The 68,774-nt window shown below is 49.5% G+C and overlaps 11 protein-coding genes and 1 pseudogene across 11 annotated transcripts; 8 read left to right on the plus strand and 4 right to left on the minus strand.

Moving 5' to 3' along the window:
• Positions 1–5,273: 5,273 nt before the first annotated feature.
• On the plus strand, positions 5,274–5,959 carry LOC143784849 (histone H1.01-like). Its single transcript, XM_077273480.1, has one exon. It carries the CDS (start codon positions 5,290–5,292, stop codon positions 5,935–5,937), a length of 648 nt encoding a protein of 215 aa, XP_077129595.1. The 5' UTR covers positions 5,274–5,289; the 3' UTR covers positions 5,938–5,959.
• An 867-nt stretch (positions 5,960–6,826) lies between these two features.
• On the plus strand, positions 6,827–7,257 carry LOC143784850 (histone H3). The gene has a single exon (XM_077273481.1). The coding sequence runs from the start codon at positions 6,827–6,829 to the stop codon at positions 7,235–7,237; it is 411 nt and encodes a 136-aa protein (XP_077129596.1). The 3' UTR covers positions 7,238–7,257.
• Positions 7,258–9,260: 2,003 nt separating this feature from the next.
• Positions 9,261–10,122, plus strand: LOC143784851 (histone H4). Its single transcript, XM_077273483.1, has one exon. It carries the CDS (start codon positions 9,262–9,264, stop codon positions 9,571–9,573), a length of 312 nt encoding a protein of 103 aa, XP_077129598.1. The 5' UTR covers position 9,261; the 3' UTR covers positions 9,574–10,122.
• Positions 10,123–13,447: 3,325 nt separating this feature from the next.
• On the plus strand, positions 13,448–13,759 carry LOC143785367 (histone H4). Its single transcript, XM_077274155.1, has one exon. The coding sequence runs from the start codon at positions 13,448–13,450 to the stop codon at positions 13,757–13,759; it is 312 nt and encodes a 103-aa protein (XP_077130270.1).
• Positions 13,760–15,122: 1,363 nt separating this feature from the next.
• LOC143784852 (histone H2A type 1) lies at positions 15,123–15,536 on the minus strand. The gene has a single exon (XM_077273484.1). The coding sequence runs from the start codon at positions 15,523–15,525 to the stop codon at positions 15,133–15,135; it is 393 nt and encodes a 130-aa protein (XP_077129599.1). The 5' UTR covers positions 15,526–15,536; the 3' UTR covers positions 15,123–15,132.
• A 9,381-nt stretch (positions 15,537–24,917) lies between these two features.
• Positions 24,918–25,321, plus strand: LOC143784853 (histone H2A type 1-like; annotated as a pseudogene).
• Positions 25,322–26,423: 1,102 nt separating this feature from the next.
• On the minus strand, positions 26,424–26,735 carry LOC143785717 (histone H4). Its single transcript, XM_077274800.1, has one exon. The coding sequence runs from the start codon at positions 26,733–26,735 to the stop codon at positions 26,424–26,426; it is 312 nt and encodes a 103-aa protein (XP_077130915.1).
• Positions 26,736–28,920: 2,185 nt separating this feature from the next.
• LOC143784854 (histone H3) lies at positions 28,921–29,362 on the minus strand. The gene has a single exon (XM_077273485.1). It carries the CDS (start codon positions 29,351–29,353, stop codon positions 28,943–28,945), a length of 411 nt encoding a protein of 136 aa, XP_077129600.1. The 5' UTR covers positions 29,354–29,362; the 3' UTR covers positions 28,921–28,942.
• A 1,277-nt stretch (positions 29,363–30,639) lies between these two features.
• LOC143784855 (histone H1.01-like) lies at positions 30,640–31,352 on the minus strand. Its single transcript, XM_077273486.1, has one exon. The coding sequence runs from the start codon at positions 31,318–31,320 to the stop codon at positions 30,676–30,678; it is 645 nt and encodes a 214-aa protein (XP_077129601.1). The 5' UTR covers positions 31,321–31,352; the 3' UTR covers positions 30,640–30,675.
• Positions 31,353–37,508: 6,156 nt separating this feature from the next.
• Positions 37,509–37,969, plus strand: LOC143785686 (histone H2A type 1). Its single transcript, XM_077274748.1, has one exon. It carries the CDS (start codon positions 37,523–37,525, stop codon positions 37,913–37,915), a length of 393 nt encoding a protein of 130 aa, XP_077130863.1. The 5' UTR covers positions 37,509–37,522; the 3' UTR covers positions 37,916–37,969.
• Positions 37,970–46,459: 8,490 nt separating this feature from the next.
• Positions 46,460–47,145, plus strand: LOC143785685 (histone H1.01-like). Its single transcript, XM_077274747.1, has one exon. The coding sequence runs from the start codon at positions 46,476–46,478 to the stop codon at positions 47,121–47,123; it is 648 nt and encodes a 215-aa protein (XP_077130862.1). The 5' UTR covers positions 46,460–46,475; the 3' UTR covers positions 47,124–47,145.
• Positions 47,146–48,010: 865 nt separating this feature from the next.
• Positions 48,011–48,440, plus strand: LOC143784856 (histone H3). Its single transcript, XM_077273487.1, has one exon. It carries the CDS (start codon positions 48,011–48,013, stop codon positions 48,419–48,421), a length of 411 nt encoding a protein of 136 aa, XP_077129602.1. The 3' UTR covers positions 48,422–48,440.
• Positions 48,441–68,774: the final 20,334 nt, after the last annotated feature.

Genomic DNA, 68,774 nt, shown 5'->3' on the forward strand with positions numbered 1-68,774 from the left:
TGCGTTCTGTGGAAGAGCTGTAGCTTCTGCAGGAGGACGAGGAGGAGGAGGAGGGGGTGCGAACGCCTACAGCCAACTGTTTCCTAGACCGTGGGCTAGGCACAACTGTCCCTAAATTGATGTCGCCTGTGGACCCTGCATCCACCACATTCACCCAGTGTGCCGTGATGGACACATAACGTCCCTGGCCATGCCTACTGGTCCATGCATCTGTAGTCAGGTGCACCTTTGTACTCACAGATTGCCTGAGTGCATGGACGATGCGCTGTTTAACATGCTGGTGCAGGGCTGGGATGGCTTTTCTGGAAAAAAAGTGTCGACTGGGTAGCTCGTATCGTGGTTCAGCGTACTCCATCAGGGCTTTGAAAGCTTCGCTTTCAACTAACCGGTAGGGCATCATCTCTAACGAGATTAGTCTAGCTATGTGGGCGTTAAAACCCTGTGTACGCGGATGCGAGGATAAGTACTTCCTTTTTCTAACCAGAGTCTCATGTAGGGTGAGCTGGACTGGAGAGCTGTAGATCGTGGAACTTTCGGGTGTGCCGGTGGACATGGCAGACTGAGAGACGGTTGGAGACGGTATTGTTTCCGCCGGTGCCCTACATGCAATATTTCCTCCTACAAAACTGGTGATTCCCTGACCCTGACTGCTTTTGGCTGGCAAAGAAACCTGCACAGATACTGCCGGTGGTGCGGAAAATGGTGGCCTTACAGTGACGGAAGGGATGTTGCGTTGCTGACTAGCTTCATTGGCCGAGGGTGCTACAACCTTGAGGGACGTTTGGTAGTTAGTCCAGGCTTGAGAATGCATGGTGGTTAAGTGTCTATGCATGCAACTAGTATTTAGACTTTTCAGATTCTGACCTCTGCTTAAGCTAGTTGAACATTTTTGACAGATGACTTTGCGCTGATCAGTTGGATGTTGTTTAAAAAAATGCCAGACTGCACTCTTCCTAGACTCTGATCCCTTTTCAGGGATTGCAGACTGAGCTTTAACCGGATGGCAACGCTGTGCTCCAACAGGTTTTGGCTTTGACACGCGTTTTGGTCCAGATACGGGCCCGGCAGATGGAACCTGTTGCGATGTTGATGCCTGCTGCGGCCCCTCCTCCACCTCCGCTTCTGAACTACTGCCGCCTGCACCCTGTTCCCCCAATGGCTGCCAATCGGGGTCAATAACTGGGTCATCTATTACCTCCTCTTCGAGCTCGTGTGCAACTTCGTCTGTGTCACTGTGTCGGTCGGTGGTATAGCGTTCGTGGCGGGGCAACATAGTCTCATCAGGGTCTGATTGTGGATCTGTACCCTGAGAGGGCAATGTGGTGGTCTGAGTCAAAGGAGCAGCATAGTACTCTGGCTGTGGCTGTGCATCAGTGCACTCCATGTCAGAATATACTTGTAATGGGCATGGCCTGTTAAATGTTTCACTTTCTAAGCCAGGGACGGTATGTGTAAAGAGCTCCATGGAGTGACCCGTTGTGTCGCCTGCTGCATCCTTCTCTCTTGTTGTAGTTTTTGCTGAGGAGGACAAGGAAGCGACTTGTCCCTGACCGTGAACATCCACAAGCGACGCGCTGCTTTTACATTTACCAGTTTCGGAAGAGGAGGCAAAAGAGCTAGAGGCTGAGTCTGCAATGTAAGCCAAAACTTGCTGTTGCTGCTCCGCCTTTAAAAGCGGTTTTCCTACTCCCAGAAAAGAGAGCGTTCGAGGCCTTGTGTAGCCTGACGACGAAACTGGCTCCACAGCTCCAGACTTAGGTGGAATATTTTTATCCCCACGACCACCTGATGCTCCACTACCACTACCATCATTACCAGCTGACAATGAACGCCCACGACGACCTCTTGCACCAGACTTCCTCATTGTTTTAAAATCTTAACCAAAGTAACTTTATTTGTTGCTATCAAACAACTTACACGGTGAGCTATAACTTCAGTATGATTTCAATATCCCTTAACAGGTTGGTGAGACCACAAGGAAAATCAGGCACAATGTTACACACTCTGTTTTCTGTGGCACAAAATCACAGAGATGACACACACGCAGGACTGTCACTCAAGCACTAATGTCAATATTAATCTCCCACCTAATTTATTTATTTTTTTTTCTCAGGGAGACTTTAGAAACCAAATAATATAAAAAAAAAAAAAAAAAAAGGCTTTCTATGGCCCACAATTAGAGAGAGAGAGGTGGCACAACCAGGAGTCAAGACTGGCGCACAAGCTGAAAGGGCAATATTACTCTCCCACTGTTTTTTATGTTTTTTTTGTTTTTTTCAGGGAGACTTTAGAAACCAAATAATATTAAAAAAACCAAAAAAAAAAAAGGCTTTCTATGGCCCACTGAATGAGAGGGAGAGAGGTGGCACACCCAGGAGTCAAGACTGGCACACAAGCTGAAAGGGCAATATTACTCTCCCACTGTTTTTTTATGTATTTTTTGTTTTTTCAGGGAGACTTTAGAAACCCAATAATATTTAAAAAAAAAAATAAATAGGCTTTCTATGGCCCACTGAATGAGAGGGAGAGAGGTGACACACCCAGGAGTCAAGACTGGCACACAAGCTGAAAGGGCAATATTACTCTCCCACTGTTTTTTTAGGTTTTTTTTTGTTTTTTCAGGGAGAATTAGAAACCAAATAATATTAAAAAAAAAAAAAAAATAGGCTTTCTATGGCCCACTGAATGAAAGGGAGAGAGGTGGCACACCCAGGAGTCAAGACTGGCACACAAGCTGAAAGGGCAATATTACTCTCCCACTGTTTTTTAATGTATTTTTTGTTTTTTCAGGGAGACTTTAGAAACCCAATAATATTTAAAAAAAAAAATAAATAGGCTTTCTATGGCCCACTGAATGAGAGGGAGAGAGGTGGCACACCCAGGAGTCAAGACTGGCACACAAGCTGAAAGGGCAATATTACTCTCCCACTGTTTTTTTAGGTTTTTTTTTTTTTTCAGGGAGACTTTAGAAACCAAATAATATTAAAAAAAAAAAAAAAAAAAAAAAAAAATAGGCTTGCTATAGCCCACTGAATGAGAGATAGCACACACAGCAGTGGCACACAAGCCCTGACTGAGGCCAATATTTTTCTCCCACTGATTGATGTAGTGTTTTTGTGTTGAGGTAGAATTTAGAACACAAATCACGGAAAAAATAAATAGGCTTTCTATGGCCCACTGAATGAAAGGGAGAGAGGTGGCACACCCAGGAGTCAAGACTGGCACACAAGCTGAAAGGGCAATATTACTCTCCCACTGTTTTTTTATGTATTTTTTGTTTTTTCAGGGAGACTTTAGAAACCCAATAATATTTAAAAAAAAAAAAAAGGCTTTCTATGGCCCACAATTAGAGAGAGAGAGGTGGCACAACCAGGAGTCAAGACTGGCGCACAAGCTGAAAGGGCAATATTACTCTCCCACTGTTTTTTATGTTTTTTTTGTTTTTTTCAGGGAGACTTTAGAAACCAAATAATATTAAAAAAACCAAAAAAAAAAAAGGCTTTCTATGGCCCACTGAATGAGAGGGAGAGAGGTGGCACACCCAGGAGTCAAGACTGGCACACAAGCTGAAAGGGCAATATTACTCTCCCACTGTTTTTTTATGTATTTTTTGTTTTTTTCAGGGAGACTTTAGAAACCCAATAATATTTAAAAAAAAAAATAAATAGGCTTTCTATGGCCCACTGAATGAGAGGGAGAGAGGTGGCACACCCAGGAGTCAAGACTGGCACACAAGCTGAAAGGGCAATATTACTCTCCCACTGTTTTTTTATGTTTTTTTTGTTTTTTCAGGGAGACTTTAGAAACCCAATAATATTTAAAAAAAAAAATAAATAGGCTTTCTATGGCCCACTGAATGAAAGGGAGAGAGGTGGCACACCCAGGAGTCAAGACTGGCACACAAGCTGAAAGGGCAATATTACTCTCCCACTGTTTTTTTATGTATTTTTTGTTTTTTTCAGGGAGACTTTAGAAACCCAATAATATTTAAAAAAAAAAATAAATAGGCTTTCTATGGCCCACTGAATGAGAGGGAGAGAGGTGGCACACCCAGGAGTCAAGACTGGCACACAAGCTGAAAGGGCAATATTACTCTCCCACTGTTTTTTTAGGTTTTTTTTTTTTTTCAGGGAGACTTTTGAAACCAAATAATATTAAAAAAAAAAAAAAAAAAAAAAAAATATAGGCTTGCTATAGCCCACTGAATGAGAGATAGCGCACACACAGCAGTGGCACACAAGCCCTGACTGAGGCCAATATTTTTCTCCCACTGATTGATGTAGTGTTTCTGTGTTGAGGTAGATTTTAGAACACAAATCACGGAAAAAATAAATAGGCTTTCTATGGCCCACTCAGTGAGAGATGGCACACACAGGGATGGCACTGTAGCAGAAATGCCAATCTTAATCTCCCACAAAAAAAAAACAAAAAAAAAAAAAAAACTGTCCTACAATTACTATCTCCCTGCAGTAATGTAAGCCAGGTATGGCAGGCAGCAATAGGAGTGGACTGATGCACAAATTAAATAAAAAGTGTGGACAAACAAAAAAGATAGCTGTGCAGAAAGGAAGGAACAAGAGGATATGTGCTTTGAAAAAAGCAGTTGGTTTCCACAGTGGCGTACACACAGCAATACAGCTATCACGGAGCCTTCTAGGGCAGCCCAATGAGCTACAGCGCTGAGGGGAAAAAAAAAAAAAAATAGCTTCCACTGTTCCTGCACACCGAAGGTGGTGTTGGACAGTGGAAATCGCTGCAGCACAAGCGGTTTGGTGGTTAGTGGACCCTGCCTAACGCTCTCCCTGCTTCTGATGAAGCGGCAGCAACCTGTCCCTAAGCTCAGATCAGCAGCAGTAAGATGGCGGTCGGCGGGAACGCCCCTTTATAGCCCCTGTGACGCCGCAGACAGCAAGCCAATCACTGCAATGCCCTTCTCTAAGATGGTGGGGACCAGGATCTATGTCATCACGCTGCCCACACTCTGCGTTCACCTTCATTGGCTGAGAAATGGCGCTTTTCGCGTCATTGAAACGCGACTTTGGCGCGAAAGTCGCGTACCGCATGGCCGACAAGCACAGGGGTCGGATCGGGTTTCATGAGACGCCGACTTAGCCAAAAGTCGGCGACTTTTGAAAATGATCGACCCGTTTCGCTCAACCCTACTCAGGACCGTGCAGCTCAGCAGCCAATCAGTGCGCAGTAAGCCTGTACATATAAGAGGCGCCTCCAGCTCCGGCCTCACTGTTTTCCTTCCTATCAGGAGAAATTTTCATTTTGTTTCCGCAGCACATGATGGCAGAGACCGCGCCAGCCGCCGCTCCCCCTCCCGCAGAGCCAGCCGCCAAATCCAAGAAGCAGCCGAAGAAATCCGCCGCCAAGAAAAGCCATAAACCCTCCGGCCCCAGCGTCTCCGAGCTGATCGTGAAAGCCGTGTCCGCCTCCAAGGAGCGCAGCGGGGTGTCTCTGGCCGCCCTGAAGAAGGCTCTGTCTGCCGGAGGATACAATGTGGAGAAGAACAACAGCCGCCTGAAGCTGGCCGTCAAGTCTCTGGTCACCAAGGGCGCCCTCCTCCAGGTGAAGGGCAGCGGCGCCTCCGGGTCCTTCAAGCTGAACAAGAAGCAGGAGACTAAAGACAAAGTGGCCAAGAAGAAGTCAGCAGCTGCGGCCAAGCCCAAGAAACCCGCTGCTGCCAAGAAAGCCGCCAAATCTCCGAAGAAGCCCAAGAAGGCTCCGACCGCGGCCAAGAAGAGTCCGAAAAAGGCCAAGAAGCCCGCAGCAGCTGCCAAGAAAGCGGCCAAGAGCCCCAAGAAGCCGAAAGCCGCTCCCAAGCCCAAGAAGGCGACGAAGAGTCCGGCTAAGAAGGCGGCCAAACCCAAAGCTGCCAAGAGTCCGGCTAAGAAGGCTGCGAAAGCCAAGAAGCCAGCGGCTAAGAAATAAGCGGAGCTGCTCCTGTACTTATACCACAAAGGCTCTTATCAGAGCCACGAAATCCTCCCCCCAGAGCTGTATGATCAGTGCCACCACCTCCTCCCCCCAGAGCTGTATGGTCAGTGCCACCACCTCCTCCCCGCAGAGCTGTATGATCAGTGCCACCACCTCCTCCCCGCAGAGCTGTATGATCAGTGCCACCACCTCCTCCCCGCAGAGCTGTATGATCAGTGCCACCACCTCCTCCCCGCAGAGCTGTATGATCAGTGCCACCACCTCCTCCCCGCAGAGCTATATGATCAGAGCCACCACCTCCTCCCCGCAGAGCTGTATGATCAGTGCCACCACCTCCTCCCCGCAGAGCTGTATGATGAGTGCCACCACCTCCTCCCCGCAGAGCTGTATGATCAGTGCCTACAGGTGACAATTCTGTGTTATTAATGGAGGGAAGGGGCCGATGTGCAGCAGAGATCATGACACTTGCATCATCCTAATCAGTTATCACCACATGTAACCCTCATCTCAGTAATAGGGGTGTGAGGTTATTACTCCGATGTGAGAGTTGAAGCCTCAGTGACTGATTATAGAGGAGCCACTGTACAGCTCCGGGCACTGGGAATCTAGAACCGGAGCTTCCGCTGTATTAGCCGCCTGCAGATTTGATGCGACCCTGTGTGTTTCAGAGCAGCAAGTAATATCTGAAGTGTGAGTCAGGCTGAGCCTTCTCTGTGCAGTGATTGGTCGCGGACATCACACGTTATTGGCTGCTCACCTTCTACAAAATAACCAATGGTATGCAGGGGGCGTGTCCACATGGAGCGAGACTAGGAGCAGAGGAGTATAAATATCCCGCTCTCTCCGCTTCTCTCATCACTTCTGTTCTCTTCTGTTCAGAGCTATGGCCAGAACCAAGCAGACCGCCCGTAAATCCACCGGAGGGAAAGCTCCCCGCAAGCAGCTGGCCACTAAGGCCGCCAGGAAGAGCGCTCCGGCCACTGGTGGAGTGAAGAAGCCCCATCGTTACCGCCCGGGAACAGTCGCTCTCCGTGAGATCCGCCGCTATCAGAAATCCACCGAGCTGCTGATCCGTAAACTTCCCTTCCAGCGACTGGTGAGAGAGATCGCCCAGGACTTCAAGACTGATCTGCGCTTCCAAAGCTCGGCCGTGATGGCCCTGCAGGAGGCCAGCGAGGCTTATCTGGTGGGGCTGTTTGAGGACACCAACCTGTGCGCCATCCACGCCAAGAGGGTCACCATCATGCCCAAAGACATCCAGCTGGCCCGCCGGATCCGTGGGGAGAGAGCTTAGATCTGTTCTCAAGACCTGACTGTACCACAAAGGCTCTTTTCAGAGCCACCAAATCCTCCCTCCAGACGAGCTCATTCCTAACCTCCGCCACACAGGGCTGATCCTGAATGCATCATGTATCCGGACTAGTTGTTCATTTCTCTGCAGGAGTTTGCAGCAGTTCTATAGTCGTTTTGCCTAGATAAAATCAATCAGCGTTTTAGAGACTCCTCATCCCCTTATAAGTTCTCTCTAAACTGCTGGACCTCGTTTCCTTATATTCCCGGCACTCCGGTGTGATGGAGTCACTATGGAAAGAGGGAAAGTTATGTTCCTTGTATTCTTGAAAGCGGATACTTCTCCCTTGATACTTCTCCCTTGATACTGAAAACCTATCTAGACTAAGTAGAAGGAAAAAGGTAAAACGTCATCTCCCCCAAAAGTAGAAAGGGACACGAGACACTGAATCATTTAGTGGGGGACAGATCCAGCTCCAGGCATCCCATAAAAACGTATTTATTAGTAAGTCAGAACCGCGTCTGCCTAGTGTAAGTGTACATCCCCTGTGACTCCTTATGCAGTTTGTGAGTTTTTTTGTATTATTTCCAAATACGTTTTTCTGTGATCCCTGGACCTGGATATATATCTACCTATTAGACTCCTGTATGGAACGTAAGTGACCAGTGATCGCAGGACACAAACACATTTCCGATATCTGTCCGTCCGGAAACTAAAGAAAAAAAACGGACACCAGTGCTGCAAGGCTGCAGTGTTAACCACTGAGCCACGGCGCCGCTCAACAATACTTAACTCCCTCTTTGTCTGCTCTGTATATACTGTACACTGCTCAATATAATGTACACGCTGCTGTATATGCTGTACACACTGTTGTATATACTGTACACACTGCTGCATATAATGTAAACTGCTCAATATAATGTACACACTGCTGTATATGCTGTACACACTGTTGTATATACTGTACACACTGCTCTATATACTATACACACTGCTGTATATAATGTACACACTGCTCTATATACTGTACACACTGCTGTATATAATGTACACACTGCTCTATATACTGTACACACTGCTCTATATACTGTACACACTGCTGTATATAATGTACACACTGCTCTATATAATGTACACACTGCTGTATATACTGTACACACTGCTGCATATAATGTACACTGCTCAATATAATGTACACTGCTGTATATAATGTACACACTGCTCTATATACTGTACACTGCTGTATATACTGTACACTGCTCTATATACTGTACACTGCTTTATATACTGTATACTGCTGTATATACTGTACACTGCACTGTACACTGCTGTATATACTGTACACACTCCTCTATTATCAGTGACACTTATTACACTGCTGATCTGGGCAGTACAGATGTGATGTGCACTATATATACTATATACAGCTGTGCTCTCTGTGTAGATGCTGGATTTTGTGTCTCCGCTTTTCTCCCTCCCCCCATCGCTACAGATCACATTTGTGGTGGGTGGGTCGTTATGTAATTATCGTGTATTTGAGTTCTCCTATGTTCTCTGGGGCTGGAGACGCCGGGGGTCTGGTTACATGCAGCTCCCTGCTCTGAGGGACCGGTAATGGCCGCCAATCCGGCACCACAGTGACTGCCGGGGATCAGATGAGTTTTCTGTAGATCATTGTCCCTAAAATGTATTTTTGTATTCTACTTTCTAACAAGCTGGAAAATAGCAGCAGGAACTACAATGAAAGCACAAATCAAAATAACCAACAGATCTAGCAGCAGCGCCGAGGTGAGAAGAATGGAGAAGCGGGAAAATAAGAGGACAATAATCGGGAAATTCACAATCGCCAACCGTTCTGTGCTCAACCAATCAGAGACGAAAGGGAGGGGCTAACTGCAAATTTAGTACTAGAAATCTCGCTCCGGAAACGCGTCATCTCTGCGGTTCTCGCTCCGGTCCGCTCACTCGCTATATAAAGGAAGGACTCTGCGCTGATCAGTCATCGTGTTCTGCTGACTACGTGGAAGATGTCTGGTCGCGGTAAAGGAGGAAAAGGTCTCGGGAAGGGCGGCGCCAAGCGGCACAGGAAGGTGCTCCGTGATAACATCCAGGGCATCACCAAGCCTGCCATCCGCCGTCTAGCTCGCAGAGGAGGCGTCAAGCGCATCTCCGGCCTCATCTATGAGGAGACTCGCGGTGTCCTGAAAGTCTTCCTGGAGAACGTGATCCGTGACGCCGTCACCTACACCGAGCACGCCAAGAGGAAGACCGTCACCGCCATGGACGTGGTGTACGCGCTCAAGCGCCAGGGCCGCACTCTCTACGGCTTCGGAGGTTAATTGTGTTCTCTGCTCCATGCTCACACCCCAAAGGCTCTTTTCAGAGCCACCCACATCTTACATGAGAGGCTGCACCTGACTGCTGGGGTCTAATGGTCACTGTGCTTGTGTGACTGCCAGTGCAGGCTTTATACACGCTGTACATGTGTAAGGGGGGATATATCCGCACTGGGCCGTTTATAGTAATTTGTGCACAGTTCTACCATATTCTGCTGATACTACGGAGCAGAAATCCACGTCCTGATGTTGAGTAAAGGAGATTCTGACATTGTATCTTCCTGCTCAGATCCGTGTGGGTTGTAGGAGGGCTGCGAATAGTGAAAGCGGCTGGATTGATGAATGGCCTCGGAGTGTAGACTCCTATGTGACCGCGTCCTGATCACTAGACTCTGGTATGGATGGCGGCTCCGGTGCTGAGGCCGCATTTTTTGGGCCACATGTCAGTCGATTTACTTTATAATAAATAATCTGCCATTACCAGTGGAACCCTGGAGGCAGCGGCACTAGGACCCAGAGCTGAGAGGACAGGGGTCTATAGCTACAGAAAGCGCTGCGCCACTGGTAGAGGAGCCGCACAGAAGCTCCCACAGCTGTGATGGGGACTGGACCTGCACGGGGCCGATAGAAATGGTGAAATCAGCCAGATGTGATACAAATCCGGTGAACAAACAACCTCCGCCGGCGAACGATCTACATCTCACTAGGACACATCTGCAGATGAAGACGGAACAAAACCCTACGAGGCAGCGGAGAAGCAGCTCTTCTAGTGAGGGTGTGGGTGGCTCTTAGAAGAGCCTTTGGGGTGAGGAGCAGAGGAAGGAGCCGATCACTTGGCGCTGGTGTACTTGGTGACCGCCTTGGTGCCCTCGGACACCGCGTGCTTGGCCAGCTCTCCGGGCAGCAGCAGGCGCACGGCGGTCTGGATCTCCCGGGAGGTGATGGTGGAGCGCTTGTTGTAGTGAGCCAGGCGGGAGGCTTCCCCTGCGATGCGCTCGAAGATGTCGTTGACGAAGGAGTTCATGATGCCCATGGCCTTGGAGGAGATGCCGGTGTCGGGGTGGACCTGCTTCAGCACCTTGTACACGTAGATGGCGTAGCTCTCCTTCCTGCTCTTCCTCCGCTTCTTGCCGTCCTTCTTCTGGGTCTTGGTCACGGCTTTTTTGGAGCCCTTCTTGGGCGCTGGGGCAGATTTGGGATCAGCCATAATGAAAGCAAATAGTTCTTGTCACAAGTGAGAGGAAAATGATCCTGACTCTCCCAGAGCAGCGGAATCTATAGCCAGTCCATGCAAATGAGCACTGATGACAGATCGCTGTGCTATTGGGTGAGAAAATCAGGTGATCAACATCAGAAGCTCCGCCCTCTGAAGTTCATTGGTTATTCCATAAATAAATCTCCCCTCCATCAGACTGTGCTGTAACTCCCCATATACTGCTGCGTACCCCCGTATAGTGCGATATATGCCCATATAGCAATGTATACCCTCATATAGTGCAATGTATGCCCATATAGCAATGTATACCCTCATATAGTGCTTTACAACTCCATATTGCATTGTATAAACTCCAGACGGTGCTGTATACCTTACACATAATGCTGTGTATCGCATGTAGCACTGTAACCCCCCGTCCATATGTGCTATATTCTCCCCTTATAGTGCTACACACACCATGTTGCACTGCATACCCTCCATAGAGCGCTGGAAACCCCCATGTCTCGTTTTTACCCATGCATAGTGATGTATACCCCCCTATAGTGCTGCATTCTTCCATATAGGAGCTTTTACCTTGGTAGATCCTGTGTGCCGGTTTGCTGCCGGTTGTGACTTTATTGCTATCGGGTCGGTGCGATTCTCTAACTGATGTTCTCACTGTCGCAAGTGATCGGAGGACGCCACCTATTGCTAGAGGCGGAGGAGCAGTGATCGGATTTCGGCCTCTCCCCTGTGCTCCTCACCCGGATCTCTCTCAGCTGACCAGATTGTTTGTGCAGAGCCCAGGACTGATCGCTGCGACATTTCCCCAACTAGAAACAACTGGTGAGCACCGGCAGTAACGGAGCGGGAATGTCCGAAGCAACAAATCACCTGCGAGGAGGATGCGGCCACCGATCAGTCCGTGTACCGGCTCCCCGCTATGTCCAGCGCCGCTTCTGCGGATACTGCGCCACTAATCAGGGACTCCAGTGGGGGATCACTATACAAGAGCGGATCGTCCGACCCGACACCGGGCGTCGTCCATGCTCCTGGGTCCTCTCCAGTCTTCCCGCCGTGTCTGCGGCTGCACAGCCCGGGTCTCTCAGCCTAGCGGCGGGAGAAATAGCAGGTGGCGCAATAGAGGTGAGGGCTAAATGCTGAGGAGGGTGATGGCGGGATCCGGGGCTGAGCTCCTCTACAGCTCGGAGCCTTCACTACTGATCTTGTCAGTTCTGAGCGAGTTGCTGTGATCAGTGGTGTCTGTTATTTAACCCTTTGCTCCCCAGATCTGATATTCTGGGGACTCCGGCATCTGCTATAACATGATTCGGTTTAGTTCATGATTCTCCAAATAACCTGAGACCTTTGCGCTCCGTCAAGATTACAGACTATTCCGGATCCTTCTCTTTACAGAGGAAGAAGTTACATAATGACATTTAGAAGCTGCGGAGACGACGATGAGCGGGAAATTCAAATTCCCTAACAGTTCTGTGCTCAGCCAATCAGCAGAGGGAGGGGAGGGGCTAATGTTGGTTACAATGTGGCAGTTCCCGCTCAGTGGCTTCTTCTGTTCTGTGTCTTCATATAACGCGTGGTCCCAGGATGCTAAACTCAAATGCTCTCCGTGGGGAGAGAGCTTAGATCTGTCCTCCACACCTGCCTGTACCACAAAGGCTCTTTTCAGAGCCACCAAATCCTCCCACAAATGAGCCGAGTCCTGAACGGTCCCTTTTCTGCGCGTATTCTCCATATACGGAGCGCGGTCGCAACCGGTAATAGACGGCGGCTGCTGTTTCCGATATTGTAGGTGATCCGCGATATTCCAGTGACCGCTCCGCCCCTTCTCTATTCTCACCTAGTCCAAGTGTGCGACATCTATTACATAACTGACGTTTTATAAGGACAGGGTAAAGTGTGTACAGAGCACAGCCCGGGTCTGTGGCGGTGGAGGCGCGGTTTCTGTACAGCAGGGGTAAATGGGGTCCTAGTGCCGCCTCTGCAGTCTTGCGGCTTTAGGTTGTTCTCTTGTTCTGATCGGAGATCTCTGCGTTTAGTTTCTATTAATAACCTCATTTGTCCCCCAGATCGGTGATGGCGCCTTTATGTGAATCTATTCTGCTTGACACTGATCGGAGCAGATCCCTCCCCCCATCGCTACAGATCACATTTGTGGTGGGTGGTTATATAATTATCGTGTATTTCAGTTTTCCCATCTTCTCTGTAGCTGGAGCCGCCGGGGGTCTGGTTACATGCAGCTCCCTGCTCTGCAGTGACAGGTAATGGCCGCCAGTCCGGCACCACAGTGACTGCCGGGGATCAGATGAGTTTTCTGTAGATCATTGTCCCTAAAATACATTTTTTTTAATTCTATTTTCTAACTTTTGACAAACTACAATGAAAGGAAAAATCTAAATAACCAACAGATCTAGCAGCGGCGCCGAGATGAGAAGAATAGAGAGGTGGGAAAAGAAGAGGACAATAAGCGGGAAATTCAAAATCGCCAACCGTTCTGTGCTCAACCAATCAGAGACGAAAGGGAGGAGCTTTACTGCTAATTTAGTACTAGACATCTCGCCCTGGAAGCGCGTCATCTCTGCAGTTCTCTCTCTGGTCCATTCCTCCTCCATATAAAGGAGGAGTCCGTGCGGCTCAGGAATCAGTTTTTGTTCACTGTAGAAGATGTCTGGTCGCGGCAAAGGAGGAAAAGGTCTCGGGAAGGGCGGCGCCAAGCGGCACAGGAAGGTGCTCCGTGATAACATCCAGGGCATCACCAAGCCTGCCATCCGCCGTCTAGCTCGCAGAGGAGGCGTCAAGCGCATCTCCGGCCTCATCTATGAGGAGACTCGCGGTGTCCTGAAAGTCTTCCTGGAGAACGTGATCCGTGACGCCGTCACCTACACCGAGCACGCCAAGAGGAAGACCGTGACCGCCATGGACGTGGTGTACGCGCTCAAGCGCCAGGGCCGCACTCTCTACGGCTTCGGAGGTTAATTGTGTTCTCTTCTGTCCTGACAACCCAAAGGCTCTTTTCAGAGCCACCCACATCTTCTATGAGAGGCTGCAATTTCCTATTCCTGCTGCCGAGACGTTCACACTATCAGTATTTGTAAGTCAAAACCAGGAGTGGAGCAATCAGAGGAAAAGTATAATAGAAGCACGTCACCCACTCCTGGTTTTGGCTTATAAATAATGATGTGAAATACTGACCGAATACTGAACGTGTGATCGTTGACTAAGGTGCGGAAACGACCCGATTAGTGAAGATCCTGCTACCAATATGTGGGAAGAGGGGCAGGTAATAATCAGCGCTGACACCGCAGGGAATCTGTATAGAATATAAGCTCGGCCGTGATGGCCCTGCAGGAGGCCAATCTGGTGGGGCTGTTCGAGGACACCATCTTTATACGCTGTACATTTTAAGACGTTCTGTCTGTTCCTTCTGAAGCTGGTTGATGCTGTTCTAATGATCGAGAACAGGGATATATCCGCACTGGGCCGTTCATAGTAATTTGTGCACAGCTCTACCGTATTCTGCTGATACTACGGAGCAGACATCCAAGTCCTGGTGTTGAGTAAAAGGAGATTCTGACACCTTGTATCTTCCTGCTCAGATCCGTGTGGGTTGTAGGAGGGCTGCGAATAGTGAAAGCGGCTGGATTGATGAATGGCCTCGGAGTGTAGACTCCGGTATGGATGACGGCCACTGAGATAAACATAGATCCCATATATACACCAATATGTAATAGAATAGGTCGTGTCCGCAAACTATAAGCGGCTCCGGTGCTGAGGCCGCATGTTTCGGGCACATGTCAGTTGATTTAATTTATTAAATGACTGAAAGAGGAGCCTCCTGCTGAACCTACACATGCAGATTATTGCAGAAGATGCCTATACTGCGCCGACAGTGACTAACCCCCGGCATCCATTACTCGGAGAACCGAGAACCAAAACAAGAGGCAGTCTGCTAGAAGTTCCATCTGTTTGGGAATGTTAGGACATAACTTACTAGCAGCCGCACTGAAGGTTACAGGATAACCCGGCTTCCCCACTAATGCTGGTGGGAGAGTTTCCCGTCATCTACTGTATTAGCCGCGCACACTCTGGACCATTTATTATAGAATACTGCGGTAATAGCAACCGCTGCGGTATCACCAGGAGACATGTGGCAGGATGGACATCAGGCCTCTGCTGACCGCAGCACAGATCGTGTATATAGTTGTATCTAATTCCAGATACCGCGGGGGCACATGTGTTAGCAGACGCTAGTGTGGACCATCGGCCGATTACAGCTCTCAGGAAGAGGATGTGGGGGCTCTTAAAAGAGCCTTTGGGTGTGTGGATGGACAGACGTGGAGAAGCGGCACTCACTTGCTCTTGCTCGCCTTGCTGCTCTCGGTCTTTTTGGGCAGCAGCACGGCCTGGATGTTGGGCAGGACGCCCCCCTGGGCAATGGTCACCCCACCCAGCAGCCTGTTCAGCTCCTCATCATTGCGCACCGCCAGCTGCAGGTGACGGGGGATGATGCGGGTCTTCTTGTTGTCCCGGGCAGCATTGCCGGCCAATTCCAGGATCTCGGCGGTCAGATACTCCAGCACAGCGGCCAGATAGACCGGAGCGCCGGCGCCGACTCTCTCAGCGTAATTGCCCTTGCGAAGAAGCCTGTGCACACGGCCGACTGGGAACTGCAGTCCTGCCCGGGATGAGCGGGTCTTGGCTTTAGCACGAACCTTTCCTCCTTGTTTGCCGCGTCCAGACATGATGGCGAGAACTGTAAAAAGAGAAAATCGAATGTAGAAGAGACCGTGTTGTGTCGCCTTATATAGTCTGCTGCCCCGCCCTCCTCTCCTGTCGTTGGAGGAATCTGAAGCTGCCAATGGAGAAGAGACTTGGAGAACCACCAATGAGCTGCAGAGGGCGGAGCTTATTACCGCTCCATTGCTCAAATGAGTTTCTCACACAATAGAAAACGTTTGCTTTGAGCAGAATAGATAAGGGGTGAAAACAGATATTTGTCTTGGAGCAGAAGAAAATGCAGAAATATTCTGTTGATTTGTAATTTGCACTCGTTAGAATTGTGTCTTCTATCAGTCATGAATTGCACTGACAGGCTGGCGGGAGAGGGGTTAATCCCTGTCAGGGCTTCTCCTCCGCTCCATCTATACAGGAGCAGATTCCCTGCGGTGTCCGCGCTGATCCTATCACTGCCCGTAAAACAAGTCTCTTATGTTCTACCAGGAGCCTGATGTGACGCTGCCGGGTCTGGGGTGGGGGAAGTCGCCGCTTCTGTAAAGCAAGTGTGTAGTGGGGAGCAGCACACACACGGCCACTGAGGAGTTAAATGGAGGCGGATATTCCTGTATCTGGGATTGGTCGGCGCCTGCGGATGTCTCTCGCTCATTGGCTGATCACAGATCCGTTGCTTGTTTTGAATTTCCCGCTCAATCTCTGTTCTTTGTCCGTCGGATTATTACCGGCCCCTCTGCTGGTAGCGGCGGTCGCTGTGGATACCGGTGGGGGCAGCTCTGCCCCACTGATAATACCGGGTCCTGCCCTCCCAGCTGTCTGCCCCCAAACACCGGGATCGGTGGCCATTATTATCCTGGTGAGGTTATAATAGTCTTCAGAGGCGCCATCCAACCGAAACATTAGTGTCCAGGACGTGGTCATCACACAGGAGTCTCCGTACCCGGTACACAGGCCGTCCATCTATCCAGCTGCCTCATACAGCCACATTCCCTGTGAATATTCGTTGCCCTATTCATCCCACACGGATCTGATCAGGGAAATATTACGGCACAGCCCATATCCCTGGAAATCGTGTTATATTTATTTTGTAGATCAATATAAGAAACAGCATTTGTGCCAGGATGGGAGTCACCAGGACTTGGGCATCTTACAGTCAGACCTGTGATCGGAGCTCTCTGCACTGCAGTGATTTTATCTAGTCCTGTCATATTAACCCTGTGAGATCTGTGACATCCGTTATACATGATTACATCTGGTGCTAGAGGATCTTATCCTGCGATTATATTGGGATATTTATCCTATGATTCGCTGTTCCCCTCCTCATTCTCGGAGCTTCTACATGTGGATATATTGCCCGAGAGCCGCCTGTCCTGACACTGGATGAAGCGGGGGAGGAAAAGTGATAGAACAGAAGGACGATCAGTAACTGAGCAGGAATCCTGTGAGGAGGATGTGACGGCCGATAATGTAACTGCCTGACCTGTGAGATCCTGACACCACAGTGTAATGTTCTGAGCAGGGAACTCTCAGCAATCTCCTACACATGATCGTCCATTCCCCATCACAGACCTCCTGCCTGTAGCCGTAGGACGGATCTGTAATGGGGAGACATGGTGGGATCTGCTGGGAGAGCATAATTGGTCTTCCCTGAAATGTCTCTTGTAGGACACGTCCCTGACCAGTATATCGTCTCCACAATACTGATTGTGACGGGAAAGGGAAAATCTGATCGTCTCCAGGTCAGACACACGGGCACATCACAGCATGTGGAGAACACGGAATCATTCTCTATAGCCATGAGAGGAAACCGGGGCGGATACTGCGCCGCTAACCTGGAAATCTGCAGATTCCTGTGTGGGATGTAAGAGACCAATGATCGCTCAACACAAGCAGATTTCCCGATGTCGGTCCTGGGACCACGTGTTATATGAAGACAAAGGACTGGAAAAAGCGGGAACTGTAAGCGTGTTACCATTGGCAACATTAGCTCCTCCCTCTGCTGATTGGCTGAACACAGGACTGTTAGGGGGGGGTTGAATTTCCCCGCAGCTTCTAAATGTAATGACGTCACTTCCACTGTAATGTAATGACGTCATTTCCCTAGATCAACTCCACCGACCACAAATGTCTCCTGTTATTTGATAAACAAGAGAATAATTAACTAATAAACGAGACCCCAGAATGCCGAGATCTGTGCAGCAAGGGGTTAAATAAGAAGTCCCAGAACACAGAGCAACTCACCGAGAAATGCCCAGATTATTCCGGACAAGGTTTTCTCACCATCTCCCTCGTCACCATTAATTCCCTCCGTTGCTTCACCTGCTATTTCCCGTCACCAGACGCAGAGCCCCGGGCGGTGAGAGCAGACACCTCGGGGAGACTCCATATAGTGCAGTAATATCTCCAGATGGTGCTGGAAACCCCTGTAATTCTGTATACCTCCATATAACAATGCAGTGCACATCTGTATACTGCTGTATGCCCCCTGTAATGCAGAAATCCCCACACACAGCAGTAAACCTTCCATGTAGAAATAATTACCTCTATATAGTAATGTATCTTTACGAATAGTCCTTTGTACCCCCATATAGTGCGACATACTGCGATGTAGCGGTTTGCGGTATAGTGCAGTAAGTGTCCGGTAAGGGCATCACAGCAGTATGCATGGCCCCCTCACACATACAGTTATGAGCTACCATCCTCTGTGGAAGTTACATATGGAAACGGGGAAAAAAGATCAGAAATGACCCTCAATATTACTGAATTACGAATGTACTTTTTATCAAGATCCATTTTAAGTTATTCTACCGGATTTTCCCCTCTTGGATGGTTTTGTCTATCAAGACCCCGGTAGGGAAACATTTAGTCAAGATATAGTTGAGAGCTCTTATCTTGTAGGTTGAGTTTTACTAACATGTTTTTATTTTCCCTTATTAAGGTCATTCAATTAAAGCTATCATATTACTTGTCTCCTGTTACGCGGTTAGTATTATAACAGTACGCTTGTCTTTCTCCAACCTGCTTGGATCTGTGTCTTATCCTACACTTTCCTCAACTTTGATCCCTTTTTCTTACCCTATTAAAATTTATTTTTACCGTCCCTCTTTTCTTTGTTTGTTGTATAAAACTCTATGTGTGTATTTGACAAATCGCGCTGCGCTCAGTGGCTTTTCATTCCAGCTCTTGCTCCATGGATCGTCCTGATTCTTTGTGGTCTCATAGTCCTCTTGTATTAATTGAAGTTCATGATTCTCACTTTGTTTCTCCAAACATTTATTAACTAAATGACTCCAGTCCTAATGCAAAATTACAGGAATGCGCCCGTTTTTTTTTTTTTTTTTTGTTTTGTTTTTTTTTTGTTTGTTTCTTTTAATTGTTAGTCATGTGAAAAGTGTACTGGCAGCAACCCAAAATAGAAAAATAATCCCTACTACATCGGCCTCTATAGTGCCAGAGGCATTTACTTTCTTATAAGCAGAACTTCCTTCTTAGGGCTCCTTACTCACCGGCAATACCCCGGCACTGCACCCCGCACAGAGGAGCGGAGCGTGCGGCTGCATCTATTCCTATGCGGCCGCATGCTCCGATCTGAGTGCCGGGTGCAGAGCCGGGTTTTAAACATGCGAGACTCATCCGAGTTGCTTGCAAGTGAGTAGTAGCCCTTAGATGTTAAGGCAGTGCCCCCATTAAATGCTGCAGGTTGGTTACTGAGTAGCTGTAGGATGGCTTCTGGGTCCCAGTAGGGCACTGTAGGAAAAAAACAGGTGGGATTCACTGCAAATTACAGCACAAAAGGCATTATTTTTGCAGCAAAAATGTCCCTTAAACTTCCCATCAGTAGCAATCTGCATCGTGCATTTCTCCCCACCCATAAGGTGGCTTTGGTTATCCAAATCCATCTTCTTTATGACCCCAGTGGCCCATTCTGGTGGGCGCTCCTGCCGGTCCCCAGCACCTTCCCCACCTGCTATTTGCTTCTCTTTCATCGTGTGCTCCAGCCAGTCTCTTCCATGCTGTACGGAGGGATCGGTGTCCCCACTGCACAGTTTGGACTTCACAGCGAGAAGGATTTCACAAGCCTTTAATGCCACTGGCCGTTCAGAGTCACAAAGACAAGTCAATAAGGCCTGGAAAAGCCCGACTCGTTCACATTTAACCAGAGCGTCTGAGATGGAACCTGAGCTTCTGCTAGATGGCAGCCCTATAGTGTAAGGGCACGTTAGGGATGGCCCCATCTCCAATGTTTGGGACATATAGGAATCTGCCAGGTCCATTGCGTTCACCTTCACCTCCCAATCCAATTCCCTGCACGTCGTCTCCAGAATCTGGGACAGCACGGTGTCCGAGTCTTGGAGTTTTTGCATGTGACCGTTCCATAGCCAATTAGTAAACACCTTCACCACCGCCCTCCTGGGGAAACCTTCCGTGCCATGACATAGAATGTCCATTAGATGGGGCACCAGATCCTGTTGGGAGGACACAATTAATGATATTAAATTTCCATAGCATATCATCCCGCACCACAGCGGAGACACTTTAGGGAAGACAGAGGCGGGTTATCACCACTTCTGTCTTCTCCTTTGCAACATATTGAAGTATCGCCAATGCTGATGGGTATAATGGACCCAGCGATCACTTGGCTGGATGTGGAAACGTGCAGAGGAAAAACTATAATGATGAAAGGGATTACAGCAGCACCGAGCGCAGATGGCAGTGCCTAGAAAATCTAGTACACCAGCCTCATTCTGGAGAGGTGCTGACATGAAGGATTGATCATCTCTCTCTGAGAGAGAGAAATAGAAAGAGAGAGAAAGAAAGAGAGAGAACGAGATAAAGAAAGAGACAAGGAGAGAGAGAAAAAGAAAGAGAGAAAGAGAGAGAAGAAAGAGTGAGAGAGAAAGAAATGAAGAAAGTAAGAGAGATAGAGATAGATAGAAAGAGAGAAAGGAGAGAGAAAGATTAAAAGAGAGGAGAGAGAAAGAGAAAAATGAGGATGATGAAAGGGATTACAGCAGCACCCCAAGTGCAGATGGCGGTGCCTAGAAAAACTAGTACATCAGCCTCATTCTGGAGAGGTGCTGACATGAAGGATTGATCATCTCTCCCTGAGAGAGAGAGAGAGAGAGAGAGAGAGAGAGAGAGAGAGAGAGAGAGAGAGATAGAGGGAAAGAGAGACAGAGAAAGAGAGGTAAAGAGAGAAATAGAGCGAAAGAGAGAGAAAGAAAGAGAGAGAGAAGAGAGAAAGGAGAAAGAATGAAAGAGGAGACAGAAATAGAGAGAGGGAAAGAAAGATAAAGAGAGATAGAGAAAGGAGAAGAGAAGGAGAGAGAAAGAGAGGAGAGACTGCTCTATACTGTACACACTGCTCTATATACTGTACACACTGCTGTATATACTGTACATACTGTACATACTGCTCTATATAATGTGTACATTGCTCTATATACTGTACACACTGCTGTATATACTGTACTTTCAGCCCTATATACTGTACATACTGCTCTATATAATGTATAAACGTCTCTATATACTCAGCTCTATATATTGTACACACTGCTGTATATACTGTACACTGCTCTATATACTGTACACTCTGCTCTATATACTGCATACACTGCTCTATATACTGTACATACTACTCTATATACTGTACACTGCTGTATATACTGTACACACTCCTCTATTATCAGTGACATTTATTACACTGCTGATCTGGGCTGTGCAGATGTGATGTGTTGCACTATATATACTATATACAGCTGTGCTCTGTGTAGACGCTGGATTTTGCGTCTCCGCCTTTCTCCCGATATTCCCCTTTTGCACAATAGTGGGGGTCACATAAATCCGTTAATATTTCACAGTTTCCTCCACGGAGTGTCGCACTGTGAAGCTGTCGCCTTATCAGAGCTCTTCCCTCCATTACAGGCCGCAGCGGTCACAGCTTCACACGGGGTAAGACACGATATCAGGCAGGTGATTGCAATCAGCCCCCGATGTGGATCATCTATTGATGTGGAACACAACCCCCCCCCCCCCCCCCCCAATACTCTGCACATACGGGGTACAGTGATATCACAGGTCAGGGAGGGGGCAGTCAGCGGAGGCCGTCGCCTGTGTTACCCTTCTGGCAAATCCCATAGTGAATGAATGAGGCCGAACGCAATGTTGCTGTAGTGAGTGACCCGTTACGCGGCAGATGCAGAAAAACTGCAAGATCTGCTGCAAAAGGCGACTTTCACATCAGCGATTCTTGCTAAAGTCACTGCCGATAGTGTCATACTCACCAAAGGGGGAGGCAGCACGACGCCCGGTGTCGGGTCGGACGATCCGCTCTTGTATAGTGATCACCCCCTGGAGTCCCTGATTAGTGGCGCAGTATCCGCAGAAGCGGCGCTGGACATAGCGGGGAGCCGGTACACGGACTGATCGGTGGCCCCATCCTACTCGCAGGTGATTTGTTGCTTCGGACATTCCCGCTCCGTTACTGCCGGTGCTCACCAGTTGTTTCTAGTTGGGGAAATGTCGCAGCGATCAGTCCTGGGCTCTGCACAGACAATCTGGTCAGCTGAGAGAGATCCGGGTGAGGAGCACAGGGGAGAGGCCGAGATCCGATCACTGCTCCTCTGCCGCTTGCAATAGGTGGCGTCCTCCGATCACTTGCGACAGTGAGAACATCAGTGAGAGAATCGCACCGACCGAGAGCAATAAAGTCACAACCGGCAGCAAAGTTATCAGGTTGATCACAGGATCTACCAAGGTAAAAGCTCCTATATGGAAGAATGCAGCACTATAGGGGGGCATACATCACTATGCATGGGTAAAAACGAGACATGGGGGTTTCCAGCGCTCTATTGAGGGTATGCAGTGCAACATGGTGTGTGTAGCACTATAAGGGGAGTATATAGCACATATGGACGGGGGTTACAGTGCTACATGCGATACACAGCATTATGTGTAAGGTATACAGCACCGTCTGGAGTTTATACAGTGCAATATGGAGTTGTAAAGCACTATATGAGGGTATACATTGCTATATGGGCATACATCGCACTATATGATGGTATACATTGCTATATGGGCATACATCGCACCATACGGGGGTACGCAGCAGTATATGGGGATTTACAGCACAGTCTGATGGAGGGGAGATTTATTTATGGAATAACCAATGAACTTCAGAGGGCGGAGCTTCTGATGTTGATCACCTGATTTTCTCACCCAATAGCACAGCGATCTGTCATCAGTGCTCATTTGCATGGACTGGCTATAAATGCTGCTGCTCTGGGAGAGTCAGGATCATTTTCCTCTCACTTGTGACAAGAACTATTTGCTTTCATTATGGCTGATCCCAAATCTGCCCCAGCGCCCAAGAAAGGCTCCAAAAAAGCCGTGACCAAGACCCAGAAGAAGGACGGCAAGAAGCGGAGGAAGAGCAGGAAGGAGAGCTACGCCATCTACGTGTACAAGGTGCTGAAGCAGGTCCACCCCGACACCGGCATCTCCTCCAAGGCCATGGGCATCATGAACTCCTTCGTCAACGACATCTTCGAGCGCATCGCAGGGGAAGCCTCCCGCCTGGCTCACTACAACAAGCGCTCCACCATCACCTCCCGGGAGATCCAGACCGCCGTGCGCCTGCTGCTGCCCGGAGAGCTGGCCAAGCACGCCGTGTCCGAGGGCACCAAGGCCGTCACCAAGTACACCAGCGCCAAGTGATCGGCTCCTTCCTCTGCTCCTCACCCCAAAGGCTCTTCTAAGAGCCACCCCCACACCCTCACTAGAAGAGCTGCTTCTCCGCTGCCTCGTTAGGTTTTGTTCCGTCCTCATCTGGAGATGTGTCCTAGTGAGATGTAGATCGTGCGCGGTATTTGGCGTCCTGCTCCTCACTGATCTGCGGCCTTTCTAGCACACAGGTGTCTGGTTCCCGGGTTAGTAGCGCAGTAGTTGTTCCCTATAAGACCAGCTGCGGGGAGGGAGCGGGATGTGATTGGTTTCACCGAGCACAGGAGGTGGCTGCCGGCTCAAGCTCCGGTCTTAAGGTACCTTCACACGAAACGACTTTACAACGAGAACGACAACGATCCGTGACGTTGCAGCGTCCTGGATAGCGATATCGTTGTTTGACACGCAGCGTCAAATGAATTCATTTATTAGAGCAGATCGGGGAGCGCTGTATGTATCAAGTCCCCGAGCAGCTCCATCCCCAGAAGAGTCTCATACAGAATCATAGAGAAAAGACTCGGCTCCATCTAATCCGGTTACAACCTCACCAGAATAATAATGGCGACCGATCAGGAGAACAATCCCCGTGTTTGGGGGCATGACAGAAACCTAACAGATTTATGGGGGATATATCCGCACACTGCCTCCCAGAGACCCCTCTATGCGCACAGTACAAGCCCCGATGTGATGCGGTTACTACAGTGCTGCCGTGAGGTGAATGTGTTGATTCTGCTGCATATTATACTGAACAGGGGGCAGCGAATATTCACAGGGAATGTGGCTGTATGAGGCGGCTGGATAGATGGACGCCCTGTGTACCGGGTACGGAGACTCCTGTGTGATGACCACGTCCTGGACACTAATGTTTCGGATGGATGGCGCCTCTGAAGACTATTATAACCTCACCAGAATAATAATGGCAACCGATAAGAAAACCCATCCCCGTGTTTGGGGGCAGACAGCTGGGAGGGCAGGACCCGGTATTATCAGCGGGGTAGAGCTGCCCCCACCGGTATACACAGCGACCGCCGCTACCAGCAGAGGGGCCGGTAATAATCCGACGGACAAAGAACAGAGATTGAGCGGGAAATTCAAAACAAGCAACGGATCTGTAATCAGCCAATGAGCGAGAGACATCCGCAGGCGCCGACCAATCCCAGATACAGGAATATCCGCCTCCATTTAACTCCTTAGTGGCCGTGTGTGCTGCTTCCCCAATAGAAGCTCCTGTAGGTGATCGGCGCCGGCCCCTCCTCACTGTCTGCAGGCGAATTCCTGGGAGCGAAGATTCTGTCCAGCGATGTTCTAAAGCGACGTCACGTTGCTCTGCAGCTTCCATCCTTGTAATTTGGTGACACAATTTATGGCTGATAGAAGACACAAGTCCAACAAGTGCAAACTACAAATCAACAGAATATTTCTGTATTTTCTTCTGCTCCAAGGCAAATATCTGTTTTCATCCCTTATCTAGTCTGTTAAAAACAAACGTTTTCTATTGTGTGAGAAACTCATTTGAGCAATGGAGCGGTAATAAGCTCCGCCCTCTGCAGCTCATTGGTGGTTCTCCAAGTCTCTTCTCTATTGGCAGCTTCAGATCCGTCCAATGACAGGAGAGGAGGGCGGGGCAGTAGACTATATAAGGCGACACAACACGGTCTCTTCTTCACACGATTTTCTTATCTGACGTTATCGCCATCATGTCTGGACGCGGCAAACAAGGAGGAAAGGTTCGCGCTAAAGCCAAGACCCGCTCATCCCGGGCAGGACTGCAGTTCCCAGTCGGCCGTGTGCACAGGCTTCTTCGCAAGGGCAACTACGCCGAGAGAGTCGGCGCCGGCGCTCCGGTCTATCTGGCCGCTGTGCTGGAGTATCTGACCGCCGAGATCCTGGAATTGGCCGGCAATGCTGCCCGGGACAACAAGAAGACCCGCATCATCCCCCGTCACCTGCAGCTGGCGGTGCGCAATGACGAGGAGCTGAACAGGCTGCTGGGTGGGGTGACCATTGCCCAGGGGGGGCGTCCTGCCCAACATCCAGGCCGTGCTGCTGCCCAAAAAGACCGAGAGCAGCAAGAAGAGCAAGTGAGCGCTGCCGCCGATCCCTACAAAACTAAAGGCTCTTCTAAGAGCCACCCATACCGTCACCACAAGAGCTGTAATCGGCTGATGGTCCATACTAGCGTCTGCTAACACATGTGCCCCGCGGTATCTAGATACAACTACATACACGATCTGTGCTGCGGTCACCAGAGGCCTGATGTCCATCCTGCCACAGTGTCTCCTGGTGATACCGCAGCGGCTGCTATTACCGCAGTATTCTATAATAAATGGTCCAGAGTGTGCGGCTAATACAGTAGATGACGGGAAACTCTCCCTCCAGCAGTAGTGGAGAAGCCGGGTTATCAGGTAACCTTCACAATCAGATGGAACTTCTAACAGACTGCCTCTTGTCTTGTGCCTCGGTTCTCCGAGTAATGGATGCCGGGGGTTAGTCACTGTCGGCGCAGTATAGGCATCTTCTGCAATAATCTGCATGTATAGATTCAGCAGCGTTAGAAGCAGCAGGAGGCTCCTCTTTCAGCCACTTAATAAAAGAAATCAACTGACATGTGCCCGAAAACATGCGGCCTCAGCACCAGAGCTGCTTATAGTTTGCGGACACGACCTATTCTATAACATTCGTGTATATGGGATCTATGTTTATCTCAGAGGCCGTCATCCATACCAGAGTCTAGTGATCAGGACGCGGTCACATAGGAGTCTACACTCCGAGTCCATTCATCAATCCAGCCACATTCCCTTTCACTGTTCGCAGCCCTCCTACAACCCACACGGATCTGAGCAGGAAGATACAAGGTGTCAGAATCTCTACTCAACACCAGGACTTGGATTTCTGCTCCGTAGTATCAGCAGAATATGGTAGAACTGTGCACAAATTACTATGAACGGCCCAGTGCGGATATATCCCCCATACACTCCAGGTATATATCTGTCCTCGATCATTAGAACAGCAACAACCATCTCCAGAAGGAACAGACAGAACGTCTTAATGTACAGGGTATAAAGCCTGCACTGGCAGTCACACAAGCAGTGACCATCAGACCCCAGCAGTCAGGTGCAGCCTCTCATAGAAGATGTGGGTGGCTCTGAAAAGAGCCTTTGGGTTGTCAGGACAGAAGAGAACACAATTAACCTCCGAAGCCGTAGAGAGTGCGGCCCTGGCGCTTGAGCGCGTACACCACGTCCATGGCGGTGACGGTCTTCCTCTTGGCGTGCTCGGTGTAGGTGACGGCGTCACGGATCACGTTCTCCAGGAAGACTTTCAGGACACCGCGAGTCTCCTCATAGATGAGGCCGGAGATGCGCTTGACGCCTCCTCTGCGAGCTAGACGGCGGATGGCAGGCTTGGTGATGCCCTGGATGTTATCACGGAGCACCTTCCTGTGCCGCTTGGCGCCGCCCTTCCCGAGACCTTTTCCTCCTTTACCGCGACCAGACATCTTCCACGTAGTCAGCAGAACACGATGACTGAGCAGCGCAGAGTCCTTCCTTTATATAGCGAGTGAGCGGACCGGAGCGAGAACCGCAGAGATGACGCGTTTCCGGAGCGAGATTTCTAGTACTAAATTTGCAGTTAGCTCCTCCCTTTCGTCTCTGATTGGTTGAGCACAGAACGGTTGGCGATTTTGAATTTCCCGATTATTGTCCTCTTATTTTCCCGCTTCTCCATTCTTCTCACCTCGGCGCTGCTGCTAGATCTGTTGGTTATTTTGATTTGTGCTTTCATTGTAGTTCCTGCTGCTATTTTCCAGCTTGTTAGAAAGTAGAATACAAAAATGTATTTTAGGGACAATGATCTACAGAAAACTCATCTGATCCCCGGCAGTCACTGTGGTGCCGGATTGGCGGCCATTACCGGTCCCTCAGAGCAGGGAGCTGCATGTAACCAGACCCCCGGCGTCTCCAGCCCCAGAGAACATAGGAGAACTCAAATACACGATAATTACATAACGACCCACCCACCACAAATGTGATCTGTAGCGATGGGGGGAGGGAGAAAAGCGGAGACACAAAATCCAGCATCTACACAGAGAGCACAGCTGTATATAGTATATATAGTGCACATAACATCTGTACTGCCCAGATCAGCAGTGTAATAAGTGTCACTGATAATAGAGGAGTGTGTACAGTATATACAGCAGTGTACAGTGCAGTGTACAGTATATACAGCAGTATACAGTATATAAAGCAGTGTACAGTATATAGAGCAGTGTACAGTATATACAGCAGTGTGTACAGTATATACAGCAGTGTACAGTGTATAGAGCAGTGTACAGTGTATAGAGCAGTGTACAGTATATAGAACAGTGTGTACAGTATATAGAGCAGTGTGTACATTATATTGAGCAGTGTACATTATATGCAGCAGTGTGTACAGTATATACAACAGTGTGTACATTATATACAGCAGTGTACATTATATTGAGCAGTTTACATTATATGCAGCAGTGTGTACAGTATATACAGCAGTGTGTACATTATATAGAGCAGTGTGTACATTATATACAGCAGTGTGTACAGTATATAGAGCAGTGTGTACAGTATATAGAGCAGTGTGTACATTATATACAGCAGTGTGTACAGTATATAGAGCAGTGTGTACATTATATACAGCAGTGTGTACAGTATATAGAGCAGTGTGTACATTATATACAGCAGTGTGTATAGTATATAGAGCAGTGTGTACAGTATATACAACAGTGTGTACAGCATATACAGCAGTGTGTACATTATATTGAGCAGTTTACATTATATGCAGCAGTGTGTACAGTATATACAACAGTGTGTACAGCATATACAGCAGCGTGTACATTATATTGAGCAGTGTACAGTATATACAGAGCAGACAAAGAGGGAGTTAAGTATTGTTGAGCGGCGCCGTGGCTCAGTGGTTAACACTGCAGCCTTGCAGCACTGGTGTCCGTTTTTTTTCTTTAGTTTCCGGACGGACAGATATCGGAAATGTGTTTGTGTCCTGCGATCACTGGTCACTTACGTTCCATACAGGAGTCTAATAGGTAGATATATATCCAGGTCCAGGGATCACAGAAAAACGTATTTGGAAATAATACAAAAAAACTCACAAACTGCATAAGGAGTCACAGGGGATGTACACTTACACTAGGCAGACGCGGTTCTGACTTACTAATAAATACGTTTTTATGGGATGCCTGGAGCTGGATCTGTCCCCCACTAAATGATTCAGTGTCTCGTGTCCCTTTCTACTTTTGGGTGAGATGACGTTTTACCTTGTTCCTTCTACTTAGTCTAGATAGGTTTTCAGTATCAAGGGAGAAGTATCAAAGGAGAAGTATCCGCTTTCAAGAATACAAGGAACATAACTTTCCCTCTTTCCATAGTGACTCCATCACACCGGAGTGCCGGGAATATAAGGAAACGAGGTCCAGCAGTTTAGAGAGAACTTATAAGGGGATGAGGAGTCTCTAAAACGCTGATTGATTTTATCTAGGCAAAACGACTATAGAACTGCTGCAAACTCCTGCAGAGAAATGAACAACTAGTCCGGATACATGATGCATTCAGGATCAGCCCTGTGTGGCGGAGGTTAGGAATGAGCTCGTCTGGAGGGAGGATTTGGTGGCTCTGAAAAGAGCCTTTGTGGTACAGTCAGGTCTTGAGAACAGATCTAAGCTCTCTCCCCACGGATCCGGCGGGCCAGCTGGATGTCTTTGGGCATGATGGTGACCCTCTTGGCGTGGATGGCGCACAGGTTGGTGTCCTCAAACAGCCCCACCAGATAAGCCTCGCTGGCCTCCTGCAGGGCCATCACGGCCGAGCTTTGGAAGCGCAGATCAGTCTTGAAGTCCTGGGCGATCTCTCTCACCAGTCGCTGGAAGGGAAGTTTACGGATCAGCAGCTCGGTGGATTTCTGATAGCGGCGGATCTCACGGAGAGCGACTGTTCCCGGGCGGTAACGATGGGGCTTCTTCACTCCACCAGTGGCCGGAGCGCTCTTCCTGGCGGCCTTAGTGGCCAGCTGCTTGCGGGGAGCTTTCCCTCCGGTGGATTTACGGGCGGTCTGCTTGGTTCTGGCCATAGCTCTGTATAGAAGAGAACAGAAGTGATGAGAGGAGCGGAGAGAGCGGGATATTTATACTCCTCTGCTCCTAGTCTCGCTCCATGTGGACACGCCCCCTGCATACCATTGGTTATTTTGTAGAAGGTGAGCAGCCAATAACGTGTGATGTCCGCGACCAATCACTGCACAGAGAAGGTTCAGCCTGACTCACACTTCAGATATTACTTGCTGCTCTGAAACACAGGGTCGCATCAAATCTCCAGGCGGCTAATACAGCGGAAGCTCCGGTTCTAGATTCCCAGTGCCCGGAGCTGTACAGTGGCTCCTCTATAATCAGTCACTGAGGCTTCAACTCTCACATCGCAGTAATAACCTCACACCCCTATTACTGAGATGAGGGTTACATGTGGTGATAACTGATTAGGATGATGCAAGTGTCGTGATCTCTGCTGCACATCGGCCCCTTCCCTCCATTAATAGTGACACAGAATTGTCACCTGTAGGCACTGATCATACAGCTCTGCGGGGAGGTGGTGGCACTGATCATACAGCTCTGCGGGGAGGAGGTGGTGGCACTGATCATACAGCTCTGCGGGGAGGAGGTGGTGGCTCTGATCATACAGCTCTGCGGGGAGGAGGTGGTGGCACTTATCATACAGCTCTGCGGGGAGGAGGTGGTGGCACTGATCATACAGCTCTGAGGGGAGGTGGTGGCACTGATCATACAGCTCTGAGGGGAGGTGGTGGCACTGATCATACAGCTCTGCGGGGAGGTGGTGACACTGATCATACAGCTCTGAGGGAAGGACGTGGTGGCACTGATCATACAGCTCTGAGGGAAGGAGTTGGTGGCACTGATCATACAGCTCTGCGGGGAGGTGCTGGCAATTATCATACAGCTGAGGGGAGGAGGTGGTGGCACTTATCATACAGCTCTGCGGGGAGGAGGTGGTGGCACTGATCATACAGCTCTGAGGGGAGGTGGTGGCACTGATCATACAGCTCTGAGGGGAGGTGGTGGCACTGATCATACAGCTCTGCGGGGAGGAGGTGGTGGCACTGATCATACAGCTCTGCGGGGAGGTGCTGGCAATTATCATACAGCTGAGGGGAGGAGGTGGTGGCACTGATCATACAGTTCTGAGGGGAAGAGGTGGTGGCACTGATCATACAGCTCTGCGGGGAGGTGCCGGCAATTATACAGCTGAGGGGAGGAGGTGGTGGCACTGATCATACAGTTCTGAGGGGAGGAGGTGCTGGCACTGATCATACAGCTCTGCGGGGAGGAGGTGGTGGCTCTGATAAGAGCCTTTGTGGTATAAGTACAGGAGCAGCTCCGCTTATTTCTTAGCCGCGGGCTTCTTGGCTTTCGCAGCCTTCTTAGCCGGACTCTTGGCAGCTTTGGGTTTGGCCGCCTTCTTAGCCGGACTCTTCGTCGCCTTCTTGGGCTTAGGAGCGGCTTTCGGCTTCTTGGGGCTCTTGGCCGCTTTCTTGGCAGCTGCTGCGGGCTTCTTGGCCTTTTTCGGGCTCTTCTTGGCCGCGGTCGGAGCCTTCTTTAGCTTCTTCGGAGATTTGGCGGCTTTCTTGGCAGCAGCGGGTTTCTTGGGCTTGGCCGCAGCTGCTGACTTCTTCTTGGCCACTTTCTCCTTCGTCTCCTGTTTCTTGTTCAGCTTGAAGGACCCGGAGGCGCCGCTGCCCTTCACCTGGAGGAGGGCGCCCTTGGTGACCAGAGACTTGACGGCCAGCTTCAGGCGGCTGTTGTTCTTCTCTACATCGTATCCTCCGGCAGACAGAGCCTTCTTCAGGGCGGCCAGAGACACCCCGCTGCGCTCCTTGGAGGCGGACACGGCTTTCACGATCAGCTCGGAGACGCTGGGGCCGGAGAGTTTATGGCTTTTCTTGGCGGCGGATTTCTTCGGCTGCTTCTTGGATTTGGCGGCCGGTTCTGCGGGAGGGGGAGCGGCGGCTGGCGCGGTCTCTGCCATTATGTGCTGCGGAAATAAAACGAAAATTTCTTCTGATAGGAAGGAAAACACTGAGGCCGGAGCTGGAGGCGCCTGTTATATGTACAGGCTTACTGCGCACTGATTGGCTGCTGAGCTGCACGGTCCTGAGCATCTATTGGCTGATAGTGGACACAGGCCCCGCCTCATCCCAGCTGAGTCCGAGTGAAGCTCCGCTCTCCCCTTGTGCTTCCCTGCCCGGGAGAAAAGCCCTTTACCGGCTAACACCGGACAGCAGAGCGCGCTTCCTCCATCGCTTCTCCTGCTCCAACATCTCCACCGACCGTTTGTAGCCGTCACTAACAGAGAAGTCGGGAAAGAGCGGAGAGGAAATCCCGCGATCATCGCCGACGTCCTCCCGATCTGCACATCGCTGTGTATCCGGGGAGATAAATCTGCTGCGGGAGCTCGTTCCTCCTATTCCCGGCTCTTGTCACCATCACAGGGATCTTTACTCCAATGTCTATCGTACAGGAAGCTGATTGTACGATGTGGGGACGAGCTGGAGCTGCTGAGAGCCCAGAAGGATCACACAGGCGACGGCCTCCGCTGACTGCCCCCTCCCTGACCTGTGATATCTCTGTACCCCGTATGTGCAGAGTATTGGGGGGACACGTGTTCCACATCGGGGGCTGATTGCAATCACCTGCCTGATATCGTGTCTTACCCCGTGTGAAGCAGTGACCGCTGCGGCCTGTAATGGAGGGAAGAGCTCTGATAAGGCGACAGCTGCACATTGCGACTCTCCGGGGAGGAAACTGTGAACTATTAACGGATTTATGTGACCCCCACTATTGTGCAAAAGGGGAATATCGGGAGAAAAGCGGAGACGCAAAATCCAGCGTCTACACAGAGCACAGCTGTATATAGTATATGTAGTGCAACACATCACATCTGCACAGCCCAGATCAGCAGTGTAATAAATGTCACTGATAATAGAGGAGTGTGTACAGTATATACAGCAGTGTACAGTATATAGAGTAGTATGTACAGTATATAGAGCAGTGTATGCAGTATATAGAGCAGAGTGTACAGTATATAGAGCAGTGTACAGTATATACAGCAGTGTGTACAATATATAGAGCTGAGTATATAGAGACGTTTATACATTATATAGAGCAGTATGTACAGTATATAGGGCTGAAAGTACAGTATATACAGCAGTGTGTACAGTATATAGAGCAATGTACACATTATATAGAGCAGTATGTACAGTATATACAGCAGTGTGTACAGTATATAGAGCAGTGTGTACAGTATAGAGCAGTCTCTCCTCTCTTTCTCTCTCCTTCTCTTCTCTCTCTCTTTCTTTCTCTCTCTTTCGCTCTATCTCTCTTTACCTCTCTTTCTCTGTCTCTCTTTCCCTCTATTTCTCTCTGTCTTTCTCTCTCTCTCTCTCTCTCTCTCTCTCTCTCTCTCTCTCAGGGAGAGATGATCAATCCTTCATGTCAGCACCTCTCCAGAATGAGGCTGGTGTACTAGATTTTCTAGGCACTGCCATCTGCGCTCGGTGCTGCTGTAATCCCTTTCATCATTATAGTTTTTCCTCTGCACGTTTCCACATCCAGCCAAGTGATCGCTGGGTCCATTATACCCATCAGCATTGGCGATACTGCAATATGTTGCAAAGGAGAAGACAGAAGTGGTGATAACCCGCCTCTGTCTTCCCTAAAGTGTCTCCGCTGTGGTGCGGGATGATATGCTATGGAAATTTAATAATCATTAATTGTGTCCTCCCAAGAGGATCTGGTGCCCCATCTAATGGACATTCTATGTCATGGCACGGAAGGTTTCCCCAGGAGGGCGGTGGTGAAAGTGTTTACTAATTGGCTATGGAACGGTCACATGCAAATCTCCAAGACTCGGACACCGTGCTGTCCCAGATTCTGGAGACGACGTGCAGGGAATTGGATTGGGAGGTGAAGGTGAACGCAATGGACTTGGCAGATTCCTATATGTCCCAAACATTGGAGATGGGGCCATCCCTAACGTGCCCTTACACTATAGGGCTGCCATCTAGCAGAAGCTCAGGTTCCATCTCAGACGCTCTGGTTACCTGTGAACGAGTCGGGCTTTTCCAGGCCTTATTGACTTGTCTTTGTGACTCTGAACGGCCAGTGGCATTAAAGGCTTGTGAAATCCTTCTCGCTGTGAAGTCCAAACTGTGCAGTGGGGACACCGATCCCTCCGTACAGCATGGAAGAGACTGGCTGGAGCACACGATGAAAGAGAAGCAAATAGCAGGTGGGGAAGGTGCTGGGGACCGGCAGGAGCGCCCACCAGAATGGGCCACTGGGGTCATAAAGAAGATGGATTTGGATAACCAAAGCCACCTTATGGGTGGGGAGAAATGCACGATGCAGATTGCTACTGATGGGAAGTTTAAGGGACATTTTTGCTGCAAAAATAATGCCTTTTGTGCTGTAATTTGCAGTGAATCCCACCTGTTTTTTCCTACAGTGCCCTACTGGGACCCAGAAGCCATCCTACAGCTACTCAGTAACCAACCTGCAGCATTTAATGGGGGCACTGCCTTAACGTCTAAGGGCTACTACTCACTTGCAAGCAACTCGGATGAGTCTCGCATGTTTAAAACCCGGCTCTGCACCCGGCACTCAGATCGGAGCATGCGGCCGCATAGGAATAGATGCAGCCGCACGCTCCGCTCCTCTGTGCGGGGTGCAGTGCCGGGGTATTGCCGGTGAGTAAGGAGCCCTAAGAAGGAAGTTCTGCTTATAAGAAAGTAAATGCCTCTGGCACTATAGAGGCCGATGTAGTAGGGATTATTTTTTCTATTTTGCTATTTTGGGTTGCTGCCAGTACACTTTTCACATGACTAACAATTAAAAGAAACAAACAAAAAAAAAACGGGCGCATTCCTGTAATTTTGCATTAGGACTGGAGTCATTTAGTTAATAAATGTTTGGAGAAACAAAGTGAGAATCATGAACTTCAATTAATACAAGAGGACTATGAGACCACAAAGAATCAGGACGATCCATGGAGCAAGAGCTGGAATGAAAAGCCACTGAGCGCAGCGCGATTTGTCAAATACACACATAGAGTTTTATACAACAAACAAAGAAAAGAGGGACGGTAAAAATAAATTGTAATAGGGTAAGAAAAAGGGATCAAAGTTGAGGAAAGTGTAGGATAAGACACAGATCCAAGCAGGTTGGAGAAAGACAAGCGTACTGTTATAATACTAACCGCGTAACAGGAGAAAAGTAATATGATAGCTTTAATTGAATGACCTTAATAAGGGAAAATAAAAACATGTTAGTAAAACTCAACCTACAAGATAAGAGCTCTCAACTATATCTTGACTAAATGTTTCCCTACCGGGGTCTTGATAGACAAAAAAAACATCCAAGAGGGGAAAATCCGGTAGAATAACTTAAAATGGATCTTGATAAAAAGTACATTCGTAATTCAGTAATATTGAGGGTCATTTCTGATCTTTTTTCCCCGTTTCCATATGTAACTTCCACAGAGGATGGTGGCTCATATCTGTATGTGTGAGGGGGCCATGCATACTGCTGTGATGCCCTTACCGGACACTTACTGCACTATACCGCAAACCGCTACATCGCAGTATGTCGCACTATATGGGGGTAGAAAGGACTATTCGTAAAGATACATTACTATATAGAGGTAATTATTTCTACATGGAAGGTTCACTGCTGTGTGTGGGGATTTCTGCATTACAGGGGGCATACAGCGGTATACAGATGTGCACTGCATTGTTATATGGAGGTATACAGAATTACAGGGGTTTCCAGCACCATCTGGAGATATCACTGCACTATATGGAGTCTCCCCGAGGTGTCTGCTCTCACCGCCCGGGGCTCTGCGTCTGGTGACGGGAAATAGCAGGTGAAGCAACGGAGGGAATTAATGGTGACGAGGGAGATGGTGAGAAAACCTTGTCCGGAATAATCTGGGCATTTCTCGGTGAGTTGCTCTGTGTTCTGGGACTTCTTATTTAACCCCTTGCTGCACAGATCTCGGCATTCTGGGGTCTCGTTTATTAGTTAATTATTCTCTTGTTTATCAAATAACAGGAGACATTTGTGGTCGGTGGAGTTGATCTAGGGAAATGACGTCATTACATTACAGTGGAAGTGACGTCATTACATTTAGAAGCTGCGGGGAAATTCAACCCCCCCCTAACAGTCCTGTGTTCAGCCAATCAGCAGAGGGAGGAGCTAATGTTGCCAATGGTAACACGCTTACAGTTCCCGCTTTTTCCAGTCCTTTGTCTTCATATAACACGTGGTCCCAGGACCGATATCGGGGAATCTGCTTGTGTTGAGCGATCATTGGTCTCTTACATCCCACACAGGAATCTGCAGATTTCCAGGTTAGCGGCGCAGTATCCGCCCCGGTTTCCTCTCATGGCTATAGAGAATGATTCCGTGTTCTCCACATGCTGTGATGTGCCCGTGTGTCTGACCCGGAGACAATCAGATCTTCCCTTTCCCGTCACAATCAGTATTGTGGAGACGATATACTGGTCAGGGACGTGTCCTACAAGAGACATTTCAGGGAAGACCAATTCTGCTCTCCCAGCAGATCCCACCATGTCTCCCCATTACAGATCCGTCCTACGGCTACAGGCAGGAGGTCTGTGATGGGGAATGGACGATCATGTGTAGGAGATTGCTGAGAGTTCCCTGCTCAGAACATTACACTGCGGTGTCAGGATCTCACAGGTCAGGCAGTCACATTATCGCCGTCACATCCTCCTCACAGGATTCCTGCTCAGTTACTGATCGTCCTTCTGTTCTATCACTTTTCCTCCCCCGCTTCATCCAGTGTCAAGACAGGCGGCTCTCGGGCAATATATCCACATGTAGAAGCTCCGAGAATGAGGAGGGGAACAGCGAATCATAGGATAAATATCCCAATATAATCGCAGGATAAGATCCTCTAGCACCAGATGTAATCATGTATAACGGATGTCACAGATCTCACAGGGTTAATATGACAGGACTAGATAAAATCACTGCAGTGCAGAGAGCTCCGATCACAAGTCCGACTGTAAGATGCCCAAGTCCTGGTGACTCCCATCATGGCACAAATGCGGTTTCTTATATTGATCTACAAAATAAATATAACACGATTTCCAGGGATATGGGCTGTGCCGTAATATTTCCCTGATCAGATCCGTGTGGGATGAATAGGGCAACGAATATTCACAGGGAATGTGGCTGTATGAGGCAGCTGGATAGATGGACGCCCTGTGTACCGGGTACGGAGACTCCTGTGTGATGACCACGTCCTGGACACTAATGTTTCGGTTGGATGGCGCCTCTGAAGACTATTATAACCTCACCAGGATAATAATGGCCACCGATCCCGGTGTTTGGGGGCAGACAGCTGGGAGGGCAGGACCCGGTATTATCAGTGGGGCAGAGCTGCCCCCACCGGTATCCACAGCGACCGCCGCTACCAGCAGAGGGGCCGGTAATAATCCGACGGACAAAGAACAGAGATTGAGCGGGAAATTCAAAACAAGCAACGGATCTGTGATCAGCCAATGAGCGAGAGACATCCGCAGGCGCCGACCAATCCCAGATACAGGAATATCCGCCTCCATTTAACTCCTCAGTGGCCGTGTGTGTGCTGCTCCCCACTACACACTTGCTTTACAGAAGCGGCAACTTCCCCCACCCCAGACCCGGCAGCGTCACATCAGGCTCCTGGTAGAACATAAGAGACTTGTTTTACGGGCAGTGATAGGATCAGCGCGGACACCGCAGGGAATCTGCTCCTGTATAGATGGAGCGGAGTAAGAAGCCCTGACAGGGATTAACCCCTCTCCCGCCAGCCTGTCAGTGCAATTCATGACTGATAGAAGACACAATTCTAACGAGTGCAAATTACAAATCAACAGAATATTTCTGCATTTTCTTCTGCTCCAAGACAAATATCTGTTTTCACCCCTTATCTATTCTGCTCAAAGCAAACGTTTTCTATTGTGTGAGAAACTCATTTGAGCAATGGAGCGGTAATAAGCTCCGCCCTCTGCAGCTCATTGGTGGTTCTCCAAGTCTCTTCTCCGTTGGCAGCTTCAGATTCATCCAACGACAGGAGAGGAGGGCGGGGCAGCAGACTATATAAGGCGACACAACACGGTCTCTTCTACATTCGATTTTCTCTTTTTACAGTTCTCGCCATCATGTCTGGACGCGGCAAACAAGGAGGAAAGGTTCGCGCTAAAGCCAAGACCCGCTCATCCCGGGCAGGACTGCAGTTCCCAGTCGGCCGTGTGCACAGGCTTCTTCGCAAGGGCAATTACGCTGAGAGAGTCGGCGCCGGCGCTCCGGTCTATCTGGCCGCTGTGCTGGAGTATCTGACCGCCGAGATCCTGGAATTGGCCGGCAATGCTGCCCGGGACAACAAGAAGACCCGCATCATCCCCCGTCACCTGCAGCTGGCGGTGCGCAATGACGAGGAGCTGAACAGGCTGCTGGGTGGGGTGACCATTGCCCAGGGGGGCGTCCTGCCCAACATCCAGGCCGTGCTGCTGCCCAAAAAGACCGAGAGCAGCAAGGCGAGCAAGAGCAAGTGAGTGCCGCTTCTCCACGTCTGTCCACACACCCAAAGGCTCTTTTAAGAGCCCCCACATCCTCTTCCTGAGAGCTGTAATCGGCCGATGGTCCACACTAGCGTCTGCTAACACATGTGCCCCCGCGGTATCTGGAATTAGATACAACTATATACACGATCTGTGCTGCGGTCAGCAGAGGCCTGATGTCCATCCTGCCACATGTCTCCTGGTGATACCGCAGCGGCTGCTATTACCGCAGTATTCTATAATAAATGGTCCAGAGTGTGCGGCTAATACAGTAGATGACGGGAAACTCTCCCACCAGCATTAGTGGGGAAGCCGGGTTATCCTGTAACCTTCAGTGCGGCTGCTAGTAAGTTATGTCCTAACATTCCCAAACAGATGGAACTTCTAGCAGACTGCCTCTTGTTTTGGTTCTCGGTTCTCCGAGTAATGGATGCCGGGGGTTAGTCACTGTCGGCGCAGTATAGGCATCTTCTGCAATAATCTGCATGTGTAGGTTCAGCAGGAGGCTCCTCTTTCAGTCATTTAATAAATTAAATCAACTGACATGTGCCCGAAACATGCGGCCTCAGCACCGGAGCCGCTTATAGTTTGCGGACACGACCTATTCTATTACATATTGGTGTATATATGGGATCTATGTTTATCTCAGTGGCCGTCATCCATACCAGAGTCTAGTGATCAGGACGCGGTCACATAGGAGTCTACACTCCGAGGCCATTCATCAATCCAGCCGCTTTCACTATTCGCAGCCCTCCTACAACCCACACGGATCTGAGCAGGAAGATACAAGGTGTCAGAATCTCCTTTTACTCAACACCAGGACTTGGATGTCTGCTCCGTAGTATCAGCAGAATACGGTAGAACTGTGCACAAATTACTATGAACGGCCCAGTGCGGATATATCCCTGTTCTCGATCATTAGAACCGCATCAACCAGCTTCAGAAGGAACAGACAGAACGTCTTAGGGCTCATTTCCACATGCGAGTCACACGTCCGTATCTCGCATGTGGAAACCAAGCTGTGGAGCCGGCACTTGTGAGCGGAGCGTGCGGCCGCATAGGAACACATGGAGCTGCACGCTCTGCTCCAAAGTGCCGGCGCCAGAGCTTGGTTTCCACATGCGAGATACGGACGTGTGACTCGCATGTGGAAATGAGCCCTTAGGCCGGCGTCACACTGGCGAGTTTTACGGACGCAAGAGCGCAGAAACTACGTCCGTAAAACTCGCATAACATACGGCACAATTATTCTCAATGGGGCTGCTCCTATTAGCCGTATATTACGGTTCAGTATTATACGGCTTTCTACGGCCGTACAAAATCGCAGCATGCTGCGTTTGTCAGCGTACTGCGCAAAAAAATCGCCAATGAAAGTCTATGGGGGCGTGAAAAATACGGATTCCACACTGACCAGCAGTGTGACTTGCGAGAAATACGCAGCGGTGTTAGTGAAAAGTCGGTAATTCAATTGCCGGCTTTTAATTTCTCCTGCACAAACCCGACAGGATATGAGACATGGTTTACATACAGTAAACCATCTCATATCCCCTTTTTTTTTGCATATTCCACATTACTAATGTTAGTAGTGTGTATGTGCAAAATTTCAGCGCTGTAGCTGCTGAAATAAAGGGTTAAATGGCGGAAAAAATTGGCGTGGGCTCCCGCGCAATTTTCTCCGCCAGAATGGTAAAGCCAGTGACTGAGGGCAGATATTAATAGCCAGGAGAGGGTCCATGGTTATTGGCCCCCCCTGGCTAAAAACATCTGCCCCCAGCCACCCCAGAAAAGGCACATCTGGAAGATGCGCCTATTCTGGCACTTGGCCACTCTCTTCCCACTCCCTGTAGCGGTGGGATATGGGGTAATGAAGGGTTAATGCCACCTTGCTATTGGAAGGTGACATTAAGCCAGATTAATAATGGAGAGGCGTCAATTATGACACCTATCCATTATTAATCCAATTGTAGGAAAGGGTTAAAAAACACACACACACATGATTTAAAAGTATTTTAATGAAAAAAACACAGCGGTTGTTGTAATAATTTATTGTACTCTCAGTCCATCAGGAACACCCTCGCTTGGAAAAATAATAAACGCACAAGATACATACCTTCTGCTGTCAGATCAGGTCCCACGAAGTAATCCATCTGAAGGGGTTAACTAATATTACAGGCAGAGCTGCGATAATCCACTCGCTCTGCCTGTAATCCCCGGGTGCTGAAAGGAAAGCAGTGATCTATACTTACATTCAGTTGCGGTGATGCGCCCCTGCTGGATGTTCTCATGAACTGCAGCCTGGGAACTTTTTCCCACGCTACAGGTCATATGAGGACATCCACCAGGGGGCGCATCACCGCGACTGAAGGAAATGTAGGTCAATGACGCAACCAATTTCCTGTGCCCCCGTGAAAGTTTCCGCATTAAAAATATACTCATCCCCATCATCCTCCTCGTCCTCCACCTCCTCTTCGCCCGCTACCTCGTCCTGTACACTGCCCTGACCAGACAATGGCTGACTGTCATCAAGGCTTCCCTCTTCCTCTGGTGCAGACGCCTGCTCCTTTATGTGCGTCAAACTTTGCATCAGCAGACGCATTAGGGGGATGCTCATGCTTATTACGGCGTTGTCTGCACTAACCAGCCGTGTGCATTCCTCAAAACACTGAAGGACTTGACACATGTCTTGTATCTTCGACCACTGCACACCTGACAACTCCATGTCTGCCATCCTACTGCCTGCCCGTGTATCCTCCCACAAATAAATAACAGCACGCCTCTGTTCGCACAGTCTCTGAAGCATGTGCAGTGTTGAGTTCCACCTTGTTGCAACGTCTATGATTAGGCGATGCTGGGGAAGGTTCAAAGACCGCTGATAGGTCTGCATACGGCTGGCGTGTACAGGCGAACGTCGGATATGTGAGCAAAGTGCACGCACTTTGAGGAGCAGGTCGGAGAACCCAGGATAAGTTTTCAATAAGCACTGCACCACCAGGTTTAAGGTGTGAGCCAGGCAAGGAATGTGTTTCAGTTGGGAAAGGGAGATGGCAGCCATGAAATTCCTTCCGTTATCACTCACTACCTTGCCTGCCTCAAGATCTACTGTGCCCAGCCACGACTGCGTTTCTTGTTGCAAGAACTCGGACAGAACTTCCGCGGTGTGTCTGTTGTCGCCCAAACACTTCATAGCCAATACAGCCTGCTGACGCTTGGCAGTAGCTGGCCCATAATGGGACAACTGGTGTGCAACAGTGTCATCTGCCGATGGAGTGGTTGGCCGACTGCGTTCTGTGGAAGAGCTGTAGCTTCTGCAGGAGGACGAGGAGGAGGAGGAGGGGGTGCGAACGCCTACAGCCAACTGTTTCCTAGACCGTGGGCTAGGCACAACTGTCCCTAAATTGATGTCGCCTGTGGACCCTGCATCCACCACATTCACCCAGTGTGCCGTGATGGACACATAACGTCCCTGGCCATGCCTACTGGTCCATGCATCTGTAGTCAGGTGCACCTTTGTACTCACAGATTGCCTGAGTGCATGGACGATGCGCTGTTTAACATGCTGGTGCAGGGCTGGGATGGCTTTTCTGGAAAAAAAGTGTCGACTGGGTAGCTCGTATCGTGGTTCAGCGTACTCCATCAGGGCTTTGAAAGCTTCGCTTTCAACTAACCGGTAGGGCATCATCTCTAACGAGATTAGTCTAGCTATGTGGGCGTTAAAACCCTGTGTACGCGGATGCGAGGATAAGTACTTCCTTTTTCTAACCAGAGTCTCATGTAGGGTGAGCTGGACTGGAGAGCTGTAGATCGTGGAACTTTCGGGTGTGCCGGTGGACATGGCAGACTGAGAGACGGTTGGAGACGGTATTGTTTCCGCCGGTGCCCTACATGCAATATTTCCTCCTACAAAACTGGTGATTCCCTGACCCTGACTGCTTTTGGCTGGCAAAGAAACCTGCACAGATACTGCCGGTGGTGCGGAAAATGGTGGCCTTACAGTGACGGAAGGGATGTTGCGTTGCTGACTAGCTTCATTGGCCGAGGGTGCTACAACCTTGAGGGACGTTTGGTAGTTAGTCCAGGCTTGAGAATGCATGGTGGTTAAGTGTCTATGCATGCAACTAGTATTTAGACTTTTCAGATTCTGACCTCTGCTTAAGCTAGTTGAACATTTTTGACAGATGACTTTGCGCTGATCAGTTGGATGTTGTTTAAAAAAATGCCAGACTGCACTCTTCCTAGACTCTGATCCCTTTTCAGGGATTGCAGACTGAGCTTTAACCGGATGGCAACGCTGTGCTCCAACAGGTTTTGGCTTTGACACGCGTTTTGGTCCAGATACGGGCCCGGCAGATGGAACCTGTTGCGATGTTGATGCCTGCTGCGGCCCCTCCTCCACCTCCGCTTCTGAACTACTGCCGCCTGCACCCTGTTCCCCCAATGGCTGCCAATCGGGGTCAATAACTGGGTCATCTATTACCTCCTCTTCGAGCTCGTGTGCAACTTCGTCTGTGTCACTGTGTCGGTCGGTGGTATAGCGTTCGTGGCGGGGCAACATAGTCTCATCAGGGTCTGATTGTGGATCTGTACCCTGAGAGGGCAATGTGGTGGTCTGAGTCAAAGGAGCAGCATAGTACTCTGGCTGTGGCTGTGCATCAGTGCACTCCATGTCAGAATATACTTGTAATGGGCATGGCCTGTTAAATGTTTCACTTTCTAAGCCAGGGACGGTATGTGTAAAGAGCTCCATGGAGTGACCCGTTGTGTCGCCTGCTGCATCCTTCTCTCTTGTTGTAGTTTTTGCTGAGGAGGACAAGGAAGCGACTTGTCCCTGACCGTGAACATCCACAAGCGACGCGCTGCTTTTACATTTACCAGTTTCGGAAGAGGAGGCAAAAGAGCTAGAGGCTGAGTCTGCAATGTAAGCCAAAACTTGCTGTTGCTGCTCCGCCTTTAAAAGCGGTTTTCCTACTCCCAGAAAAGAGAGCGTTCGAGGCCTTGTGTAGCCTGACGACGAAACTGGCTCCACAGCTCCAGACTTAGGTGGAATATTTTTATCCCCACGACCACCTGATGCTCCACTACCACTACCATCATTACCAGCTGACAATGAACGCCCACGACGACCTCTTGCACCAGACTTCCTCATTGTTTTAAAATCTTAACCAAAGTAACTTTATTTGTTGCTATCAAACAACTTACACGGTGAGCTATAACTTCAGTATGATTTCAATATCCCTTAACAGGTTGGTGAGACCACAAGGAAAATCAGGCACAATGTTACACACTCTGTTTTCTGTGGCACAAAATCACAGAGATGACACACACGCAGGACTGTCACTCAAGCACTAATGTCAATATTAATCTCCCACCTAATTTATTTATTTTTTTTTCTCAGGGAGACTTTAGAAACCAAATAATATAAAAAAAAAAAAAAAAAAAGGCTTTCTATGGCCCACAATTAGAGAGAGAGAGGTGGCACAACCAGGAGTCAAGACTGGCGCACAAGCTGAAAGGGCAATATTACTCTCCCACTGTTTTTTATGTTTTTTTTGTTTTTTTCAGGGAGACTTTAGAAACCAAATAATATTAAAAAAACCAAAAAAAAAAAAGGCTTTCTATGGCCCACTGAATGAGAGGGAGAGAGGTGGCACACCCAGGAGTCAAGACTGGCACACAAGCTGAAAGGGCAATATTACTCTCCCACTGTTTTTTTATGTATTTTTTGTTTTTTCAGGGAGACTTTAGAAACCCAATAATATTTAAAAAAAAAAATAAATAGGCTTTCTATGGCCCACTGAATGAGAGGGAGAGAGGTGACACACCCAGGAGTCAAGACTGGCACACAAGCTGAAAGGGCAATATTACTCTCCCACTGTTTTTTTAGGTTTTTTTTTGTTTTTTCAGGGAGAATTAGAAACCAAATAATATTAAAAAAAAAAAAAAAATAGGCTTTCTATGGCCCACTGAATGAAAGGGAGAGAGGTGGCACACCCAGGAGTCAAGACTGGCACACAAGCTGAAAGGGCAATATTACTCTCCCACTGTTTTTTTATGTATTTTTTGTTTTTTCAGGGAGACTTTAGAAACCCAATAATATTTAAAAAAAAAAATAAATAGGCTTTCTATGGCCCACTGAATGAGAGGGAGAGAGGTGGCACACCCAGGAGTCAAGACTGGCACACAAGCTGAAAGGGCAATATTACTCTCCCACTGTTTTTTTAGGTTTTTTTTTTTTTTCAGGGAGACTTTAGAAACCAAATAATATTAAAAAAAAAAAAAAAAAAAAAAAAAATAGGCTTGCTATAGCCCACTGAATGAGAGATAGCACACACAGCAGTGGCACACAAGCCCTGACTGAGGCCAATATTTTTCTCCCACTGATTGATGTAGTGTTTTTGTGTTGAGGTAGAATTTAGAACACAAATCACGGAAAAAATAAATAGGCTTTCTATGGCCCACTGAATGAAAGGGAGAGAGGTGGCACACCCAGGAGTCAAGACTGGCACACAAGCTGAAAGGGCAATATTACTCTCCCACTGTTTTTTTATGTATTTTTTGTTTTTTCAGGGAGACTTTAGAAACCCAATAATATTTTTTTAAAAAAAAAAGGCTTTCTATGGCCCACAATTAGAGAGAGAGAGGTGGCACAACCAGGAGTCAAGACTGGCGCACAAGCTGAAAGGGCAATATTACTCTCCCACTGTTTTTTATGTTTTTTTTGTTTTTTTCAGGGAGACTTTAGAAACCAAATAATATTAAAAAAACCAAAAAAAAAAAAGGCTTTCTATGGCCCACTGAATGAGAGGGAGAGAGGTGGCACACCCAGGAGTCAAGACTGGCACACAAGCTGAAAGGGCAATATTACTCTCCCACTGTTTTTTTATGTATTTTTTGTTTTTTTCAGGGAGACTTTAGAAACCCAATAATATTTAAAAAAAAAAATAAATAGGCTTTCTATGGCCCACTGAATGAGAGGGAGAGAGGTGGCACACCCAGGAGTCAAGACTGGCACACAAGCTGAAAGGGCAATATTACTCTCCCACTGTTTTTTTATGTTTTTTTTGTTTTTTCAGGGAGACTTTAGAAACCCAATAATATTTAAAAAAAAAAATAAATAGGCTTTCTATGGCCCACTGAATGAAAGGGAGAGAGGTGGCACACCCAGGAGTCAAGACTGGCACACAAGCTGAAAGGGCAATATTACTCTCCCACTGTTTTTTTATGTATTTTTTGTTTTTTTCAGGGAGACTTTAGAAACCCAATAATATTTTTAAAAAAAAATAAATAGGCTTTCTATGGCCCACTGAATGAGAGGGAGAGAGGTGGCACACCCAGGAGTCAAGACTGGCACACAAGCTGAAAGGGCAATATTACTCTCCCACTGTTTTTTTAGGTTTTTTTTTTTTTTCAGGGAGACTTTTGAAACCAAATAATATTAAAAAAAAAAAAAAAAAAAAAATATAGGCTTGCTATAGCCCACTGAATGAGAGATAGCGCACACACAGCAGTGGCACACAAGCCCTGACTGAGGCCAATATTTTTCTCCCACTGATTGATGTAGTGTTTCTGTGTTGAGGTAGATTTTAGAACACAAATCACGGAAAAAATAAATAGGCTTTCTATGGCCCACTCAGTGAGAGATGGCACACACAGGGATGGCACTGTAGCAGAAATGCCAATCTTAATCTCCCACAAAAAAAAAAAAAAAAACTGTCCTACAATTACTATCTCCCTGCAGTAATGTAAGCCAGGTATGGCAGGCAGCAATAGGAGTGGACTGATGCACAAATTAAATAAAAAGTGTGGACAAACAAAAAAGATAGCTGTGCAGAAAGGAAGGAACAAGAGGATATGTGCTTTGAAAAAAGCAGTTGGTTTCCACAGTGGCGTACACACAGCAATACAGCTATCACGGAGCCTTCTAGGGCAGCCCAATGAGCTACAGCGCTGAGGGGAAAAAAAAAAAAAAATAGCTTCCACTGTTCCTGCACACCGAAGGTGGTGTTGGACAGTGGAAATCGCTGCAGCACAAGCGGTTTGGTGGTTAGTGGACCCTGCCTAACGCTCTCCCTGCTTCTGATGAAGCGGCAGCAACCTGTCCCTAAGCTCAGATCAGCAGCAGTAAGATGGCGGTCGGCGGGAACGCCCCTTTATAGCCCCTGTGACGCCGCAGACAGCAAGCCAATCACTGCAATGCCCTTCTCTAAGATGGTGGGGACCAGGATCTATGTCATCACGCTGCCCACACTCTGCGTTCACCTTCATTGGCTGAGAAATGGCGCTTTTCGCGTCATTGAAACGCGACTTTGGCGCGAAAGTCGCGTACCGCATGGCCGACAAGCACAGGGGTCGGATCGGGTTTCATGAGACGCCGACTTAGCCAAAAGTCGGCGACTTTTGAAAATGATCGACCCGTTTCGCTCAACCCTACTCAGGACCGTGCAGCTCAGCAGCCAATCAGTGCGCAGTAAGCCTGTACATATAAGAGGCGCCTCCAGCTCCGGCCTCACTGTTTTCCTTCCTATCAGGAGAAATTTTCATTTTGTTTCCGCAGCACATGATGGCAGAGACCGCGCCAGCCGCCGCTCCCCCTCCCGCAGAGCCAGCCGCCAAATCCAAGAAGCAGCCGAAGAAATCCGCCGCCAAGAAAAGCCATAAACCCTCCGGCCCCAGCGTCTCCGAGCTGATCGTGAAAGCCGTGTCCGCCTCCAAGGAGCGCAGCGGGGTGTCTCTGGCCGCCCTGAAGAAGGCTCTGTCTGCCGGAGGATACAATGTGGAGAAGAACAACAGCCGCCTGAAGCTGGCCGTCAAGTCTCTGGTCACCAAGGGCGCCCTCCTCCAGGTGAAGGGCAGCGGCGCCTCCGGGTCCTTCAAGCTGAACAAGAAGCAGGAGACTAAAGACAAAGTGGCCAAGAAGAAGTCAGCAGCTGCGGCCAAGCCCAAGAAACCCGCTGCTGCCAAGAAAGCCGCCAAATCTCCGAAGAAGCCCAAGAAGGCTCCGACCGCGGCCAAGAAGAGTCCGAAAAAGGCCAAGAAGCCCGCAGCAGCTGCCAAGAAAGCGGCCAAGAGCCCCAAGAAGCCGAAAGCCGCTCCCAAGCCCAAGAAGGCGACGAAGAGTCCGGCTAAGAAGGCGGCCAAACCCAAAGCTGCCAAGAGTCCGGCTAAGAAGGCTGCGAAAGCCAAGAAGCCAGCGGCTAAGAAATAAGCGGAGCTGCTCCTGTACTTATACCACAAAGGCTCTTATCAGAGCCACGAAATCCTCCCCCCAGAGCTGTATGATCAGTGCCACCACCTCCTCCCCCCAGAGCTGTATGGTCAGTGCCACCACCTCCTCCCCGCAGAGCTGTATGATCAGTGCCACCACCTCCTCCCCGCAGAGCTGTATGATCAGTGCCACCACCTCCTCCCCGCAGAGCTGTATGATCAGTGCCACCACCTCCTCCCCGCAGAGCTGTATGATCAGTGCCACCACCTCCTCCCCGCAGAGCTATATGATCAGAGCCACCACCTCCTCCCCGCAGAGCTGTATGATCAGTGCCACCACCTCCTCCCCGCAGAGCTGTATGATGAGTGCCACCACCTCCTCCCCGCAGAGCTGTATGATCAGTGCCTACAGGTGACAATTCTGTGTTATTAATGGAGGGAAGGGGCCGATGTGCAGCAGAGATCATGACACTTGCATCATCCTAATCAGTTATCACCACATGTAACCCTCATCTCAGTAATAGGGGTGTGAGGTTATTACTCCGATGTGAGAGTTGAAGCCTCAGTGACTGATTATAGAGGAGCCACTGTACAGCTCCGGGCACTGGGAATCTAGAACCGGAGCTTCCGCTGTATTAGCCGCCTGCAGATTTGATGCGACCCTGTGTTTCAGAGCAGCAAGTAATATCTGAAGTGTGAGTCAGGCTGAGCCTTCTCTGTGCAGTGATTGGTCGCGGACATCACACGTTATTGGCTGCTCACCTTCTACAAAATAACCAATGGTATGCAGGGGGCGTGTCCACATGGAGCGAGACTAGGAGCAGAGGAGTATAAATATCCCGCTCTCTCCGCTTCTCTCATCACTTCTGTTCTCTTCTGTTCAGAGCTATGGCCAGAACCAAGCAGACCGCCCGTAAATCCACCGGAGGGAAAGCTCCCCGCAAGCAGCTGGCCACTAAGGCCGCCAGGAAGAGCGCTCCGGCCACTGGTGGAGTGAAGAAGCCCCATCGTTACCGCCCGGGAACAGTCGCTCTCCGTGAGATCCGCCGCTATCAGAAATCCACCGAGCTGCTGATCCGTAAACTTCCCTTCCAGCGACTGGTGAGAGAGATCGCCCAGGACTTCAAGACTGATCTGCGCTTCCAAAGCTCGGCCGTGATGGCCCTGCAGGAGGCCAGCGAGGCTTATCTGGTGGGGCTGTTTGAGGACACCAACCTGTGCGCCATCCACGCCAAGAGGGTCACCATCATGCCCAAAGACATCCAGCTGGCCCGCCGGATCCGTGGGGAGAGAGCTTAGATCTGTTCTCAAGACCTGACTGTACCACAAAGGCTCTTTTCAGAGCCACCAAATCCTCCCTCCAGACGAGCTCATTCCTAACCTCCGCCACACAGGGCTGATCCTGAATGCATCATGTATCCGGACTAGTTGTTCATTTCTCTGCAGGAGTTTGCAGCAGTTCTATAGTCGTTTTGCCTAGATAAAATCAATCAGCGTTTTAGAGACTCCTCATCCCCTTATAAGTTCTCTCTAAACTGCTGGACCTCGTTTCCTTATATTCCCGGCACTCCGGTGTGATGGAGTCACTATGGAAAGAGGGAAAGTTATGTTCCTTGTATTCTTGAAAGCGGATACTTCTCCCTTGATACTTCTCCCTTGATACTGAAAACCTATCTAGACTAAGTAGAAGGAAAAAGGTAAAACGTCATCTCCCCCAAAAGTAGAAAGGGACACGAGACACTGAATCATTTAGTGGGGGACAGATCCAGCTCCAGGCATCCCATAAAAACGTATTTATTAGTAAGTCAGAACCGCGTCTGCCTAGTGTAAGTGTACATCCCCTGTGACTCCTTATGCAGTTTGTGAGTTTTTTTGTATTATTTCCAAATACGTTTTTCTGTGATCCCTGGACCTGGATATATATCTACCTATTAGACTCCTGTATGGAACGTAAGTGACCAGTGATCGCAGGACACAAACACATTTCCGATATCTGTCCGTCCGGAAACTAAAGAAAAAAAACGGACACCAGTGCTGCAAGGCTGCAGTGTTAACCACTGAGCCACGGCGCCGCTCAACAATACTTAACTCCCTCTTTGTCTGCTCTGTATATACTGTACACTGCTCAATATAATGTACACGCTGCTGTATATGCTGTACACACTGTTGTATATACTGTACACACTGCTGCATATAATGTAAACTGCTCAATATAATGTACACACTGCTGTATATGCTGTACACACTGTTGTATATACTGTACACACTGCTCTATATACTATACACACTGCTGTATATAATGTACACACTGCTCTATATACTGTACACACTGCTGTATATAATGTACACACTGCTCTATATACTGTACACACTGCTCTATATACTGTACACACTGCTGTATATAATGTACACACTGCTCTATATAATGTACACACTGCTGTATATACTGTACACACTGCTGCATATAATGTACACTGCTCAATATAATGTACACTGCTGTATATAATGTACACACTGCTCTATATACTGTACACTGCTGTATATACTGTACACTGCTCTATATACTGTACACTGCTTTATATACTGTATACTGCTGTATATACTGTACACTGCACTGTACACTGCTGTATATACTGTACACACTCCTCTATTATCAGTGACACTTATTACACTGCTGATCTGGGCAGTACAGATGTGATGTGCACTATATATACTATATACAGCTGTGCTCTCTGTGTAGATGCTGGATTTTGTGTCTCCGCTTTTCTCCCTCCCCCCATCGCTACAGATCACATTTGTGGTGGGTGGGTCGTTATGTAATTATCGTGTATTTGAGTTCTCCTATGTTCTCTGGGGCTGGAGACGCCGGGGGTCTGGTTACATGCAGCTCCCTGCTCTGAGGGACCGGTAATGGCCGCCAATCCGGCACCACAGTGACTGCCGGGGATCAGATGAGTTTTCTGTAGATCATTGTCCCTAAAATGTATTTTTGTATTCTACTTTCTAACAAGCTGGAAAATAGCAGCAGGAACTACAATGAAAGCACAAATCAAAATAACCAACAGATCTAGCAGCAGCGCCGAGGTGAGAAGAATGGAGAAGCGGGAAAATAAGAGGACAATAATCGGGAAATTCACAATCGCCAACCGTTCTGTGCTCAACCAATCAGAGACGAAAGGGAGGGGCTAACTGCAAATTTAGTACTAGAAATCTCGCTCCGGAAACGCGTCATCTCTGCGGTTCTCGCTCCGGTCCGCTCACTCGCTATATAAAGGAAGGACTCTGCGCTGATCAGTCATCGTGTTCTGCTGACTACGTGGAAGATGTCTGGTCGCGGTAAAGGAGGAAAAGGTCTCGGGAAGGGCGGCGCCAAGCGGCACAGGAAGGTGCTCCGTGATAACATCCAGGGCATCACCAAGCCTGCCATCCGCCGTCTAGCTCGCAGAGGAGGCGTCAAGCGCATCTCCGGCCTCATCTATGAGGAGACTCGCGGTGTCCTGAAAGTCTTCCTGGAGAACGTGACGCCGTCACCTACACCGAGCACGCCAAGAGGAAGACCGTCACCGCCATGGACGTGGTGTACGCGCTCAAGCGCCAGGGCCGCACTCTCTACGGCTTCGGAGGTTAATTGTGTTCTCTGCTCCATGCTCACACCCCAAAGGCTCTTTTCAGAGCCACCCACATCTTACATGAGAGGCTGCACCTGACTGCTGGGGTCTAATGGTCACTGTGCTTGTGTGACTGCCAGTGCAGGCTTTATACACGCTGTACATGTGTAAGGGGGGATATATCCGCACTGGGCCGTTTATAGTAATTTGTGCACAGTTCTACCATATTCTGCTGATACTACGGAGCAGAAATCCACGTCCTGATGTTGAGTAAAGGAGATTCTGACATTGTATCTTCCTGCTCAGATCCGTGTGGGTTGTAGGAGGGCTGCGAATAGTGAAAGCGGCTGGATTGATGAATGGCCTCGGAGTGTAGACTCCTATGTGACCGCGTCCTGATCACTAGACTCTGGTATGGATGGCGGCTCCGGTGCTGAGGCCGCATTTTTTGGGCCACATGTCAGTCGATTTACTTTATAATAAATAATCTGCCATTACCAGTGGAACCCTGGAGGCAGCGGCACTAGGACCCAGAGCTGAGAGGACAGGGGTCTATAGCTACAGAAAGCGCTGCGCCACTGGTAGAGGAGCCGCACAGAAGCTCCCACAGCTGTGATGGGGACTGGACCTGCACGGGGCCGATAGAAATGGTGAAATCAGCCAGATGTGATACAAATCCGGTGAACAAACAACCTCCGCCGGCGAACGATCTACATCTCACTAGGACACATCTGCAGATGAAGACGGAACAAAACCCTACGAGGCAGCGGAGAAGCAGCTCTTCTAGTGAGGGTGTGGGTGGCTCTTAGAAGAGCCTTTGGGGTGAGGAGCAGAGGAAGGAGCCGATCACTTGGCGCTGGTGTACTTGGTGACGGCCTTGGTGCCCTCGGACACGGCGTGCTTGGCCAGCTCTCCGGGCAGCAGCAGGCGCACGGCGGTCTGGATCTCCCGGGAGGTGATGGTGGAGCGCTTGTTGTAGTGAGCCAGGCGGGAGGCTTCCCCTGCGATGCGCTCGAAGATGTCGTTGACGAAGGAGTTCATGATGCCCATGGCCTTGGAGGAGATGCCGGTGTCGGGGTGGACCTGCTTCAGCACCTTGTACACGTAGATGGCGTAGCTCTCCTTCCTGCTCTTCCTCCGCTTCTTGCCGTCCTTCTTCTGGGTCTTGGTCACGGCTTTTTTGGAGCCCTTCTTGGGCGCTGGGGCAGATTTGGGATCAGCCATAATGAAAGCAAATAGTTCTTGTCACAAGTGAGAGGAAAATGATCCTGACTCTCCCAGAGCAGCAGCATTTATAGCCAGTCCATGCAAATGAGCACTGATGACAGATCGCTGTGCTATTGGGTGAGAAAATCAGGTGATCAACATCAGAAGCTCCGCCCTCTGAAGTTCATTGGTTATTCCATAAATAAATCTCCCCTCCATCAGACTGTGCTGTAAATCCCCATATACTGCTGCGTACCCCCGTATGGTGCGATGTATGCCCATATAGCAATGTATACCATCATATAGTGCGATGTATGCCCATATAGCAATGTATACCCTCATATAGTGCTTTACAACTCCATATTGCACTGTATAAACTCCAGACGGTGCTGTATACCTTACACATAATGCTGTGTATCGCATGTAGCACTGTAACCCCCGTCCATATGTGCTATATACTCCCCTTATAGTGCTACACACACCATGTTGCACTGCATACCCTCAATAGAGCGCTGGAAACCCCCATGTCTCGTTTTTACCCATGCATAGTGATGTATGCCCCCCTATAGTGCTGCATTCTTCCATATAGGAGCTTTTACCTTGGTAGATCCTGTGATCAACCTGATAACTTTGCTGCCGGTTGTGACTTTATTGCTCTCGGGTCGGTGCGATTCTCTCACTGATGTTCTCACTGTCGCAAGTGATCGGAGGACGCCACCTATTGCAAGCGGCAGAGGAGCAGTGATCGGATCTCGGCCTCTCCCCTGTGCTCCTCACCCGGATCTCTCTCAGCTGACCAGATTGTCTGTGCAGAGCCCAGGACTGATCGCTGCGACATTTCCCCAACTAGAAACAACTGGTGAGCACCGGCAGTAACGGAGCGGGAATGTCCGAAGCAACAAATCACCTGCGAGTAGGATGGGGCCACCGATCAGTCCGTGTACCGGCTCCCCGCTATGTCCAGCGCCGCTTCTGCGGATACTGCGCCACTAATCAGGGACTCCAGGGGGTGATCACTATACAAGAGCGGATCGTCCGACCCGACACCGGGCGTCGTGCTGCCTCCCCCTTTGGTGAGTATGACGCTATCGGCAGTGACTTTAGCAAGAATCGCTGATGTGAAAGTCGCCTTTTGCAGCAGATCTTGCAGTTTTTCTGCATCTGCCGCGTAACGGGTCACTCACTACAGCAACATTGCGTTCGGCCTCATTCATTCACTATGGGATTTGCCAGAAGGGTAACACAGGCGACGGCCTCCGCTGACTGCCCCCTCCCTGACCTGTGATATCACTGTACCCCGTATGTGCAGAGTATTGGGGGGGGGGGGGGGGGGTTGTGTTCCACATCAATAGATGATCCACATCGGGGGCTGATTGCAATCACCTGCCTGATATCGTGTCTTACCCCGTGTGAAGCTGTGACCGCTGCGGCCTGTAATGGAGGGAAGAGCTCTGATAAGGCGACAGCTTCACAGTGCGACACTCCGTGGAGGAAACTGTGAAATATTAACGGATTTATGTGACCCCCACTATTGTGCAAAAGGGGAATATCGGGAGAAAGGCGGAGACGCAAAATCCAGCGTCTACACAGAGCACAGCTGTATATAGTATATATAGTGCAACACATCACATCTGCACAGCCCAGATCAGCAGTGTAATAAATGTCACTGATAATAGAGGAGTGTGTACAGTATATACAGCAGTGTACAGTATATAGAGTAGTATGTACAGTATATAGAGCAGTGTATGCAGTATATAGAGCAGAGTGTACAGTATATAGAGCAGTGTACAGTATATACAGCAGTGTGTACAATATATAGAGCTGAGTATATAGAGACGTTTATACATTATATAGAGCAGTATGTACAGTATATAGGGCTGAAAGTACAGTATATACAGCAGTGTGTACAGTATATAGAGCAATGTACACATTATATAGAGCAGTATGTACAGTATGTACAGTATATACAGCAGTGTGTACAGTATATAGAGCAGTGTGTACAGTATAGAGCAGTCTCTCCTCTCTTTCTCTCTCCTTCTCTTCTCCTTTCTCTATCTCTCTTTATCTTTCTTTCCCTCTCTCTATTTCTGTCTCCTCTTTCATTCTTTCTCCTTTCTCTCTTCTCTCTCTCTTTCTTTCTCTCTCTTTCGCTCTATTTCTCTCTTTACCTCTCTTTCTCTGTCTCTCTTTCCCTCTATCTCTCTCTCTCTCTCTCTCTCTCTCTCTCTCTCTCTCTCTCTCTCTCTCTCTCAGGGAGAGATGATCAATCCTTCATGTCAGCACCTCTCCAGAATGAGGCTGATGTACTAGTTTTTCTAGGCACCGCCATCTGCACTTGGGGTGCTGCTGTAATCCCTTTCATCATCCTCATTTTTCTCTTTCTCTCTCCTCTCTTTTAATCTTTCTCTCTCCTTTCTCTCTTTCTATCTATCTCTATCTCTCTTACTTTCTTCATTTCTTTCTCTCTCACTCTTTCTTCTCTCTCTTTCTCTCTTTCTTTTTCTCTCTCTCCTTGTCTCTTTCTTTATCTCGTTCTCTCTCTTTCTTTCTCTCTCTTTCTATTTCTCTCTCTCAGAGAGAGATGATCAATCCTTCATGTCAGCACCTCTCCAGAATGAGGCTGGTGTACTAGATTTTCTAGGCACTGCCATCTGCGCTCGGTGCTGCTGTAATCCCTTTCATCATTATAGTTTTTCCTCTGCACGTTTCCACATCCAGCCAAGTGATCGCTGGGTCCATTATACCCATCAGCATTGGCGATACTTCAATATGTTGCAAAGGAGAAGACAGAAGTGGTGATAACCCGCCTCTGTCTTCCCTAAAGTGTCTCCGCTGTGGTGCGGGATGATATGCTATGGAAATTTAATATCATTAATTGTGTCCTCCCAACAGGATCTGGTGCCCCATCTAATGGACATTCTATGTCATGGCACGGAAGGTTTCCCCAGGAGGGCGGTGGTGAAGGTGTTTACTAATTGGCTATGGAACGGTCACATGCAAAAACTCCAAGACTCGGACACCGTGCTGTCCCAGATTCTGGAGACGACGTGCAGGGAATTGGATTGGGAGGTGAAGGTGAACGCAATGGACCTGGCAGATTCCTATATGTCCCAAACATTGGAGATGGGGCCATCCCTAACGTGCCCTTACACTATAGGGCTGCCATCTAGCAGAAGCTCAGGTTCCATCTCAGACGCTCTGGTTAAATGTGAACGAGTCGGGCTTTTCCAGGCCTTATTGACTTGTCTTTGTGACTCTGAACGGCCAGTGGCATTAAAGGCTTGTGAAATCCTTCTCGCTGTGAAGTCCAAACTGTGCAGTGGGGACACCGATCCCTCCGTACAGCATGGAAGAGACTGGCTGGAGCACACGATGAAAGAGAAGCAAATAGCAGGTGGGGAAGGTGCTGGGGACCGGCAGGAGCGCCCACCAGAATGGGCCACTGGGGTCATAAAGAAGATGGATTTGGATAACCAAAGCCACCTTATGGGTGGGGAGAAATGCACGATGCAGATTGCTACTGATGGGAAGTTTAAGGGACATTTTTGCTGCAAAAATAATGCCTTTTGTGCTGTAATTTGCAGTGAATCCCACCTGTTTTTTTCCTACAGTGCCCTACTGGGACCCAGAAGCCATCCTACAGCTACTCAGTAACCAACCTGCAGCATTTAATGGGGGCACTGCCTTAACATCTAAGGGCTACTACTCACTTGCAAGCAACTCGGATGAGTCTCGCATGTTTAAAACCCGGCTCTGCACCCGGCACTCAGATCGGAGCATGCGGCCGCATAGGAATAGATGCAGCCGCACGCTCCGCTCCTCTGTGCGGGGTGCAGTGCCGGGGTATTGCCGGTGAGTAAGGAGCCCTAAGAAGGAAGTTCTGCTTATAAGAAAGTAAATGCCTCTGGCACTATAGAGGCCGATGTAGTAGGGATTATTTTTCTATTTTGGGTTGCTGCCAGTACACTTTTCACATGACTAACAATTAAAAGAAACAAACAAAAAAAAAACAAAACAAAAAAAAAAAAAAAAAACGGGCGCATTCCTGTAATTTTGCATTAGGACTGGAGTCATTTAGTTAATAAATGTTTGGAGAAACAAAGTGAGAATCATGAACTTCAATTAATACAAGAGGACTATGAGACCACAAAGAATCAGGACGATCCATGGAGCAAGAGCTGGAATGAAAAGCCACTGAGCGCAGCGCGATTTGTCAAATACACACATAGAGTTTTATACAACAAACAAAGAAAAGAGGGACGGTAAAAATAAATTTTAATAGGGTAAGAAAAAGGGATCAAAGTTGAGGAAAGTGTAGGATAAGACACAGATCCAAGCAGGTTGGAGAAAGACAAGCGTACTGTTATAATACTAACCGCGTAACAGGAGACAAGTAATATGATAGCTTTAATTGAATGACCTTAATAAGGGAAAATAAAAACATGTTAGTAAAACTCAACCTACAAGATAAGAGCTCTCAACTATATCTTGACTAAATGTTTCCCTACCGGGGTCTTGATAGACAAAACCATCCAAGAGGGGAAAATCCGGTAGAATAACTTAAAATGGATCTTGATAAAAAGTACATTCGTAATTCAGTAATATTGAGGGTCATTTCTGATCTTTTTTCCCCGTTTCCATATGTAACTTCCACAGAGGATGGTAGCTCATAACTGTATGTGTGAGGGGGCCATGCATACTGCTGTGATGCCCTTACCGGACACTTACTGCACTATACCGCAAACCGCTACATCGCAGTATGTCGCACTATATGGGGGTACAAAGGACTATTCGTAAAGATACATTACTATATAGAGGTAATTATTTCTACATGGAAGGTTTACTGCTGTGTGTGGGGATTTCTGCATTACAGGGGGCATACAGCAGTATACAGATGTGCACTGCATTGTTATATGGAGGTATACAGAATTACAGGGGTTTCCAGCACCATCTGGAGATATTACTGCACTATATGGAGTCTCCCCGAGGTGTCTGCTCTCACCGCCCGGGGCTCTGCGTCTGGTGACGGGAAATAGCAGGTGAAGCAACGGAGGGAATTAATGGTGACGAGGGAGATGGTGAGAAAACCTTGTCCGGAATAATCTGGGCATTTCTCGGTGAGTTGCTCTGTGTTCTGGGACTTCTTATTTAACCCCTTGCTGCACAGATCTCGGCATTCTGGGGTCTCGTTTATTAGTTAATTATTCTCTTGTTTATCAAATAACAGGAGACATTTGTGGTCGGTGGAGTTGATCTAGGGAAATGACGTCATTACATTACAGTGGAAGTGACGTCATTACATTTAGAAGCTGCGGGGAAATTCAACCCCCCCCTAACAGTCCTGTGTTCAGCCAATCAGCAGAGGGAGGAGCTAATGTTGCCAATGGTAACACGCTTACAGTTCCCGCTTTTTCCAGTCCTTTGTCTTCATATAACACGTGGTTATATAACACAGTAAAATGTAGTTAGTTACTCACAATGCATAGCCACCGGAGACCCCGACAGCGCCGTTTCGCCTCACAGGCTTCCTCAAATGGGAGATTTTACTGGGAGATTTTGCTATTAAGGCTTAATACATTGGTTGTTCTGCTGCTAACACTTGGATAGAACTTATATTTGCACAGCACTACGCACTTTAATAAATCATATCCATATGCAGAGCAGTATCTATTTGTAGAGACAACTTGTAAGCCTCTTTCAGCTTTATAGCCTTTTTTTCAGCATACTAAGCCTCATGTTGTTTGGCCCCTATTAGACTTTTTGCATTTAAGCATATTATTGTTCTAAGGAAGAGGGACTTAGGCTGTGTGTAATATTTATATATTTATGGTGATACACTTGATATAATATATATGAATTTATTTATTCCCAGTATATTTAATTATCACATTTTTTGCTGCCACCGGTCATTTCTGTTTTAGAAACTCCCTTGTTTTTTGTTCATGTATGTTTTTTAAGTATTGGATATTAATAAAATAAAATATATATTTTACTATCTGCTTTTTGCCTCTGTAAATTGCCATGTTATGTTCCTGGTAAATGGATGTTTGTTATTCTAATTAAGAGGTGGGCACTTCATTATTGGACCCATTTTTTGGTAATGTATACTATTATTTTTTTGGTTACATTGTTCATATTCTTTTTATTTTACTATTATCTTCATCATATTCTACTTCTTCATCATATTCTTATTTGTGACAGGCATTCCCGTAGTTGTTATCTATAAAAGTTTGAAGATTACACCTTCCGTTCTGCCTGTCACAAAAGAGTTACATTTGTCCGCGTTCAGTTTGGCCTGCAGCATCAGGCTTTATCCAGGGGCACCACGAGGAGGAACGGACTCACCCCCATACACTGCTTAGTCTTCTTCTGCTTATAATTTAGATAATATTTTTTGCTCTGATATTTAGTGTTATGCTTAATGTTCTTCTGCTCTTTGTTCTGCAGCCTCTTGTTGTTCTGCTTCTCGGTCTTCCAGGTCGTCGTCGTCTCCAGGGTCGTCGTCTCCGGGGTCGTCGTCATCGGGGTGGTCTTCAGGGTCGTCGTCTCTGGGGTCGTCGTCATCGGGGTGGTCTTCAGGGTCATCGTCTCCAGGGTCGTCGTCATCACGGTGGTTGTCGTCTCTGGTGTCGTCGTCATCTTAGGGGTGGTCTTCCGGGTCATCGTGTTTAGTCTCTTGAACTTGGAAATGTAGCAGAAGGTACAAGAAGGCTGAGAAAATGCAGAGAACCAGCTGATGGAACTGGAACTCGGATGGCTACCCGAAGGTCCAAGAGCCAATGGAACTACCGAGGACCAGCTGACGTTACTGGAACCCGGTTACTAAGCAGGAGGTACCCGTGCCTGAAAGCACTACCAAAGACCACCTGACGTTGGTGGAACTCGGATACCCAGAGGGAGGCACCTAAGCCAAAGGCTCTGCCCGGAACCAGCTGACGGTACTGGAACCAGGATGGGGAGCAGAAGGTACAAGAGCAAAAGACACTGCCGAGAACCAGCTGACGGTGCTGGAACCCGGATGGGTAGCCGAAGGTCCAAGAGCCAATGGAACTACCGAAGACCAGCTGACGTTACTGGAACCCAGTTAATAAGCAGGAGGTACCCGTGCCTGAAAGCACTACCAAGGACCACCTGACGTTGGTGGAACTCGGATACCCAGAGGGAGGCACCTAAGCCAAAGGCTCTGCCCGGAACCAGCTGACGGTACTGGAACCAGGATGGGGAGCAGAAGGTACAAGAGCAAGTGTCTGCGTGGCTTTTGCAGGACACGATGCCGGCTGCACAGCAGGGGAACAGCTGGCGGTGCTGAACCCCACTGACACATTGGCTGGTGTTTTTCTCTGTGCAGCTAGCAGTACCGGGCCCCAACTGGCGGTGTTAGAGCCCGGGGTAAGCAGGAGGAGGAGATGGAGCAGAGTGTAGGCCGAAGCCTGCACTGGCGGCAGCTTTGGGTCTGTTGTGCCTGCGTGGCAGTTGCAGGACACGTTGCCGGCTGCACAGCAGGGGAATAGCTGGCGGTGCTGAACCCCACTGACACATTGGCTGGTGTTTGGCTCTGTGCAGCTAGCAGTACCGGGCCCCAACTGGCGGTGTTGGAGCCCGGGCTCTGCAGGGGGAGCAGAGTGTAGGCCGAAGCCTACTTGAACCAATTTCAAAGGTAACCTTTAACCCCCCCTCAGGGGTTACAAAGTAGAAGAGCCACAGCTTATGCAGCAGTAGTGCTGCACAAGTCAAAGGTTGCTCTTTTAATTTTGCTCCTTGCACACGCTGAAAGGAACACGTATAACATTTAGGCCCTTACACAGTCAAACTGATTTTGAGGCGTGAGTTCCCTTCATAAAGAGACGCAGTACAGCTGGCAAAAATGCCACCTTGGTGCTTTGCGCGGCCTCCTGAGCATCATTATTTGTTGCACAGGAGTCTGCGCTGTCGTGTTATCCCCTGGCCTTGGGCTGTTAGCGCTGACCATCCTCTGACATCATGTTATGTTGGCTGTTGCGGTTTGCGATGACCATGCATCCCAGCCCCCCAGTGTGTTAACATTGTTAAAACACTGCGGGGCTGGGATTCATGGCCTGGCGCAGTACATATGTTCGCCTCTCACACTCGGGTCCTTACACCAGCTTCAGACTGTGCGGCGTCAGCTGATCCCTTATCGCATGCCGCGGCCATGAAGACGCACAGTCTGAGGAAGGCGGAAGGAGATGAGGGACAGGCGAAGAAATGCACCGTTCATGCCCATCAATCACACCCTCGCAGTCCAAATAAATAAGACACCGAGGGGTGTTGTGTGGGGCAAGGCGGCCGCAGAGGCGCAGGCAGCCAAACAATGATATCAGAAGACGGGCAGCGCTACCAAGGAGCTTGTTGCGTATCAATACAAAGGAAAATCACACCTGAGGGATGTTTTAATGGTCGCAGAGGACTCATTTTTAGACGTGTTCACTTCAACATGGGCAAGGAGATTAAGTTTCTGAGCCACCTTGCACACATGCAGCATTACTGTCGTACAAGGTGGCTGTAAAACGTAAAAACGCCTGGGGGAGGGGGGACAGGTTTCCTTCAATTTCAGTTCTTGTGTCTGCGTGGCTGTTGCAGGACACATTGCCGGCTACACAGCAGGGGAACAGCTGGCGGTGCTGAACCCCACTAACACATTGGCGAGGTGTTTGGCTCTGTGCGGACAGCACTTCTGGATGGCAACTAGCGGTGTTGGAGCCCAGGGACAGGTGGAGGAGGAGGAGGTAGGAGGAGGTAGGAGGGATTGCCACACACACAGCTGGGGAACAGCTGACGTTACTGAACCCCAATAACAGAGGAGCGACTGTTGGGACTGTGCGGACAGCACTTCTGGACGGCAACTAGCGGTGTTGGAGCCCAGGGACAGGTGGAGGAGGAGGAGGTAGGAGGAGGTAGGAGGGATTGCCACACACACAGCAGGGGAACAGCTGACGTTACTGAACCCCAATAACAGAGGAGGGACTGTTGGGACTGTGCGTACAGCACTACCAGGCAACAACTAGCGGTGTTGGAGCCCAGGGACAGGTGGAGGAGGAGGAGGTGGAGGAGGTAGGAGGGATTGACACACACACAGCAGGGGAACAGCTGACGTTACTGAACCCCAATAACAGAGGAGGGACTGTTGGGACTGTGCGTACAGCACTACCAGGCAACAACTAGCGGTGTTGGAGCCCAGGGACAGGTGGAGGAGGAGGAGGTGGAGGAGGTAGGAGGGATTGCCACACACACAGCAGGGGAACAGCTGACGTTACTGAACCCCAATAACAGAGGAGGGACTGTGGGGACTGTGCGTACAGCACTACCAGGCAACAACTAGCGGTGTTGGAGCCCAGGGACAGGTGGAGGAGGAGGAGGTGGAGGAGGTAGGAGGGATTGACACACACACAGCAGGGGAACAGCTGACGTTACTGAACCCCAATAACAGAGGAGGGACTGTTGACTGTGCGCACAGCACTACCAGGCAACAACTAGCGGTGTTGGAGCCCAGGGACAGGTGGAGGAGGAGGAGGTAGGAGGAGGTAGGAGGGATTGCCACACACACAGCAGGGGAACAGCTGACGTTACTGAACCCCAATAACAGAGGAGGGACTGTGGGGACTGTGCGTACAGCACTACCAGGCAACAACTAGCGGTGTTGGAGCCCAGGGACAGGTGGAGGAGGAGGAGGTAGGAGGAGGTAGGAGGGATTGCCACACACACAGCAGGGGAACAGCTGACGTTACTGAACCCCAATAACAGAGGAGGGACTGTGGGGACTGTGCGTACAGCACTACCAGGCAACAACTAGCGGTGTTGGAGCCCAGGGACAGGTGGAGGAGGAGGAGGTAGGAGGAGGTAGGAGGGATTGCCACACACACAGCTGGGGAACAGCTGACGTTACTGAACCCCAATAACAGAGGAGCGACTGTTGGGACTGTGCGGACAGCACTTCTGGACGGCAACTAGCGGTGTTGGATCCCAGGGACAGGTGGAGGAGGAGGAGGTAGGAGGAGGTAGGAGGGATTGCCACACACACAGCAGGGGAACAGCTGACGTTACTGAACCCCAATAACAGAGGAGCGACTGTTGGGACTGTGCGGACAGCACTTCTGGACGGCAACTAGCGGTGTTGGATCCCAGGGACAGGTGGAGGAGGAGGAGGTAGGAGGAGGTAGGAGGGATTGCCACACACACAGCAGGGGAACAGCTGACGTTACTGAACCCCAATAACAGAGGAGGGACTGTTGGGACTGTGCGTACAGCACTACCAGGCAACAACTAGCGGTGTTGGAGCCCAGGGACAGGTGGAGGAGGAGGAGGTGGAGGAGGTAGGAGGGATTGCCACACACACAGCTGGGGAACAGCTGACGTTACTGAACCCCAATAACAGAGGAGGGACTGTTGACTGTGCGCACAGCACTACCAGGCAACAACTAGCGGTGTTGGAGCCCAGGGACAGGTGGAGGAGGAGGAGGTAGGAGGAGGTAGGAGGGATTGCCACACACACAGCAGGGGAACAGCTGACGTTACTGAACCCCAATAACAGAGGAGGGACTGTGGGGACTGTGCGTACAGCACTACCAGGCAACAACTAGCGGTGTTGGAGCCCAGGGACAGGTGGAGGAGGAGGAGGTAGGAGGAGGTAGGAGAGATTGCCACACACACAGCAGGTGAACAGCTGACGTTACTGAACCCCAATAACAGAGGAGCGACTGTTGGGACTGTGCGGACAGCACTTCTGGACGGCAACTAGCGGTGTTGGAGCCCAGGGACAGGTGGAGGAGGAGGAGGTAGGAGGAGGTAGGAGGGATTGCCACACACACAGCAGGGGAACAGCTGACGTTACTGAACCCCAATAACAGAGGAGGGACTGTTGGGACTGTGCGTACAGCACTACCAGGCAACAACTAGCGGTGTTGGAGCCCAGGGACAGGTGGAGGAGGAGGAGGAGGTGGAGGAGGTAGGAGGGATTGCCATACACACAGCAGGGGAACAGCTGACGTTACTGAACCCCAATAACAGAGGAGGGACTGTGCGTACAGCACTACCAGGCAACAACTAGCGGTGCTGTAGCCCAGGGACAGGTGGAGGAGGAGGAGGTGGAGGAGGTAGGAGGGATTGCCACACACACAGCTGGGGAACAGCTGACGTTACTGAACCCCAATAACAGAGGAGGGACTGTTGACTGTGCGCACAGCACTACCAGGCAACAACTAGCGGTGTTGGAGCCCAGGGACAGGAGGGGGAGGTGGAGGTGGAGGAGATAGGAGGGATTGCCACACACACAGCAGGGGAACAGCTGACGTTACTGAACCCCAATAACAGAGGAGCGACTGTTGGGACTGTGCGGACAGCACTTCTGGACGGCAACTAGCGGTGTTGGAGCCCAGGGACAGGTGGAGGAGGAGGAGGTAGGAGGAGGTAGGAGGGATTGCCACACACACAGCAGGGGAACAGCTGACGTTACTGAACCCCAATAACAGAGGAGGGACTGTTGGGACTGTGCGTTCAGCACTACCAGGCAACAACTAGCGGTGTTGGAGCCCAGGGACAGGTGGAGGAGGAGGAGGTAGGAGGAGGTAGGAGGGATTGCCACACACACAGCTGGGGAACAGCTGACGTTACTGAACCCCAATAACAGAGGAGCGACTGTTGGGACTGTGCGGACAGCACTTCTGGACGGCAACTAGCGGTGTTGGAGCCCAGGGACAGGTGGAAAAGCAGAGGAACACAATGTAGGCCGAAGCCTGAGAAAGTCGAAAGGGAACCTTTAACCCCCCTCCCCCAAGGCGTTTGTAGCTGAAAGAGCCAGCTTGTGCAGCACAAAAGATGCAAAAGGAAAAGGTGGCTCTTTTCATCATGCTCCTTGCAAACACAGAACTAAACACTTATAAAATGTGTCCCCTGAAACCGTGAAACCGTCCCGGAGGTGGGACTTTCCTTCATAATATGACGCAGCACAGCCGTCATTCCTACCCCCCCGGCGCCGCGCCCCGGCTCCTCAGCGTAGTTTGACTCCGTCCCGGAGCCTGCGCTGTTAAGTTATCCCTTGGCCAGGCACACTTAGCGCTGCCCATCTTCTGACATCATTTGGTGTCAGGCTGGCTGCGCCTGTACGGCCGCGCTGGCCGAGAGCCCGCCTCGCAGTGTCTTCTGATTTTATCCCACTGGGGGCCTGGGATCCATGGCCATGTGCAGTGCATATCCTCGCCTCTCACTCCCCTCCCTACGGCTTCTTAAGACTGTGCGGTGTCACGGCCGTGGCATGCTATTAGGGACCAGCTGACACCGAACAGTCTGAAGAAGCCATAGGGAGATGAGTGAGAGGTGGAGGTTCAGATATGCACTGCGCATGTCCATGGATCCCAGGCCCCCAGTGGGATTAAATCAGAAGACACTGCGAGGCGGGCTCTCGGCCAGCGCGGCCGCACAGGCGCAGCCATCCTGACACCAAATGATGCCAGAAGACGGGCAGCGCTAAGTGTGCCTGGCCACGGGATAACATAACAGCGCAGGCTCCGGGACGGAATCAAACAACGCTGAGGAGCTGGGGCGCGGCGCCGGGGGGGGAGGAATGACGGCTGTGCTGCGTCATATTACGAAGGAAAGTCCCACCTCCGGGACGGTTTTACGGTATCAGTGGACACATTTTATAAGTGTTAAGTTCTGCGTGTGCAAGGAGCTAAACCAAAATAGCTACCTTTTCCTTGTGCAGCATTACTGCTGCACAAGGTGGCTCTTTCAGTAACAAACGCCTTGGGAGGGGGACAGATTCCCTTACATTTCAGTTGTTGTGTCAGCGTGGCGGTCGCATGACACATTGCCGGCTACACAGCTGGGGATCAGCTGACGTTACTGAAACCCAATAACACTGGGTCGTATGTTTTGACTGTGCAGACGGAACTTCTGAGCCTCAACTGGCGGTGTTGGAGCCCAGGAATTTAAGTTCAGGTGGTAGAAAGATGAACACAACAGGAGACCTGGATAACGTATACAGTGACCTAATTATTTAATCAGGAGGAGGAGTGGCAAATTCCTGCGAGATCCAGGCCTTGTTCATTTTCAGGAAAGTAAGCCGGTCAACGTTATCGGAGGATAGTCGCATGCGACGGTCAGTTAGTACACCACCTGCAGCACTAAAGACACGTTCCGATAATACACTGGCCGCAGGGCAAGACAGCACCTCCAATGCATACTGGCTTAGCTCTGGCCATGTATCCAGCTTTGAGACCCAAAACTTGAAAGGGGAAGAGCCGTCTGGGAGTACAGCAAGAGGGCAAGACATGTAGTCTGTCACCATCTGACGGAACCGTTGCCTCCTGCTGACTGGAGCCGTCTGTGATGGTGTAGACTTTTGTGGGGGGCACAGAAAACTGTGCCACAGTTGGGCCATACTGGTCTTGCCTTGGGCAGAGGCACTGCTTCTGCTCCCTCTTTGTGCAGAGCCTCCACCACTGCCTGGACGCACTGAGCTGCTTTGGAATGCACTAGCAGCACTTCTCTCAGTTGGAATGGAGAAGATGATGGAATTGACCAGTGTGTCTTGGTACTCCCGCATTTTTCGCTCCCGGTTCAACGGTGTGATGAGGCTTTCTACGTTGTCCCGGTAGCGAGGATCGAGGAGGGTGAACACCCAATAATCAGACATGTTGAGAATGTGGGCGATGCGGCGGTCGTTTCTCAGGCACTGCAGCATGTAATCCACCATGTGCTGCAGACTGCCAACTGCCCAAGAAATGCTGTCCCCTGCTGGAGGCGTGATCTCTGCCCGCTCGTCATCACCCCACCCTCGCTGTACACACTGAGTACTGGACAATTCGGTAACTCCCTCCTCTGGACGGATGTCTTCCTCCTCCATTGACTCCTCCTCATCCTCCTCACAAACTGTCCCCTGCCTACGCGTTTGTGAGGAACCACGTGGCGCTGACTGTCCAGAAGATGATGGAAATGGTGAATCCTCATCCTACACCTCTTCCACAACATCATCCCTTAGCGCTTGCAGTGATTTTTCAAGCAGGCAGATAAGGGGGACAGTCATGCTGACTAGTGCATCATCTGCACTCGCCATCCGCGTGGAATAATCAAAGGGACGCAAAACCTGGCAGACGTCATTCATAGTGGCCCACTCTGTGGTTGTGAAGTCTGTACGGCGCTGACTGCGACTTCTTTGCACCTGAAGCAGCTGGTACTCCATTACAGCTTGCTGCTGCTCACACAACCGCTCCAACATATGTAACGTGGAATTCCACCTGGTAGGTAGGTCACATATGATGCGATGTTCCGGCAGGCGGTGTCGGCGCTGCAGAGCCGCAATGCGCGCTTTTGCCGTGCTGGAACGCCGCAAGTGAGCACACTCTAGGCGGACCTTGTGCAGCAGTGCATCAAGATCCGGATAGTCCCTCAAAAAGCTCTGCACGACCAAATTGAGCACATGTGCCAGACATGGGATGTGAGTGAGGTTGCCGAGGCCCAGAGCTGCCACCAGATTTCGGCCATTATCACACACTACCATGCCTGGCTGTAGATTCGCTGGCACAAACCACACATCGCTCTCCTGCTTGATGGCATTCCAGAGCTCCTGCGCTGTGTGGCTACGATTCCCCCAAAAAATTAATTTCAAGACGGCCTGTTGACGTTTGGCCACGGCTGCGCTCATGTCGGTCGTAACAGGTACACGTTCAACACGGGTCCATGTGGAGGTGGACTGTGACGGCTCCTGCAGCGATGATTCTGAGGAACTGGTGTAAGAGGAGGAGTCAATGCGTACAGAATGGATTTCTGCAATCCTTGGAGTGGGCAGGACACGTCCTGCGCCACTCGCACGGTCTGTACCCGGCTCAACGACATTAACCCAATGGGCAGTGAGGGAAAGGTATCGCCCCTGTCCATGTTGACTGGTCCACGCATCGGTGGTGAGGTGGACCTTGCTACTGACGGCGTTCAGTAGCGCGTGTTTTATGTGTCCCTCCACATGCTTGTGCAGGGCAGGGACGGCTTGCCTGCTGAAGTAAAAGCGGCTGGGCACATTGTACTGTGGGACTGCCAATGACATAAAGTCACGGAAGCTGTCAGTCTCCACCAGCCTGAATGACAGCATTTCCAGTGACAGAAGTTTGGCAATGCCTGCAGTCAGAGCCTGTGCTCGTGGGTGGTTTGACGAGAAAGGCCGCCTTTTCTCCCATGCCTGTACTACCGATGGCTGTAGACTGGGCTGGGAGTGTGTGGATGACTGGGAAAGTGGTGCTGCGGGTGGAATTACAGCGGGTCTCTGGACAACAGGGCCAGAGGTTCTTCCACGGCGATCCTGGGAGGAAGCCGAACCAGCTGCGTGTGAGCTAGAGGAAGAGGCAACACGAGCTGAAGAGGTGGTAGCTGCCGCTGTTGGTTGGCCTAGCTCTTCAGTGTGTTTTTCTAACTCCGCCGGGTGCCTGTTGCGCACATGTTTCCACATGTTGGAGGTATTGAGGTTGCTGACATTTCGACCTCTTTTGACTTTTTGATGACACACCTTGCATCTGACATAGCAAATGTCATCTGCAACTGTGTCAAAAAAGGACCAGGCACTGCAAGTCTTGGGAGCGCCCTTTTTGGCTTTTGGAAGAGACATGCTCCTAACGGGTGCCAAAGCGGAGGCTGCAGGATCCGCAGTCTTCCCCCTCCCTCTCCCTCTTTGGGCCGTACGGGGAATCTCTTCCTCAGAGCTGCTCCCACCACCTTCCTGTCCCTCACGCCAAGATGGGTCAAGGACCTCATCATCTACACTACCCTCTGCCCCCAACTGCTCCTCCTGGGTAGTCTCAGCAGCAGAGCACGCACCAGTAAGTGGCACCTGAGTGTCATCATCAGCTGATGCGGCCTGCGATGTGGTGACCGGAGCCACTGGCCCACCCGCCTCTTCAGAGGAAGAGAGAAAAAGCTGTTGGGCATCACTGCACCCTGCCTCTTCTTCCATTTCTCCAATGCTGCTTGGCTGGCCCCCTGTTTCCAAGCCAAGAGATTCAGAGAACAGAAGTAGAGACGGCTCCTGTCCTGGGCTCTCTGTCTGCCTGGGCAATTTGGCAGGTGGTGAAGAGACAGATGGCTGCTCTCCAGTGCTCTGTGTCTGAGAGGATGTGGCACTAATTGAAGTTGATGCATTAGCTGCCATCCATCCGACAACGGCTTCAATTTGTTCTTCACGCAGCAGCGGTGTACGGCGCTCTGACACAAAGCTGCGCATGAATGACTGTTGCCTGGTGAAAGTGGGTGCTGATGAGTCACCGGTGCCCACAGCAGGCACAGAATCCCCAAGTCCCCTCCCTGCTCCGCGCCCACGCCCACGCCCATGTGCCTTACTCACTGCCTTCTTCATCTTGGTTGACTGATAAAGATAAGCAGAAAAGTACTAACGACTTTGTGTGCTTATTCCTGAACAACTCCTCCTAACAGGTATAAGAAACACTAATTTTCTAAAGTGTGGACTAGACTTTAATATGAGCTAATGTGGCCTACACAAATGTAAAGTGGTGTAACTGGTGTGTTTGGTGAACTTTATTATTTATTTATTTTTTGGGGGCTGAACTGACAACGGATAGAGCTGCAGTCACACGGAGACCGTGCAGACAGACGTAAACGGCGCTGCAAGGCCCAAAAACCCTCCTCTACGTTATCCTATGTAGTGTTTTTCCACAAGTTAGCTGGAGACGGGTGGAAAGACACTAATAGGATTTTTTTGAAAAAATGTGCAGCAGCCTGCACTACTTAAAACAAAATTAAAATTGATTTGGCGGTATGACGCAGTGAAGAACCCTGAGCTGGAGACAACCAGGCTATGGCTGCTCACAGACTACAGGGCGAGC

The sequence above is a fragment of the Ranitomeya variabilis genome, chromosome 7 (genome assembly GCF_051348905.1).
Source record: "Ranitomeya variabilis isolate aRanVar5 chromosome 7, aRanVar5.hap1, whole genome shotgun sequence".
NCBI lineage: Eukaryota > Metazoa > Chordata > Amphibia > Anura > Dendrobatidae > Ranitomeya > Ranitomeya variabilis.

Excerpts from the sequence above, each read along its gene's own strand:
- LOC143784849 (XM_077273480.1), top strand. The coding sequence starts at position 5,290 with ATGATGGCAGAGACCGCGCCAGCCGCCGCTCCCCCTCCCGCAGAGCCA.
- LOC143784850 (XM_077273481.1), top strand. The coding sequence starts at position 6,827 with ATGGCCAGAACCAAGCAGACCGCCCGTAAATCCACCGGAGGGAAAGCT.
- LOC143784851 (XM_077273483.1), top strand. The coding sequence starts at position 9,262 with ATGTCTGGTCGCGGTAAAGGAGGAAAAGGTCTCGGGAAGGGCGGCGCC.
- LOC143785367 (XM_077274155.1), top strand. The coding sequence starts at position 13,448 with ATGTCTGGTCGCGGCAAAGGAGGAAAAGGTCTCGGGAAGGGCGGCGCC.
- LOC143784852 (XM_077273484.1), bottom strand. The coding sequence starts at position 15,525 with ATGTCTGGACGCGGCAAACAAGGAGGAAAGGTTCGTGCTAAAGCCAAG.
- LOC143785717 (XM_077274800.1), bottom strand. The coding sequence starts at position 26,735 with ATGTCTGGTCGCGGTAAAGGAGGAAAAGGTCTCGGGAAGGGCGGCGCC.
- LOC143784854 (XM_077273485.1), bottom strand. The coding sequence starts at position 29,353 with ATGGCCAGAACCAAGCAGACCGCCCGTAAATCCACCGGAGGGAAAGCT.
- LOC143784855 (XM_077273486.1), bottom strand. The coding sequence starts at position 31,320 with ATGGCAGAGACCGCGCCAGCCGCCGCTCCCCCTCCCGCAGAACCGGCC.
- LOC143785686 (XM_077274748.1), top strand. The coding sequence starts at position 37,523 with ATGTCTGGACGCGGCAAACAAGGAGGAAAGGTTCGCGCTAAAGCCAAG.
- LOC143785685 (XM_077274747.1), top strand. The coding sequence starts at position 46,476 with ATGATGGCAGAGACCGCGCCAGCCGCCGCTCCCCCTCCCGCAGAGCCA.
- LOC143784856 (XM_077273487.1), top strand. The coding sequence starts at position 48,011 with ATGGCCAGAACCAAGCAGACCGCCCGTAAATCCACCGGAGGGAAAGCT.